This window comes from Triticum aestivum, chromosome 5D, assembly GCF_018294505.1.
Source record: "Triticum aestivum cultivar Chinese Spring chromosome 5D, IWGSC CS RefSeq v2.1, whole genome shotgun sequence".
NCBI lineage: Eukaryota > Viridiplantae > Streptophyta > Magnoliopsida > Poales > Poaceae > Triticum > Triticum aestivum.
In genome coordinates this window covers 135,570,963-135,643,051 of record NC_057808.1, presented here as the reverse complement: position 1 = coordinate 135,643,051, position 72,089 = coordinate 135,570,963, and positions in this window count along the sequence as shown.

The following is a 72,089-nucleotide window of genomic DNA, read 5'->3' as shown; positions in this document are numbered from 1 at the left end:
ATGCCGCATACATACTAGGGGCTATGTCGTAGGCCCACAATAAAACTCCTATGGCTAAGTGAAAGTGTTAACGCCCTATAGTCCGATTGCCTGGTTCGCCGCATAATCACCTCCTTCATGGACCAAGACGTTGGATAAAGAGTGATTAAATGCTTTTCCGAACACCCCCGTACTTCCTACGAGGGGGTTGAAGCCGACGACTGGAAAACTTTCAGATTATATTAAAACGGCCGCACAGGAGGAATTCAAGCTTTCAAGCAAAACATAAAAATAGATTAACTATGAAATTGTCTTTTACAATTCCCATACATCTCACTCGAACATTATGTCTTTCGAGCACTGACCCTCTATCAAGCGGGCGGCCTCTAGGACGTCTTCAAAATAATGCTCCGGTTCCGGACGGTCCTTGCCTTTGGGTGGACTCTTCGTCGCAACATCGATGGCCTTCATCTTCCCCCAGAACGTCTTGACTCGGGCGAAGGCCATCCATGCACCCTCGATGCACGTTGACCGCTTCACAGCGTCGATACACGGCACCGCGTCAACAAGCCTCTGCACCAAACCGAAATAGCTATTCGGAGCAGGCTCGGTTGGCCACAACCGGATTACAACATCCTTCATGGCAGCACCGGATATCCTATGAAGTTCAGCCCATTGGGACATCTGTTCATTGAGCAGCAGAGGGCGCTTTGACGCGCCAAACTGCGACCAAAAAAGCTTCTCCGTTGCATATCCATCTCGCGCTTGGTAATACCGCGCCGCATCGAAAGAACTCTTCGGCAAGTCCAAATACTCGTCCGGAGAACTCCACACTTGGTTAAGTTGAGCATAGTCCGGGTCACCAAACTTAATTTGCAGCAGAAAAGGCTTTCCAGCCACAATCTCCTTCGCCTGCCGAACCTCCTCATGGATCGCTCTGGATTCTGATCGCGCTTCCCTCGCCTCCTGTCAGGCCTTGTCCAGTTCAGCCGTCAAGGCTTTATTCTCCTTCTCCAGAAATTCGCAGCGCCCAGTAGCATTCTCCAGCTCGAGTGTCAGCGTGGATATCTTCTCTTCACCTTGGCACCGTGCATCTTGTTCGGCCTTTAATTCAATCGATGCCTTTTTGGCAGCAGCATTGCTACGGCGGGCCTGCTCCTTGGCCCGGGCCAGCTCCGCTCGAAGAACTTCAACGGCGGCAGCACCATCTGCAGCCATGTATATTCCTGCATCTAAATCTCAGCATCATGCTTATACCACAAACAATGTATGAGGATTACCCCGAATACATACCTTGCGACTCGTCAAGACGCGTATTGATTAATGCAAGATCATCCCCTGCCACGTCAAGCTTCCGCTGTAGCTCGGCAATTTCCATAGTCCGGGAAGTGGCCAAGGGGGAAGCAGCCTGTGTTCAAGCTCATCGGGTTAGTCCTCAAAACGATCATTTTCGATCCTCTGTTTGCTTCCTAATGGAAGACAACCTGAGTCTCAGGGGCTACTACCTATACACAGGCGCATCTTTGCAAATGAAACATAGCTGAAAAACATTATGTCACAAACCTCGAAGCCTTTAAGTAGGCTCATGAAGGCTTCATTTAATCCGCTCTTCGCGGACGAAACCTTTTCAATCACTGTACCCATCAAGGTACGCTGTCCCCCCGAGACGGATGCATTCCGCAACATGTCCTGCAACATATCCGGAGTCCCCGGGTCTCCGGAAGCTGCTCCAAAAGCACAATCATCCTTTGAAGGAATCTGTTCACCAGCCTCCAAAATTACTGTCGGTTGTGAACCAGACAGTCCGGGGCCCCTATTATCATCGGCCCCGGAATCTCGGATGGTCGGAGGTCCGCCTTCGGGTACCGCCTCTTTTGTCCCCTGATCTAAAGGGACCCTCCGCGAGGACACTTCAGAGTCATCCGCCTTAGTGGGCGAGGAGGTTCGAGGAGGCGTCTTGCTCTCCATCATCTATGGGAGGAGACTCCCCGAAGAAGAGGATTGCCCAGAAAAATTCCGTGCCGACCTGTAAAAATGCATAAATGCATTACGTATATCTTCGGCAATGACATTGGAGCGGGACCCTATCAAAGTACTTCGGATTCTCTTACGGTTTGGTCAAGGGCTTGTCCCCTTGTTGGAGCTGTTCAACGACGTCTCTCTCCAAACCCAAGCCGCTCGACGGCGGTATCTTGCCCTTTTTGGAAGACCGCCCCTCCCAATCTTCGGAGGCGCCCCTGTTTCTCCTTCTTGGAGAAGGGATACTGGGTCCTTTTCCGCCTCCGTCTTCGGGCGAGGAAAGGTCGATTTCCCCGGACTCAGTGTCCGACTTACCTCTGGAACCAAGGTCCTCTTGGGTCTCCTCACCCTCCCTTGCTGGTGCCTGGTATGGCGCCGAGGCCAGCATCCTGGTTAACACGGGAGTAGCTGGGTCTTCGGGAAGGGGAGCCGGACACCTAATCCGCTCCACCTTCTTTATCCAGCCCTGAAAAAAGGATGATACTGTTGGTATCTATCCACTGAGTATCTGACTATAAGGTATTCGGTAAAAGGGAACTCGCCGGGGTGTCCGGATGGTTACAGTCTAGGCCGACATCTTCGGTGGTGTCCGGCCATTGCCTTCGTTTCCCAAAGAATAATCTCCACATTCCTTCGTGCGTAGTGCCGAAGAAGTGTTGAAGAGTTTGCGGCCCTTCTGGATTGAACTCCCACAGGCGGAGAGGCCATCGCTGACACGGCAGGGTCCGACGAACTAGCATTACTTGAACAACGTTGGCTATGTCGATGCCCTTCTCAATAAGGCTTCGGATGCGGCTCTGCAGAGTTCACACATCATTCGTTGATCCCCAATCCATCCCCTTGTTAATCCACGATGCAAGTTGAATTGGAGCGCTGGATCGGAATGCGGGCACCGTTGCCCACTTGGAACCATGGGGCTCGGTAATATAGAACCACCCCTGCTGCCACTGATCGGAAGATTTGGCGAAGGATCCTTTCAGCCAGACGGCGCCGGCAAGCTTGCTCATTGAAGCACCACCACACTCGGCCTGCTCCCCCTCTATCATCTGCGGCTTCACATCGAAGGTCTTGAGCCACAAGCCGAAGTGCGGGGGAGTCCGGAGGAAGGCTTCACACGTGACGATAAACGCCGAGATAAGAAGAATAGAGTCCGGGGCCAGATCATGAAAATCTAGCCCGTAATAGAACATGAGCCCCCGGACGAAAGGGTTAAGTGCAAACCCTAACCCGCGAAGGAAGTGGGACACGAACACGACCCTCCCGCCGGATTTGGGGGTGGGAATAACCTGCCCCTCGGCAGGAAGCCGATGATGGATTTCCGCGGTCAAATAGCTTGCCGCCCGAAGCTTTGCAATATCTTCCTCCGTGACAGAAGAAGCTACCCACCGGCCTTGATGGCTAGATCCGGACATAATTGGGGCTTGGGGCAACTGAAACCTGGGATAGCAGGGTCTGAGGAAGAAGCAAGCGTGAAGGAAAAGGACGGGTCTGTACCCCTATATAAAGGCTGCAAATATCAAATGTCTCCTCCTGGGCCTCGAAACTTGCTTATCTCCCAGGAGTTGTACCCAAGCGATGGTTGGGTTACCCACGTCCGGGTTGACAGGAATCCCTTAAAAAAGGGAGCCATGATCTCCGTTTGGATAAGACATGCCAATAAAATCGCGTCTTGGGACGTAGGGCGATGGGCCATCTAAAGAGGTTCGCAAACAATGGCCGAGGCAGGTGTAATATCATATTATCGAAAGGTTGTCGGGAGGTTGAACTCGTAAAACATTATACCCACTGTAGTTGTGTACACCGGTCCACATACAATCAATACATCTGAAGACTATCTTGGAGTTCGGAAAGGGGAACCCGCCTTGCAATGCCGGAGACAATCTGCGCGCCGGACTCCTCGTCATTGAAGCCAGGTTCAGGGGCTACTGAGGGAGTCCTGGACTAAGGGGTCCTCGGGCGTCCGGACTGTTATCCATGGGCCGGACTGATGGGCTGTGAAGACATGAAGGCCGAAGACTGTACCCGTGTCCGGATTGGACTCTACTTGGCGTGGAAGGCAAGCTTGGCGACCGAAGATTCCTTCTTATGTAACCGACTCTATGTAAACCCTAGACCCCCCCGGTGTCTATATAAACCGGAGGGGTTAGTCCGGAAAGGATATACACATTACCATAGTCATACAGGCTAGACTTCTAGGGTTTAGTCATTACGATCTCGTGGTAGATCAACTCTTGTAATACTCATATTCATCAAGGTCAATCAAGCAGGAAGTAGGGTATTACCTCCATAGAGAGGGCCCGAACCTGGGTAAACATCGTGTCCCCCGTCTCCTGTTACCATCGATCCTAGACGCACAGTTCGGGACCCCCTACCCGAGATCCACCGGTTTTGACACCGACAACATGCTTACCGGCTTATGTTGGATCAGAGCGCGTCAAACGATGTCATGAGGAGGAGGTATCGATCTCACCTGCCTCCGGTTTATGAGGCAAGGGATCTCTTCAACACACCAGGAGCAGGAACCAGTAATCAGCCAATGGTAAACCGGACGGAGGCACCTGGAACAGGGGCGCCGGTTCAGCCGCGTCCGATGGATCCGCCACGTCAGAACAACGTCTTGTCGCAGCACGTCCCAACACCATCGAGTCATTACTCTAACCCGTTGGATAACATTGTTGTCGCCGCTTCATGATTGGCAGCTCTCCCGATCGAAGGCGAGTCCCCAGTAGCGGTCGAGACACGACGGGCTAGAGAGCTCCTTCAGACAGCCTTGACTCACCAGCAGGCTTATTCATACAGCCGCGAGAGGATTCATTCCACTCCCCGCCCAAGCCGGAGTTACAGCAGGCATATGGATGAACCGACCGTATCAAGCAGTGCGCGGAATCGTAATCTGCCTCATGGCCATAACCCGGCGGGTGGCAGTGTTGATGCTCAGGACATGGTGGATCGTGCTAGGGCACGTCGGGAGGCCGAGTTAGTGGCGCAGCACGCGGCCCGACAGCTTACTCCGGTTCGTCCAACAACTTCTGTTGGGGATATAACTACTGGAGTCACCCGCCCAGGAGGGGCCGGGTTATGTCATGATGATCATCACATGAAGCCCAATATCAAGCTTGAGGATGGCGGTTCGGTAATGGGCCTAAGGCCTAGAGGCGGCTTAAGGCCCGTAGTGATAAACCGCCGTTAAGGCATGACTTGTAGTGTAAGGCAAGAATAGTTAAGAGTCCGAGCCAGACACTTTTTATAAGCCGGCCGGGACTCTGAGAGCCGCTGGGCGTTAACCTCTCTATATAAAGGGACAACCCAGCGGCGGTTCAGGACAAGTAAGATCAGATCGATAGCCAGGCATAGCGGTTTAGCTCCCTGGTCATCGAAACCCTAAGTAATTCCACCTCAACTGGAGTAGGATTTTACCTTCACCGTAAGGGGCCGAACCAGTATAATCCTCGTGTCCTTTGTCCCGTTTAACCCCTTTAAGCTTCCTAGTTGTGATGGCTCCACGACTAAGTCCTTGCACGAGGACATCTGCCGTGACTATTCCACGACAGTTGGCGCCCACCGTGGGGCCAGCGCACTGTGGATTTGAGTTCTTGAAGGGCAGCTTGGAAGGGCTCAAGGGATACGCTGTGGGCCGGATGACCAAGAGTCGTCGCGGCAAGCTCTACATCAACGACGCAGGCTGGGGCCCCGACGCCGGCTCAATTGAGTACGGGTACCGGGTCCCCTTCGGCGGAATCCACGTTTTCATTGGCAAGATCGGCGAGCCGGGCCCTGAGCCGGACATCGGCACTGACCTCATCGAGATGGCTCAGCGTGCGAGACCCGCTTGGGATGCATCCACGGAGGACTCTCTGAAGGATCTATATCTAGCGATGAGACGGCCATCTGCTCTGATGATGAATCATCCACAGGTGAGACGGACTCGTTGTATCAGCTTCAAGACGGCAGGCTCGGGGGTCGTTCTGATGGCAACAGTATTCCGGACCCTTTTGAGCCGCCAAGTCGGGTTGGAATCTTCATGGCCGGCACGCAACCTGTTCAAAACTCCGCCGCTGGGGCAGGAGGCCCTGCGCACTCACCGGCTCAGGTGCTGATGGATCTCACGGATAAGATGACTGCCCTGCTAACCGCCACGGTCGTCCCAGCGGATCAAGCTCAACATGATGCGGAGGTGGCACAGTTAAAGCTGGATATAGCGCGAGCCAAGGAAGATCTGGCAGCGAAAGGAATCAGGATGGCTGCAGAACGGGCGGCTCTGGACGCCCAGACTCAACTGATTCAGGCGCAGTCTTTCCGGCTCACGATGGATCAGAATGCATCCAATGAGATCATGAGAAGGAGGCATCAGAAGGCTCAATCTCGGCTCCCTCCGGTTTATGATCCTCGAAACCTCTTCAACACGCCCGGTGCAGGGCCCAGTAACCCGCCAGAAATCACAGCACCCGGGGCTGGAATGCCGGTTCAGCCGCAAGTGATGGGGCCTCCCTGTGTGAATACTGCCCTACCTCAATACGTGCCAATACCACCGGGTCATTTTTCTAATCCGTTGGAAAACATGATCGCTGCAGCGGCGCGATTGGCGGCTCTCCCAGTCGAGGGTGACTCTCCAACGGCGGTCGAAACCCGCAGGGTCAGAGAACTTCTTCAGACAGCTCTGGCACAACAGGAGGCATATTCATATAGCCGAGACAGGATTCATTCAACTCCTCGTCCAAACCGGAGCCCAAGTTATAGCAGACACATGGTTTCAGCGACCGGCTCAAGCAACGTCCGGTGCCGTGACTTGCCAGCTGGCCATGGCCCGGTGCATAATGGAGCCTTTAACGCGGTAGACCAAGATAGAGCACGTCAAGAGGCGGAACAGGCGGCTCAGCTGACAGCTTACCAACCCCTCTCGGTTTATCCGACGGTGTCTATCGAGGCGGGCATAGCTACGAGGACCGGAGGTGTCCCTTGTCTGGTGCCGGCTCTCTGTAATGAACGTTTGCCCAAGGATTTCAAAGGACCTAGGAAGGTACCTAATTACACGGCTGATTTACAGCCCGGGGCATGGATTGAGAGCTACGAGATGGCTATGGAGTTGCTGGAGGTCAGCGAAGCGGCAATGGCCAAATACTTCACCATGATGTTGGATGGGACTGCTCGCACTTGGTTAAAGGGAATGCCACCCAATTCCATCGGGTCATGGGCAGAGCTAAAAGCCCGGTTCATCCAAAACTTCAAAGATACATGTAGGCAATCTATGTCAATTGTGGATTTGACTAACTGCAAGCAGCAAGAAGGCGAGTCTACAACCCATTGGGTACGCCGGGTCAAAGAGATAATACATTCGTCTGATAAGATGGATGCCGGCTCTGCGGTCTTGATGTTGGAGCAAAATTGTCGTTTTGCGCCCCTGAAGATGAAGCTTGGGCGGCTCAAGCGCGATTGCAACGATATGGGTACGCTGATGGCGGCTCTGGTCAAGTACGCTGACTCTGATAGTACCAAGGATCCCGCGTCTAATGAGGAAAAGACAGGGAAGGGAAAGACGAATGGCAACGGCAAGGGCCCTCAGCATAACCCGGCGAGTCAGGGAGGTAATAAGCGTAAGGCCGATGATGGTATGGAGTTTGTGGCCAACACCAACACGTAGGGTAACAGTCACCAACGTAAGGGGAGACAGCCTCCCCGGTCTGGCGGGTTAGGGCCGACGCTTGAGCAATTGTTAAATGAGCCCTGCCCAAGGCATGGCTCTAGGGAGAAGCCGGCCACTCATCTATGGAAAGACTGCGCGATCATGAAAGCTTTCAAGAATTCCAACATGTTCAACGGTAACAATGGGCAGGGCGGCGGCTCAGGTGGCGGCGGCTTTCATGGCCCGGGCAGCGGTTCAAATTCCAATTTTCAGCATTCTCAAGGTAATCAAGGTGGTTTTAACCAGCAATCTGGCCAGGGTAATCAGCAGCAGCAGGGGGTTACCAGACCCACCAAAGCAGCTTAACAGTGGACAGTATCATGTATTTATTACCAATTTGTGCAAGCGAGACCAGAAGCTTCATAAGAGGGCTGTAAACGCGGTTGAGCCGACAGTTCCACGTTACTTGCGATGGTCTGAGCAGCCGATTGTATGGAGTAGGGAAGATCACCCTCCCCGGGTTGATAATCCAGGTCACCTGGCCTTGGTGGTGCCTCCTCAAGTTGGTGGGTATAAATTCACTAAGGTACTCATGGACGGAGGCAGTGGCATCAACATCCTCTATTATGAGACTTTCCGTCGTATGGGATTAACTGATAAAAACCTCAACCAGTCTAACACTGTTTTCCATGGTGTGGTGCCCGGTAAGTCCACGTATCCAGTTGGTAAGATCGAGCTGGAAGTAGCCTTTGGAGATGAGTACAACTACAGGGCGAAAAAACTGACTTTTGAGGTGGTCAAAATAAGAAGCCCGTACCATGCTTTATTTGGGCGGCCGGCTTACGCCAAGTTCATGGCACAATGGGACCATTACGGTTCATGGCAGCCGAAAGATAGCCTTGGAGTGCGAGGAAGGTGACGCTGCTTACGCTGAATCTGTTTGTGCGACAGAGGAATTAAAGTTTTACAAGGATAATGTTGACCCGGCAGATATGACGTCTTTGAAAAAGCCGACCATGGAGCATGAGCCGGTAATGAAATTTAAGTCGGCCGATGAGACTAAGCTTATTGACTTTGTGCCAGGCGACTCATCCAAGCAGTTCAGCATCAGTGCCAATCTGGATCCTAAATAGGAAAGCGCGCTCATCGAGTTCATCCGTGAGAACCGGGACATTTTTGCATGGAAACCTTCTGACATGCCGGGTGTACCGAGAGAACTCGCTGAGCACACTCTTAATATTGATCCAAAATTTAAGCCAATCAAGCAATTTCTCCGGCGGTTTAATGAGGAGAGGCGGAAAGCCATTGGTGAGGAAGTGGCCCGGCTCTTGGCGGCCGGGTTCATCATTGAAGTCTTTCATCCAGAATGGCTAGCTAACCCGGTGCTCGTGCTCAAGAAGAACGGCACCTGGCGTATGTGTGTGGATTATATGGATTTAAACAAGGCTTGTCCGGCTGATCCTTTTGCTCTCCCTCGTATTGATCAAATTATTGATGCTACGGCGGGTTGTGAGCGTTTGAGTTTTTGGATGCGTACTCTGGTTACCATCAGATCAAAATGGCTGTTAAGGACCAAGAGAAGACGGCGTTCATTACTCCCTTTGGAGCCTTCTGTTATGTGTCTATGCCTTTCGGGCTCAAGAGTGCACAGGTGACTTACCAGCGTTGCGTGCAGAATTGTCTTCATAGTCAGATTGGGCGCAACGTTCATGCCTATGTGGATGATATTGTGGTCAAATCCAGAGAGAAGGAGACCTTGATAGATGATCTGAGAGAGACCTTTGATAATCTCCGGGTCTACAAGATGATGCTTAACCCGGCCAAGTGTGTTATTGGTGTTCCTGCAGGCAAGCTCTTGGGTTTTCTGGTTTCTCACAGAGGCATTGAAGCTAACCCGGAGAAGATCAAGGCAATCACCTCTCTGGCTAAGCCGTCGTGCATAAATGACGTCCAGCGTCTGGCGGGTCGCATCGCTGCTTTGAGTCGATTTATAAGCCGGTTGGGCGAAAAGGCCATACCACTGTATCAAATGATGAAGAAAACAGATGACTTTGTCTGGAGTGATGCTGCTAATGTTGCTTTTGAGGATTTGAAAAGACAGTTAGCGGAGCCGCCAGTCCTTGCTGCTCCTGTCGATAAGGAGCCCTTATTGTTGTATGTAGCCGTTAACACACGAGCCGTCAGTGTGGCCGTTGTGGTGGAGCGCAAGGAGGCGGGTAAGGAACATCCGGTTCAGCGGCCGGTTTACTACGTCAGCGAAGTACTCATTGAGTCCAAGCAACGGTATCCACATTGGCAGAAGCTTGTTTATGGGGTGTTCATGGCAAGCCGGAAGCTTAAGCATTATTTCCAGGGCCACCCCATCATTGTGGTTAGTTCTGCTCCTCTAGGAGATATCATCCAAAACAGAGAAGCCACCGGAAGAGTTGCTAAGTGGGCCATTGAACTTGGGCCTCATGATTTAAAGTATGTGCCACGCACTGCTATCAAATCTCAAGCACTGGTAGACCAGATAACACATACTGGACTATTCACTTCGCGGGTCCAGGCAGTTGGAGGGCTCGGGGGCTGGAGTCGTTTTAGCTTCCCCTCGAGGTGACAAATTTCGTTATGTGCTACTATTGATGTTTCCCTGTACTAATAATGCAGCTGAGTATGAGGCCTTGCTCCATGGTCTTCGGATGGCTAAGGAGATGAGCTTAAGCCGGGTGAGATGCTTTGGTGACTCAGATTTGGTGGCTCAACAGGTATCAGGCAAGTGGGATTCCAAGGACCCCCTCATGGCGGCTTATCACCGTGAAGTTAATGCCATCGCCAGGCATTTTCAGGGTTATCAAGTGGAGCACATTGACCACAGAAAGAACGAGGTGGCTGATGCCTTAAGCCGGCTGGGCTCTCAGCGTAAGCCGGTGCCGCCTAATACTTTCTTGGATATTCTGCATAACCCTTCTGTCAAGTTGCCTACAGAGGAAGACTTGGCTATTCCTGACCCAGAAGCACAGTTGGTGGCGGCTCTTCACGTTATCCCAGATTGGACAGTGCCATACTTGGCTTACATGACCCGGGGAGAATTGCCTGAGGATGAAACTTTGGCCAGACAGATAACCCGGCGGTCTAAGTCAATGATAATTGTCAATGGCGAGCTGCATCATCGCAGTGTCGCTGGGGCTTTTCAGCGTTGTGTTTCCCCCGAGGAGGGTCAAGAAATTTTACGAGAGATTCACGAGGGAGATTGTGGCCATCATGCCGGCTCAAAATCCCTTGTGGCTAAAGCTTTTCGTCATGGTTTTTATTGGCTGACGGCTCATGCTGATGCAGAGGATTTGGTCAGTAAATGTGATGGTTGTCAGAAGTTCTCAAGACGTGCTCACGTGCCGGCTCAAGAGTTGAGGATGATTCCAATCACTTGGCCATTTGCAGTCTGGGGGCTTGATATGGTTGGGCCTTTCAAAAGGTCCAAGGATAAGAAGACCCACCTCTTGGTGGCGGTTGACAAGTTCACAAAGTGGGTTGTGGCAGAACCGGTTAGTAAGTGTGACGCAGCCACGGCGGTTCAGTTCATGAAGAAGGTGATATTTCGCTTTGGTTTTCCACACAACATTATAACTGACAATGGTACCAATCTGTCTAAAGGCGCCATGGAAGAATTTTGCCAACGAGAGCATATTCGGCTTGATGTTTCATCAGTAGCTCACCCCCAATCCAATGGTCAAGCTAAGAGAGCCAATCAGGAAATCTTGAAAGGCATCAAGCCCCGGCTTTTGGTCCCTTTGCAACGGACGCCGGGTTGTTGGGTGGAGGAGTTACCCTCTGTGTTATGGAGCATCAATACTACTCCTAACAGGTCTATGGGTTACACGGCATTCTTCATGGTCTACGGAGCTGAGGCGGTTCTCCCTAGCGACATCCGTCATGACTCGCCTTGAGTGGCGGCTTATGTCGAGGCGGACAATGAGCAAGCGCGTCAAGATGCTCTTGACTTGTTGGACGAACAACGTGACGTAGCAGCAGCTCGCTCGGCGATTTACCAACAAGACATGCGCCCCTATCACTGCCGCCGGGTTAAGTCCAGGACCTTTCAGGAAGGGGATTTGGTGCTCCGGCTCATCCAGGATCAAATAGATGCACACAAGCTATCCCCACCTTGGGAAGGGCCCTTTGTGGTCAGCAAGAACTTGCACAACGGGTCATACTACCTCATCGATGTTCGAGAGCACAAAGATTCACGTAAGTCGGAGGAGGAGACCCGCCGGCCGTGGAATATTGCTCATCTTCGGCCGTATTACACTTGAGCCAACGGCTCTCATGATGTACATATTTCTATAGCCATGTATATATTATGATGAATAATAAAGCAGGACCTCTGTCCTTTTTTCCCCTCCAAAGGTAAATGTGTCATTGTTATTTTCATTATGATATCACATGATCACTTGGAGGCTGATCCGGCTTATGATCGTATTCGAATCTAGCCGTTAAATATATGATCACTTGGGGGCTTCCTGTTCAAACATAGGTCGTATTAGAACCAAAGAGAACATAGCTGTCGATACCCACTTGATTGGCATATTGCCGAGCTCACTGGGGAGTTTCTTGATCATATTTGAATCATAGCTCAACCCCCTTTGGGAACCGACGTGGATCATATTCGAATCAGCGTCGTTAAACAACTTTCAAGGTCATTTGGGGGCTTCCTGTTCAAACATAGGTCGTATTCGAACCAAAGAGAACATAGCTGTCGGTACCCTCTTGATCGGCAACACCAAAGCCACTGGGGCTATATGATCGTATTCGAATCTTAGCTTAACCCCTTTGGGACGGTTCTCTGGTCGTATTCGAATCAGAAGCCTCCAAATTTTGGAAGTCTCTTTGTTGCAAACAAGTTTTTTTTTATCACAATTAAAGTGTTCAAGGGTGGTTTTTATTCCACCGGTTTAACTTTGATCAATATACGTTGATAGCACATAAAAAACATTGTATGTGCTGGTGAACCGGAGTTGAGTTTTCAACCTCATTATTCGGGCTAAATAAACCGGAAGTGTACTTGAAGGATCACAGGTATGCTGTTATGGTTATCTCAATAATAGAATCGAGAACCGGTTTATTATGATTTTGATTCATATTCCGGGTTATATGTAAAATATATGATTCTCCATGTGGTAAGCTGCCAAGGGACTTGTGATTTGTTTTCTATGCAGGACAATTAAAGACAACTCTTTAAACATAAGGAAAGCAGAGGGTCAAGGATAACCCGGAAGCATATAAAAGGGCAGCTTAAAAAGTGTTGAGCGCTACACACGTGCACAATGACACGACAAAATTAAGTATTTGTCCTACTCTATTACATGACTCCCCGAGTCCAAAAGGTGAGGCATTGTTTTTTAAAGACATAACCATGAGCCGCCTGAGAGCTCAAAGGCGCTGTTGGGCTGAAGCTTCCGGTTCATCCCTTTCCGCTCCTCCGGTTGTTTCCATGTCCTGGAAGGTTGATGATTTCCAGTCGATGCCACTCAAGGCTTCAAATTGAGCTTTATCATCAATTAACCCGGCCGGGTCGACTTCAGGGGCGAAGGTATGCTTACGAGTTGGCGGAATCAGGCTGATTGCTTCATAACATGGTATTGGGATCCTCTGATTCTCCGCGTCATAGCCCGGTTGATATTTGGTAAGATCTGTGTCATTACCAATCAGTGTGGCCACAGGGCGTACGCTCTTCACGCAAGCGGCGAAGTCTTTCTGGTCAAATGGGGTGTCGTCCTCCTTTAGACTGGGATACCCAAGGGCGATGTCAGCCGGGTCTAGCTCGGGTAGAAATGCCGTGGCCCGGCTCAGAGCGGCTATGGCTCCGGCTCTTGCAGAAGCTCGTCTCAACTCTTGGAAGCGTTGAGGAAGTACGGCAAGCCGCCTGAGTACATCCGCCAGATGAGTGGGAACTTCATTTGACAGAGCCACAACGGCTAAGGCACGTTGTGACCCGGTGTAAAGTTGCTCCACCAAGGTATAAACCGCCTTCAGTTTTGTCAGCACGTTTTGATTAAGATTGGAGCTCCTGGGACCTGTATTGCAAAGTCAGGTAAGCTGATGACAATTGAGATGCTCTTTGGAAAAGATGTAAACTGGCTAAACACTTACAGAGTAACTTACCAAAGATTGCGGAGACCATCTGAGATACATGGCGTTTTAAGCCGGATAGCTCGGCGGTTGTTTCAGCAAGAGTGGCCTCCGCTTGTTCGGCCCGGCTGAGCAAAGCCGTCTTTTCATCCGCCCAGGCTTTTCTCTCTGCTTCAAACTTTTTCTTCAATTTCTCTTGAGCAGATACACTGAATTCAAACGTAGAGTTGGCCTTTTGGGTTTCATTTTCTTGAGTCTTTAGGCGGTTCTTTAAATCAGAGATCTCCGATTCAAATTGCTTGAAGGCGGCCTGTATAAATTCCGGGTCACAGTTAGGGTGATTATAATGCAACATTAAGTCCCAAGCACTTTGCAAGCAAAGACACTTGGCACTTGGGGGCTAATGTATGCTGAAGAGTTCTTTTTATAGTGGCGGTTCATGCAAATAAGTCCCAAGCACTTTGCAAGCAATGGTACTTGGCACTTGGGGGCTAATGCATATTGCTGTTCAACTACTTGATTAAAACAAGGTAAGGACCGGTTTAGATATGCTGATTAAACCGGACCTTGAGTGCTACCAGGTAAGCCGGTTTTCTTGCAGTGATTACTAAGCCGGTATTAAGTCTACAACATATTTTATCATAAGTAATAGACTTGGGGGCTGGCATGGTAAGTATAACTATGGAGTAAGAAAGAAGATTATACCTCAGATTTTTGTTGTATTTGTTTCACCATGTCAATCTCCAGATCCCGGCTATTGTGCACTTGATTCACATAGCCAGAGACAATATCTTCAATGCTCAGATGAGCATAATCAGTGATGTCCAACTTGGCCCGGCGGCGCTCCAGAAGTTCTTCCTTGGCAGAGCACTTGGCCAGCACGGTAGGTCGTCCCGGTTCGACAAACTCAGTCCGGGTGATCTCAACGTCCGGATCATCTGGATGAGCCGGGCTGGGGATCTCCGGGTTCTTAGAACCTTCCATAGCTTGTTCAACAGTTGGAGCAGTGGTGGCATCAGGAGATAGTACAGCCGGCATCTCATCAGCAGAGGCGTCAGGAGCAGCCGTTCTGAGTTCCGGCTCAGCTAGGACCGGCTCTTCGGCCGGCTTATTTTTCTTCGCCCTCTTGCTGGGCTTCACTTGTACACTGCAAGTCAAAGGGTTAGTGCAAAAACATGAGTAAGATAAGCACAAAATAAACTGATCATCATTACCCAGGAGCGGTTTTGAAAGCCGGCAAGCTGGACTGCATTGAGTCGCCAGAGGAAGGTGAAGTTCCCTGATAGTTTGAGTCAGAATAATTGAGTTGTTGACGAGTGACGCCCGCCAAAGGATACAGAGAATATAAATTGGAGATAACCTCAGTCCGGCGCTTCCTTGATGCTTTGGGTAAGCCGGAGGAGAGGTCTGCATCTTTGCTGGTCCGGGGCTGCCTCCGACTCTCATAAATCTGTCGCTTCAAAAGAAATTGAGGATCTTGATAAGCTAAAGGATGTGAAAATCTTACTTTCCGGGTTACTCTTCGGACCTTCTGTCTCGGCAAAGGCTCGGGGTCGGAGGAAATTATAGTTACCTCTTCATTCACTTCATGACTTGTTCTGGTGTCCTCCTGCTGATAATCCGTGTCAATAAGATGGTTAAAGAAGGAGCCTAAAGAATCAAGAGCTACCTCTGACTCGGAGGTGTCTTCCAGATGAAGCAGGTCCGAGGCGCTAGGTTTATTCCCCTTCTTACGGGGAGCGGCTTTCCTGGCGGCTTTCTTAACTTTTCTGGCTTTCTTGGCAGCTTCGTGGTCATACTTGACCTTCCAGAATTTATCATTAGCCTGTAAAATACAACAAAGGTTAGTGAGTTAAGACAAAATCGTTAAAATGGAAGGTGAAGTATTCAGGTCAATGGTTTACCGCTGGAGCCGGATAGCCTTGCAGAAAGGGCTTAAGCCCACTCTCCCGCAATCTGCCAGGCTCTCATTCAGAAGAGACTTGGTTGTATCATCAATGACGTCCTCAGGTAAGTCATCTGGACTGTGCCGAAGAGGATCATCCTTTTGGCCTGTGTAATCACACATCAAGCCGGGGCGGCGGCTTAAAGGAATCACCCGCCAGGCAATCCAGACCCGGACCAGATCAATGCCATTTAGGCCGTTCCCCAGAAGAGCTTTGATTTTGTTGATGGTGGGAATAAGTGGTTGACGTTCAGCTTGAGATAATTTGTCTGGCAAGGGGTGATTTGACTCCAGACACAGGGCGCGAAAGCCGGGCAGGGGGTTCTCGTCAGCCGAAGAAGTGTCTTGGCAGTAGAACCATGTCTGGTTCTGTCGGGGATATACCATGCGGTATGACCCGGCCGAACTTGGCGGCTCACAGAGACCCGGCGAGTATTTGGTGACTTACTGATAACCTCAACGGCGGGTCAGATAGAAGACAAGGCCCAAGGCCCAGAAGGCCGGCTCACGTTTATGATGGGCCGGCTTAAGAAGAAAGGGATGACGAATATTTCCTTTACGAGGAAGCAAGACCCGGACTTGTAATTAACTTGTAAGAGAAGATAGACTAGTCCTAGTCCTACTAGGACTCCACATGTAACCCGCCCCTCTAACTTATATAAGGAGGGGCAGGGCACCCCAAGAGGGGACGAAAAACAATCGATAGGGCTAAACACCGAGAGCCGGTTCCCGGCGACTCTCCCGTGATCATAATGAGACCTAGCCTCAAACAGCATGTAGGGTTGTTACCGGATGATGTTTCCCGGGGCCCGAAGCTGTCTAAATCCTTGTCTTGTGTTGCGTCTCTCAATTCCGCTCAACCCCTCTCAAGCTACCACATAGATGCATTGGCCTCACGACTAAGTCCTGAAACTAAGGACATCTGACATGTTAATTCCACGACAGTTGGCGCCCACCGTGGGGCTCGCGCACAGTGGTGTTGAGTCCTTGAAGGGATTTCATCTTAGGGATTGAGAAGTTCGCGTCTGGATAAAGAAAAGACCAATTTTTTGGAGGGATCTGCATCAACTTCGAGTTCACTGGATTGAGATCAGAAATTTTATGGGCAGTAACCATCATCTCTATTAACAAAATCAGTCAGCGACCCGGACCCGGGTGATCCACGGGCTTGGACTCCTCCAACATCAGGCTCATCGACCCACTGCGCCCCCGCCGTCGCCGGTTCGCGCATCCAACCCGCCGGGTCGTTGCTGCGCCGCTGCTTTGCCTCTGCTGGGGTCGCCTTGACCCGCCCGCCGTCGGACGGCCTTGTCTCCACCGCAAGTGAGCCGCCGTGAGTTGCCGTGTCTCCGCGCCTGAGCCGTTCCGCCGGCGAGCCGCCCGGTCGCGCAGCCGTCTCTGGCCGCGGCTGGCCTCGCGCCTCCGCCTCCGCGCTCGGCCTCCAGCGCCCTGCCGGTTCTCCGCGCCTGAGCCGTTCCGCCGGTGAGCCGCCCGGTCGCGCAGCCGTCTCTGGCCGCGGCTGGCCTCGCGCCTCCGCCTCCGCGCTCGGCCTCCAGCGCCCTGCCGGTTCTCCGCGCCTGAGCCGTTCCGCCGGTGAGCCGCCCGGTCGCGCAGCCGTCTCTGGCCGCGGCTGGCCTCGCGCCTCCGCCTCCGCGCTCGGCCTCCAGCGCCCTGCCGGTTCTCTGTGCCTGAGCCGTTCCGCCGGTGAGCCGCCCGGTCGCGCAGCCATCTCTGGCCGCGGCTGGCCTCGCGCCTCCGCCCCGCGCTCGACCTCCAGCGCCCTGCCGGGTCTCCTCGCCTGAATCACCTCCGCGCTCGACCTCCAGCGTCCTGCCGGGTCTCCGCGCTTGAATCGCCTCCGCTTCACCACACCGGCGGGTCGTGCACGTGCCCCGGCCGTCACCTGCAGGCCGGACGAACCGCCCTTGAACCACCGCCGACCTCTGTTGTTCTGCCACGGCGCCGGTTTGCTCTGCACCGGCTTCTTAACCCTCGACGCGCAGATCGCCGTGGTCCTCTGCGCCGCGCCTCCATTCAGGCGACCCGGCTCCCGAGCCCCGTGAGCCGGCCCTGCTCGTCTCGCTGCCAATGAACCGGCGCGGGGCCATCCTGGATGCGTCCCCAAACCGCCAAGTGCCACGACCCGCCTGCTTGTGTCGCAAGTCGCCACAACCTCAGACCGCCGGCCTCAAGTCGCCGTCCTCGCAGAACTACTATGAGCCGTCGCATCGGCTCATCTCCGCCATCTCCGTCTCGTCCGCCTCCATTGAGTCGCCGCCTGATCTCCACCGCGGTTGAGCCGCCATGGCTTTCCGCCGCTCGCCTGCCTTCGCCGAGTCACCGCCTCGGTTTTGGACGCGAGTCGCCACCGCCGGAGAGTCGCCTACATCGTCGCCGCCGGCTGTTGAGCCCCGAGCCGGCCCTCTACTGCAATTACCACTGTGAGACGAGCTGCCAAGCGCCGCTTCACTCCGTCAACCGCACCCGCCGGTTCAAAAGCTCAACCCGTCTTCGATTCGCCAAGGCCTCGTGCCGCACCAGGAGTCCCTTTCACCGGCGTACTAACCCGCCGTGTTGCGCTGCCAGGCGAGGAGGCGAGGTGTTGCTGCAGCCACCGCACGCCCTGCGTCACCTGTCAGCCGCGTTGCCGCTAATTTGCCATCTTCGCATCGCCGGATCACCGCACTGGCTCGCGCCCCTGATTGGCCGGCTCCGGCTTCCCCGTTGCCACCTCCACTCCGGCCGCATGCTCCCTTGAACCGCCGCCGGATCAAGCCCCTGCTATAAGCCGCCTTGTCGGTCTCTAAGTCGCCATCAAGTTACTGCACCGTGACCCGACCTGTCTGCCGTTAAGCTCGCCCCCCGGCGCCGAGCTGCTGCTGTGTTTCTGTTGACCAGTCATCACTCCGTCGACCCGTCGCCGGCTGCCGACGAGCCGCTGATCCTATGGCCCATCTGAGCCGCCATCCCGCTGCGACCCGGGCCACCGAACCACATCTGCCGCCGCTGCGACCCGTCGCGATTGTGGCCCCGTCTCACCGATGTGGCCTCACGTCGCCAGCGCTTCCGAACTGCCTCCCAGCGCCGGCTCTTGTACCTACCGGGGCCCGTGCTTGCTAACTCACCGAGTCCAGCTGCGCTGCTTTGCCTCCGCCTGGTCACCGCCCTCACCGCCGGCTTAACTGCTTGTCTCTGCTCTCGCCCACTCCTCTGCTGAATTAAGGTAGGGACAGGAGGGGGCGGGTTAGGAGAAAAAGAAGTCAAGGGATATTATTGGAGATTCTGCTTGCTGTTGGTAACAATACTGTTAGCATATCACCAGACAAGGCGGGCCCTATAAGGTTTTCATCGAAGGGCACAATATTAAATTGTTCATTGGCTCTAATGAGGACAAAAATCAGTGGCCGGTCAGTTGTGGCAGTATCTGCCAGGATTCTCACAGGTCAACACAAAAATACCTCGATACATACTACTAATTACAATGTACGGAGTTCAAAGTACATGTATCTGCGCCAGACTGCGCGTGGACCAAATCATCTGTCGTCCGCTCAGGTGATATCTGTCCAAACTGTTTCATAACAGGTTATTTTATTTGAGGAATAAATATTCCGGCCAGTATATTTTAATCATGCAGGACTGATGTTCATTATAAAAGCGATGTCATGTTATGAAGAAATGTGGGTGCGAACCGCCGCCTCTGTGGCTTAGTCTGCAACAACAACACCGCGCCGGCTCTCCCATTTGTGCCGGTTTACAATACCACAGATAACTCACCAGTCCGCTTCTGCGGCCGACTCTCCCGTCCACGCTGGCTTACAATTCCGCGGTGGATAAATCACTAGCCTGGCATATCAGGTGAAATCCATCCAGTATATGTTATATTGCATATTATTTTCTTTAAAAAGAGCAATTACTTTGGCTTGCAAGTTCTCCCATGTAGGACTCAAACCGGTCTATATCACGGTCAACTACGGAGAATCTTAAGCCAACTCCTTGAGTCGACTTAAGACTCGGGGGCTACAATGGCATGACTCGGGAGCCCCGGGTCGTTGGAGGGAATGATAACCCGGTTCCGGAGGCTGCTACCATATTGATGAAAATTTAAAGGCCGTCAGAAAATTGCCGGTTCAAAATAATGATTCCGGTTTAAAATCCGGTTCAAGAGATTTCTCTCTCCCGCAAGGTTTTGAAGCTTTCATATCCGGTTCAAACATCCGGCTCAAGGTACCCTGCTTTAATGACCATTGGGAGCTGATCGTATTCGAATTTAGCTTAACCCTTTTGGTATGACCCTGATTGTATTTGAATCAGAGTCGTTAAATATTCTCATGATCACTAGGGGGCTTCCTGTTCAAACATAGGTCGTATTCGAACCAAAGAGAACATAGCTGTCGATACCCTTTTGATCGGCGCACTTCTGAGCTCATTGGGGAGTTTCTTGGTCATATTTGAACCGTAGCTCAACCCCCTTTGGGAACCGACGTGGATCGTATTCGAATCAGCGTCGTTAAACAACTCTCAAGGTCATTTGGGGGCTTCCTGTTCAAACATAGGTCGTATTCGAACCAAAGAGAACATAGCTGTCGGTACCCTCTTGATCGGCAACGCCAAGGCCACTGGGGGCTATATGATCGTATTCGAATCTTAGCTTAACCCCTTTGGGACGGTTTTCTGATCGTATTCGAATCAGAAGCCTCAAAAATTTTGAAGTCTCTTTTTGCAAACAATTTTTGGATTTTATTTGAAGCTCTTTTTCATATCTAAAGTGTATATGAGTGGTTGTTATTTAACCCGGCTTGATTTTCAATGGTAAATCACCAGCTTATGACAATCATCATCTATGTGGAAGCATTGGCTTCTAAGGATTGGGTTATCACCCTTACTGCACAGGTCATGTAAACCGGCAGTACAAATTCAATATCACAGTGGTTATATGTAAGATATTATGACCCGCCCTGCGGTAAACCGCCAAGGGATTTTGTGATCTACTTGTGTGCAGGATAAGACTACATTTGGGTGGTTGCCCGTCCTAGCTTTTAACGTTAAAGTCGCCAGGGCATATGTTGTTTAAACTCTGTGCAGGATTTACAGGGCTATGACTTACATAAATGATTAAGTTCAAGCCCATCATCAAAGATTGAAATTGGTGTCTCAAAAGGGTTGTCAATTCTTGGTTTTCTCAAAGGCTATAAGCCGCCGGCTTATAAAATTTCCGGCTTACAATGGAGGCGTAATAAATTGCCATCAGCCAAGAGTCGCCGGGTATTTAACCTCCGGATTTACTTGTCAACAGATAAGGTATTTGAATCCTTAAATAGCCAAACTTGGCTGGATTTTCACTATGATATTGAATGACTGAGGTTTCAAACCGGGTTATTCAAATGTTTAATAGCCAGCATGGCTGGATTTTTATTATGGTTATCAGTAACTAATATTATGATTGAGGTTTTCAAAGTCGCTTTGGCGCAATGGCTATTATTTTATCAATGGATATGATTTATTCTACAATGAAAGGAATAGTCCCGAGTCGCTGCAAGCTTACAACCCGGCACTTGGGGGCTACATTATTCAAGTTGAGATTACATCAAATATGCAAGTCCCATGTCACTGCCAGCAGGCACCATGGCACTTGGGGGCTAATGCAAAGTCATTTTTTGCTCACTTCATTGAAGACCCGACTCATCACATTCTAAATGAGCCGGCCCTTGGGGGCTACCAATTGCTCCTGGCAACAATTCAAGACAATTCTAGGATGACCCGGCTACACTACTATGACTATAGCCGATTCATGGGGGCTACACAACTGGATTTTATTTAAAGCCATGGTGATAAGTCCCGGCTTATTCATGCTGATTAAACCGGCCCTTGGGGGCTACAGGTAATATGGATATAAGGGAGAAATATTTTTAAATTCTTTGTTTTGAGCAAACCAGATTGACCCGGCGTCACCAATCATTATGACCTTGTGTCTACAACCCGGCGACATCAATAATCATGACCCGGTGTCGGCAACAGTTATGACCCGGTGCTATCAATATTTACAAGCCGACAATTTTGGTTACGATAAACCAGCAAGTTTTACCTCTTCAAGCCGGCTGAAAGTCAGATGAGTATTTGAAGACCAATATGTTTTAAGCCGGCGTTCTGGAAGCCGATTCAAGTGGATTATTTTTTACAATATTTCTCTACAAGAGACTAATGTGAATAAATTGACTCTGAAGCTGGCCGATTGACCCGGATATTCCAGGAGAAAATGTCAAGGACTCAAGGATGATCAGGTGTCGGTTTACAAAAATATTTAACCCGGAGCACAACCTGTCAAATTTGTTCTTGTGTTTATATTGCAGGATCAGTTTAACATGGATAAATCCAAATTAAACTGGGGGCTAATGTCGGGGATATACCATGCGGTATGACCCGGCCGAACTTGGCGGCTCACAGAGACCCGGCGAGTATTTGGTGACTTACTGATAACCTCAACGGCGGGTCAGATAGAAGACAAGGCCCAAGGCCCAGAAGGCCGGCTCACGTTTATGATGGGCCGGCTTAAGAAGAAAGGGATGACGAATATTTCCTTTACGAGGAAGCAAGACCCGGACTTGTAATTAACTTGTAAGAGAAGATAGACTAGTCCTAGTCCTACTAGGACTCCACATGTAACCCGCCCCTCTAACTTATATAAGGAGGGGCAGGGCACCCCAAGAGGGGACGAAAAACAATCGATAGGGCTAAACACCGAGAGCCGGTTCCCGGCGACTCTCCCGTGATCATAATGAGACCTAGCCTCAAACAGCATGTAGGGTTGTTACCGGATGATGTTTCCCGGGGCCCGAAGCTGTCTAAATCCTTGTCTTGTGTTGCGTCTCTCAATTCCGCTCAACCCCTCTCAAGCTACCACATAGATGCATTGGCCTCACGACTAAGTCCTGACACTAAGGACATCTGACATGTTAATTCCACGACAGGTTCCAATCTTTCGGGTGGCTTGGCGGCTCAGCATAAGGGAAGAGACAATCTCTCCGTCATTGAATTGAGATTCCACCGAGTTCCAAGCTAGGCCCGTTGGCACATTCATTCTGGCGGTTCAGATAAAATAACTCCCTAAAGAGTAGCAAGCTGGGTTCTTCTCCGAGGTACACCTCACAGAATACTTGGAAGTTGCAGATGTTTGACACGGAGTTGGGTCCGATGTCTTGAGGTCGCAGATCAAAAAAATGCAGGATATCTCTGAAAAATTTGGAGCCGGGTGGAGCGAAACCCCGTTTCATGTGATCAGTGAAAATGACAACTTCCCCTCCTTGGGATGAGGTTTCTCTTCTGACGGGTCAGGAGCACGATAAGACATGATCTCTTTCCTTGGAAGATAACCCGTCTTTACAAAATCAGCTAAGATGCTGTCAGTGACGTTGGATCTAACCCAGTTGCATGTGATGGGTGCTTTGGGAGCCTTAGGCGGCATTGTGAAAGATGGAAGCCTATGACAAAATAAAATTTCCGGTTCAAATTTAAGCCGGAGGAAGACTTCAGTTCAGTATTCAAGATGGCGGCTTATGAAGGGGCCTAATGATATATGGCTAATTGTGTCAGGTTATTTAAGCCGCCGTGGATATCATGAGCAATTAAGTTATTTAACTCTACTATGAATGATTCGGAAATTTCACAAAGCATGGCCTCTTTTAAGCCGGCGATATGAGCCGCCATGGCTAACAGATGCAGTTTTCTGCCTATGTTGCACAAACAAGTTTCACAGATTGCAGGGATTATTTTGGATCAAACGATCGTCCAGAAAAGAAAAATTTCTAGACCTAAAAACTGATACAGAGAAGTTCATAAGCTCTAAATGAGGTCTTTTTGCAAGCAAAAGGGATCTGCTAGTATTGAAAATGGGTGTGAAACGACTACCGCCGAAGTTATGCACTACTCTTGGATCAAAGGAGGCCGTTGTGGAAGAACTGCGAAGGAATCGCGAGGAACCACGAAGAACACAGAAGAACTCGCGAACCCTAATGCGGATCTAATATACGGGACGACGAGGACTTACTGGTGCTGATGAGCAGCAGAGGTGCGCCGCGGTTCTCTGGTCAAGACAGGTCGATGCAGCGGCCTTGGTTGGTGTAGACGGGATGCGCGGCCGCGGCGGCGGAGCTCGGGCTCTGAGGCGTCGAGAGGAGGAAGATGATGGAAAGGGAAGAATGACGAAGACCTAAGGGCCGGGCCTACTTATAAGGGACGGCTGATGAATGGGCGCGAGAAACGAGGAGGCTGAAGGCATGGTTATCCAGCTGCAGAGACGCCTCAGTTTTCGGGATAGTTATTAAGACAAGGATCCGTTGAGATACGTTGGGCAGAACGTGCATTAATGGCGGATGACGCCACGGCGGGTTACAAAGAATCCAGAAGATGACGTCATGGCGGGTTATAGCCTTTGCGTAGACAGAAGCCGGAAGATTTTTTATTAAGGTATTGAAGATTGACATGAACCAGTTCAAATCAATCTGGGGCCTAATGTTGGGGATATAACTACTGGAGTCACCCGCCCAGGAGGGGCCAGGTTATGTCATGACGATCATCACATGAAGCCCAATATCAAGCTTGAGGATGGCGGTTCAGTAATGGGCCTAAGGCCTAGAGGCGGCTTAAGGCCCGTAGTGATAAACCGCCGTTAAAGCATGACTTGTAGTGTAAGGCAAGAATAGTTAAGAGTCCGAGCCGGACACTTTTTATAAGCTGGCCGGGACTCTGAGAGCCGCTGGGCGTTAACCTCTCTATATAAAGGGACGACCCAGCGGCGGTTCAGGACAAGTAAGATCAGATCGATAGCCAGGCATAGCGGTTTAGCTCCCTGGTCATTGAAACCCTAAGTAATTCCACCTCAACTGGACTAGGCTTTTACCTTCACCGTAAGGGGCCGAACCAGTATAATCCTCGTGTCCTTTGTCCCGTTTAACCCCTTTAAGCTTCCTAGTTGCGATGGCTCCACGACTAAGTCCTTGCACGAGGACATCTGTCGTGACTATTCCACGACAACTTCGGTGGAACCAGGGGTTACCTTGTAACACCCACGATGCGGCTATATCTCCCACGTGTCGAGGCACGACTTAGAGGCATAACCGCATTATAGGTATTGTCCCAAGAAGGGTCATCTTCACACAATCCCATGTAATGAACAAGAATGGGATAACGAGAGTTGGCTTACAATCGCCACTTCACACAATACATAAATTAATTCATACATCATCCAAAATCCACACATAGACTGACTACAGTCAAATCCAAATGAAAATAAGATAACCCCAAATGCTAGATTGCCGATCGTCCCAACTGGGCTCCACTACTGATCATCAGGAAACGAAACATAGTAACGACCACGTTCCTCGTCGAACTCCCACTTGAGCTCGGTTGCGTCACCTGCACTGGTATCGTCGGCACCTGCAACTGTTTTGGTAGAATCTGTGAGTCACGAGGACTCATCAATCTCACACCCGCGAGATCAAGACTATTTAAGCTTGTAGGAAAGGATGGGGTAATGAGGTGGAGCTGCAGCAAGCACTAAGCATATATGGTGGCTAGCATACGCAAATAAGAGCGAGAAGAGGAGCAACGCAACGGTCGCGAAGCATAGAAATGATAAAGAAGTGATCCTGAAACTACTTACGTTCATTCATAACCCGAACCGTGTTCACTTCCTGGACTCCGCCGAAAAGAGACCATCACAGCTACACACACGGTTGATGTATTTTAATTAAGTCAAGGGTCAAGTTCTCTACAACCGGACATTAACAAATTCCCATCTGCCTCATAACCGTGGGCACGGCTTTCGAAAGATAATACCCTGCAGGGGTGTCCTAACTTAGCCCATTATAAGCTCTCACGGTCAACGAAGGATAAACCTTCTCCCGGGAAGACCCAATCAGTCTCGGAATCCCGGTTTACGAGACATTTCGACAATGGTAAAACAAGACTAGCAAAGCCGCCCGAATGTGCCGACAAATCCCGATAGGAGCTACACATATCTTGTTCTCAGGGCACACCGGATGAGCAGTCCGTACAACTAAAACCAGGCCTCAAGTTTCCTCGAGGTGGCGCTGCAAAGGGCTCTAGTTTGGACCAGCACTCAGAGGAACACTGGCCCGGGGGTTTAAATAAAGATGACCCTCGGGCTCGCGAAAACCCAAGGGGAAAAGGCTTAGGTAGGCAAATGTAAAACCAAGGTTGGGCCTTGCTGGAGGAGTTTATTTCAAGGCGAACTGTCAAGGGGGTCCCATAAATCACCCAACCGCGTAAGGAACGCAAACTCAAGGAACATAACACCGGTATGACGGAAACTAGGGCGGCAAGAGTGGAACAAAACACCAGGCATAAGGCCGAGCCTTCCACCCTTTACCAAATATATAGATGCATTAATTAAATAAGAGATATCGTGATATCCCAAAATATCCATGTCCCAACATGGAACCAACCTCAACTTCACCTGCAACTAGCAACGCTATAAGAGGGCTGAGCAAAAGCGGTAACTTAGCCAAACAACGGTTTGCTAGGAAAGGATGGTTAGAGGCTTGACATGGAAATATGGGAGGCGTGATATAGCAAGTGGTAGGTAGTGCAACATGGCAATAGAACGAACAACTAGCAAAGCAAAGATAGAAGTGATTTCGAGGGTATGGTCATCTTGCCTGCAAGGTTCTCAGAGTTGTCGAAAGCTTGATCCTCGTAAGCGTACTCAACAGGTTCCTCGTTCACGAACTCATCTCCCGGCTCTACCCACAGCAAGGACACAAGCAATGGAACCACAATCAATCACGGGAAATGCACAAGCAACATGATGCAATACATGCATGATATGCGAGATGTGAAATGCGATGCATATGCGTGCTCCGGAAGAAAAAGGATGAACAAGGCATCAACTTAGCAAACCAAGTATGCTACTGGAAAGATGAGATGATTTCGGTCGAAATCGATATAAAGATCACCGGAAACGGATGCACGGTTTGCAAATGGCAAGCAAAACAAGGATGTCACAATTCTGCGATTAACAGCATGATAGCAACTAGAATACATCAAGTAACTATGCTACAGCACCCCAAAATAGGAACAAAGCATATGGCAGTGATCTACAAGAGATGCTTGACAAAAGTGCTAGAACAGCATGGCAAAAGTGCAAAAGATATCAGCTTCACAGACTGAAAATACTGAACATGGCTAAAACAGCATCAGGTAGCAATGTTCAGAGCAAGCAATCAACATGCTACAGGAACTTATCATAGCAAAACAAGGCATGAAATGAATCTACTAAAAGCATAGCACAAAAGTCCCTTACTGACCATGAGCCAAAAAGGATCAGAAGATATGATGGCACCCATGTAAACATAGCAAGTTACGTTAACAGGTTTCAGACTTGGCAGAGAACAGAGCATTGCATTAACAGAATTATGAAGGCATCTTTGTGAGCTCGATTAACTCATCACAAAGCAATGCATGACAAAACAGGCATACCTACAGCAAGATGGCATGTTTATGAAGCTAACCATGGAAAGAGCAAGTTCATAGCATGTATGGACCGACTACAACAACCTTGGCAAAATTGAATATCATGTTAACAATCTGCCAGGAATATTTTATAGCAAAAGTAGAGCAAGATTAAGACATGCTAGAGCACTCCATAATTGCAAACAGGGGCACGGATGGGTAGAGCACAACTATATCTACAAAACATCCTTACTGAACATACCCAAAAGAAGCATGGATCTCACTGTAGCCACATGGATACATGGCAACAAAATAACAGCAGATAAAGGACTTGGCAAAATCCTAAGTCCCTGAAAACAGAAACATCACGAAGCCTAGTTTGCATGCTTGTGCTAGTCACCACATAGATCACAAAAATGCATGGCATACACCCCTGTAAAGATGGCATGGCATAGATCAAAACACCTGTAGAGCTCATGCCCATAAGATGCACACATCAAATGCAACAAAAATAACAAAACATCAAGTTCTGATAAGTAACAGCAGTAAACATCATATAACACTCTTGCACAAGAGATTTGAGCATCAAGATGAACTCAAACGAGCATGGCACAATGTAACAAAATGAAGATCATATCGTGGCGAACATTTTGATATATCGTGCATGCAAAACGGAGCAGTATGCAGTGAGATATGCCATGATGAACAGAGCAACAAAATGTAAACAAAACGGGACTTGGAGAAAAACTGGGACAACCTCTCAGATCTAGGGTTTGCAGGCACGCGAACCGAGCATGGCCGTGACTCTCGCCGGAGATCGTGGAGGGGCGGCTGGAGCTCGGGGAGAACACCGGTGGGTCGGGGGCGCCGGATCCGGGGCGGAGCTCGCCGGGGACGGCGCGGCGACCGGAAGCGGGTGCGGCGGCGGTCGGGGAAGACGCGGGCGGCGGCGATCGGCGGGATCCCGCGCGGGGCGGCGTTCGGCGGAGACGACGAGGCGGCGGGGCGCGGGGGCCAGGCGCGGGCCTCGCGGGCCGGTGGCGGTGGAGCGGCGGCACTGCCACGTAGCGCGTCCCGATTGGCGCGTGCGCGGTTTCGTCCGGCGCGGGACGGACGCGTCCGGCGGCGGAGAGGGAGCGGGCTAGGGTTTTGTCTTCGCGAAAATCCGGGGGGAATCACTTATTTATAGGTAGAGGGAGCTAGGAGACTCCAAATGGAGTGCGGTTTTCACCCACACGATCGTGATCGAACGACGGAGAGCATGGAAGTGACTTAGGTGGGTTATTGGGCTGTTTTGGAGGGGTGTTGGGCTGCACACTCAAAAGGACTTTACGGTTACCCGGTTAACCGTTGGAGCATCAAACGACCTCCAAATGGAACGAAACTTGACAGGTGGTCTACCGGTGGTGTACCAAGGCCACTTGGCAAGACTCGGTCCATTCCGAGAACGTTTAACACCCGCTCACGAAAAGAGACAAGAGGGGCGCGCCAGTGCATGTGGGAGTGCCGGATTGCAAAACAGACAACGGGGAAAATGCTCGGATGCATGAGACGAACACGTATGCAAATGAGATGCACATGATGACATGATATGAGATGCATGACATGAACAAAATGCAAAACGAAAGACAAAACCCGACCACGAAGGGAATATCATAACACATAGCCGAAAATGGCAAGAGTTGGAGTTACAAATATGGAAAGTTACATCCGGGGTGTTACAACACTCCACCACTACAAGAGGATCTCGTCCCGAGATCTAGGACTGAAAGAACTCCGGATATTCGGAACGGAGGTGGTCCTCGCGCTCCCAGGTGGCTTCTCGGTCGGAATGGTGCGACCACTTCACTTTCAGGAATTTGATTGACTTGTTGCGAGTCTTGCGCTCAGTTTCTTCAAGAATAGCAACGGGGTGCTCATGATAAGAAAGATCTTGTTGGAGGTCAATCTCTTCGAAGTTGATGGTGCGCTCAGGAGTCTTGAAGCACTTGCGAAGCTGTGACACGTGGAACACATCGTGCACGTTCGCGAAGTTGGAGGGAAGCTCAAGTTGATAGGTGAGGTCGCCTCTTTTGCCAATGATCTTGAAAGGACCCACGTATCTAGGGGCAAGCTTCCCTTTGATACCGAAGCGACGAGTGCCTTTCATTGGAGAGACGCGGAGGTAGACATGGTCTCCGATCTCGAAAGCCAAGTCACGGTGCTTGCTATCATAGTAACTCTTCTGGCGCGATTGCGCGGCTTTGAGATTTTCACGGATGACTTTACATATTTCTTTAGCCTCTGTGATTAAATCATTGCCAAGAAGTTGGCGTTCACCAGTCTCTGACCAATTGAGAGGAGTACGGCACTTTCTTCCATAGAGAATCTCAAATGGGGCCTTGCCCGAACTCGCTTGGAAGTTGTTGTTGTAGGAGAACTCGGCATATGGAAGACAATCTTCCCACTTCATGCCAAAGGAAATGACACAAGCCCTGAGCATATCTTCAAGGATTTGATTGACTCGCTCGACTTGGCCACTAGTTTGAGGATGGAAAGCTGTGCTGAAGCGAATGTTGGTGCCCATGGCCTTCTGGAAGGAGTCCCAGAACTTAGAAGTGAAGATGCTTCCACGATCTGAAGATATTAATTGTGGAATGCCGTGCAAGGAGACAATCCTGGAGGTGTATAGCTCTGCCAACTGAGCTGCTATGATAGATTCTTTGATTGGAAGGAAATGAGCCACTTTAGTAAGCTTGTCGATGACAACGAAGATAGCATCATTTCCGCGCTTGGACTTAGGAAATCCAGTCACGAAGTCCATTTCGATATGATCAAACTTCCATTCTGGAATAGCAAGAGGTTGGAGGAAACCAGCTGGTCATTGGTGTTCTGCTTTCACCCTTCGACAGACATCACATTCATTCACGAATTGAGCGATTTCTCGCTTCATTCGAGTCCACCAATACAACTGCTTGAGGTCATGGTACATCTTTGTACTTGCAGGATGAATGGAAAGAAGAGAATTGTGCGCCTCGTTCATTATGACTTTCCTTAGATCACCTTTAGGAACCACAAACCGGTCCTCGAAGAATAAAGTGTCTCTGTCATCAATGCGATAGCACTTGTATTTGGAAATACCCTTGTTGTCGGGGATATACCCCGCGGTATGACCCGGCCGGACTTGGCATTTCACCGATGACCCGGCCGGACTCATGGGTCTGGCGGCTCATTGGTCAAACAGCTCATGGACCAGACGACTCACTGGAGACCCGGCGGGCGGATCAGACGGACACCACGGCCCAAGGCCCAGCAGGATGGCTTATACTCCGGTGGGCCGGCTTAAGATGAAAGGTGTGAGGATTATTTCCTCTACAAGGAAGCAAGACCCGGACTTGTATTCAACTTATAAAGAAAGATAGACTAGTCCTAATCCTACTAGGACTCCGCATGTAACCCGCCCCTCTAACTTATATAAGGAGGGGCAGGGCACCCCAAAGAGGGACGAGTAACAAGAAACAATCTCTAGGGCTAGACACCGAGAGCCAGTTCCCGGCGACTCTCCCGTGATCATAATGAGACCTAGCCTCAAACATCATGTAGGGTTGTTACCGGATGATGTTTCCCGGGGCCCGAAGCTGTCTAAATCATTGTCTTGTGTTGCGTCTCTCGATTCCGCTCAACCCCTCTCAAGCTACCACATAGATGCGTTGGCCTCGCGACTAAGTCCTGACACTAAGGACATCTGCCGTGGCAATTCCACGATAGTTGGCGCCCACCGTGGGGCCTGCGCACGGTGGTGTTGAGTTCTTGAAGGGATCTCTTTAGGGATCGAGAAGCTCGCGAATAGACGGACAAAGAAGAGCCGGCTTTAAGCAATCGCGCAGGGTAACGTGAGGCCGGACAACCTTGAGCATAGCCGGCGATCAGAATCGTGATTAAACTTCGGAGCCATCGGGTACAAGATTATGATCTTGAGGAAGCTAGGGTTGCGTCGGCTCCGCCGCGGCCGTCCAGAAAAGTCGTCGAGACCGAGATTAAAACTTTCCGCTGCAGTTTTTCCTTCTTGGATTAAGGGACGTATACACCGAGGCCGACGCGAAGTCATCCTGTGCTATGGTCAAGTCCACGTAAGCCTCGTTTTCCTCCAATCGATCAATCTAGGGGGAGCAACCAGATCAGATCTGCCTTTGCAAAAATTCATACAGAAAATATACACCAAGAAGACTGAAGCTGTCATGTGGTAAGACAATCCATCATGGTACTAGATGTTATTGCTAATACGCAAGTGGTCAAAGGTCAAAATACCATGAGTCAGCGAGAAAAAAAAGAGGAAGGCCACGACCCGATCTATTCAATCGGTTACGACTCGGAAGCAACTTCCGCAGCCACGACCTTGCTCAGCCATCGCCGCCGCCGGATTGAGCCGGCCCTGCAGCTGCGACCCCGCGGTTAAGCCGCCCTCGTCGGTCCCCGGTCGCTTCAGTTCGCCTTGAGGAGTCTTCCGCCTGTGGTAACTCTGGCGCTTTAGCCGCCCCTTGAATTCGGCCACACCGGGCATGCTGGCCTCCTGCGCCACCCCATACCATCTCTGCCTCGGACTCGCCAGGCCACACGCGCTTCGCATCATCCGCGGATCCCTCTGTTTCTTCGAGCTGGCCCCGTGTGGTCATGAAGCCTGAAGCCGCTGACCCGGACGAGACTTTCCAACCCGCTGCGCCGGATCGCCCCGTTTTCAACGCCGAGTTCCACTGGTCACCACACCTCGAGCCGCCGTCCGTTTGCAAGTCGCCTCCACGCGTCCGGGCCTCCCTGGTTTCCATGCTCCTCCTGCCGACTCGCCGGCGTGGCCGTGGGTCGTCGTTCTTCGCCTTGCGGTGCTGCGGGTCCTCAACTACAGCTGCGCCTTCGACAACCATGATCTGACTTGCTCCGGCCGGCGCCGGCTCATAGCTGCTGCTCCTGCTGGCTGCTCCCGTGCCGATTCATCTCTGCAAGCCTCACTTTTGAGCTGTCGCACTGGCAAGGGCCAGATGCAGTTTCAGCCTTTTGTTTTAAGATGTCAACGCCTTCCATTCCAACGTCAAGGCCTTTGAGGATTGGGGATAAGGCAAGACTATTCAAAGTTGGACGTATCGTTTCTAGGGAGGTGTTTCAAGCACACGAATGGGTGCCACATCAAACAGAGAAATGAGACTATAAGTTTATAATTACTGGAATATGGCGTTCACCCAACAGAACATCAGGTGATATCTTTCCTCTGTATTTTATCAGCATATTAATTCGCTGAGAACAATCACTCTGGTCTGTGGTTGTTATTTTCTCGCAGGACCATTATTCATTACAAAAGTATCGCAAAGGGACATGCGCCAATATTACTGTTGCATTAGCGCTTGTCCATGCCGTGCTGCTGGACGGATGCATGCGCAAGTTGCCGCTCCCGCTACATCAACACACGCGACTGATTCATCGTCTGCGCCCGCGGCCGAGCCGTTTCCAACGCCGCGGGCGACTCTCTCGTCCGCGTCGGCTTACAATGCCGCGACTGATTCTCTCGTCCGCACCGGCTTACCACGCCCAGGCCGACTCACCCGTCTGCGCCGGTTTACAACACCGCAGACAACTCACCCATCCGCCCCCGCGGCCGGTTCACCAGACTGCACCGGGCCGCATCTATGTTGCCTCTGATGATGCGGTCGTTTTTACCGTCCGTCTCTCGCGGCCTGGTTTACATCAACACACCAGGCCGCACCTGTCTGCATGAGCTGTTTGAGCAAGTCACAGCTTGGGTAGCCCGGTTTTCTTTCAACAAAATGGAGGCAAATTATCATATACTATCAACCGCCGTCTGCACTGGGTGGCTCAATGGGCAGGCGCACAAGTCGCCGCCACTACAGTTTGGTTAACTTCAAAACATCCAGCTGGAAGGAACCATTGGCCGAGTTGCTGACACGGCTCATACGGGATCATTTATAACCCGCCGCAGTCACTTCAACCTTTTGTGGATTCACATCGCGCTATCAACACCAATTTTATACACCTTATGCTATGGTCAATATGGAGAATCTCAAAGCCAACTCCTCGAGTCGTCTTGAGACTCGGGGGCTACAATGATATGACTTGGCAGCATTGGTCGGCTTCAATGCATTCAAGAACTCTGGGTCATTGGAGGGAAAAATAATCCGGTTCCGGAGACTACCACCATATTGGTGAAAAGTTTAAAGGCCGTCAGAAAATTTCCGGCTTAAAAAGAAGGATTCCGGTTTAGATCCGGCTCAAGAGACTTGACATCTCCCACAAAGCACTGAAGCTCTTAAATATCCGGTTTAAAATCCGGTTCAAGGGAAATTTATCTGCCACAAAGTTTTGAAGCTCTCAAATCCGGTTCAAAATCCGGTTCAAGGTAAATTTGTTTATCACAAAACTTTGAAACTATCAATATCCGGTTTAAGAATTTCCAGTTCAAAAAGAATTTATCTCTCGCAAAGTTCGAATTCTCAGGAAAAATTAAAGGGACCAAAGAGAGTCGGTTACAAAGCACAACTCAAACATAGGTACCCTGCTTTAATGGCCATTGGGAGCTGGTCGTATTCGAATTTAGTTTAACCCTTTTGGTGTGACCCTGATCGTATTCGAATCAGAGTCGTTAAATATTCTCATGATCACTAGGGGGCTTCCTGTTCAAACATAGGTCGTATTCGAACCAAAGAGAACATAGCTGTCGGTACCCTTTTGATTGGCACACTGCCGAGCTCACTAGGGGGCTTCTTGATCGTATTCGAATCATAGCTCAACCCCTTTTGGGAACCGACGTGGATCGTATTCAAATCAGCGTCGTTAAACAATTCTCAAGGTCATTTCGGGGCTTCCTGTTCAAACATAGGTCGTATTCGAACCAAAGAGAACATAGCTGTCGGTACCCTCTTGATCGGCAACGCCAAAGCCACTGGGGCTATATGATCGTATTCGAATCTTAGCTTAACCCCTTTGGGACGGTTTTCTGATCGTATTCGAATCAGAAGCCTCAAAATTTTTGAAGTCTCTTTTTGCAAACAATTTTTGGATTTTATTTGAAGCTCTTTTTCATATCTAAAGTGTATATGAGTGGTTGCTATTTAACCCAGCTTGATTTTCGATGATAAATCGCCAGCTTATGACAATCATCATCTATGTGGAAGCATTGGCTTCTAAGGATTGGGTTATCACCCTTACTGCACAGGTCATGTAAACCGGCAGTACAAATTCAATATCACAGTGGTTATATGTGAGATATTATGACCCGCCCTGCGGTAAACCGCCAAGGGATCTTGTGATCTACTTGTGTGCAGGATAAAACTACATTTGGGTGGTTACCCGCCCTGGCTTTTAACTTTAAGTCGCCAGGGCATATGTTGTTTAAACTCTGTGCAGGATTTACAGAGCTATGACTTACATAAATGATTAAGTTCAAGCCCATCATCAAAGATTGAAATTGGTGTCTCAAAAGGGTTATCAATTCTTGATTTTCTCAAAGGCTATAAGCTGCCGGGTATTTAAACTCCGGGTTTACTTATCAACAGATGAGGTATTCAAAGTCGCTTTGGCGCAATGGCTATTATTTTATAAATGGATATGATTTATTCTACGATAGAAGGAATAGTCCTGAGTCGCTGCAGGTTACGACCCGACACTTGAGGGCTATATTATTCAAATTGATATTACATCGAATATGCAAGTCCCATGTTACTGCCAGCATGAACCATGGAACTTGGGGGCTAATGCAAGGTCATTGTTTGCTCAACTTATTGAAGACCCGACTCATCACATTCTAAATGAGCCGGCCCTTGGGGGCTACCAATTGCTCCTGTCGAAAATTCAAGGTACACAAGCCTTAATCCATTATATTGAAAGATCCACTACTCAGTTGGTAGAGTACAAAGCTCTTAACCTTGTGGATGTGGGTTCAGGCCCCATGGTGGAGATTACATCATATGCTGTTATTATTAATGAATCATATACAAAGTCCCAGCTCGGTAATATCTTACTGACCCGGCCCTTGGGGGCTACACGTTGCTGGTCAAGTTTACATGATCATATTTACAAAGTCCCTGCTCATTATTGCATAATGACCCGGCCCTTGGGGGCTACACTGGTTCAAGTTTTTATGAGCATAAGGCAATTACAAGTCCTAGGTTGCTGCAAGCATGACAACCCGGCACTTGGGGGCTACAGGTGATATGCATATAAGAGAGGAATAACTTCAAGTTCTCAATTTTGAGAAAATCTGGTATTATTATTATCGGAGAAATCTACAAAGTTTATGACCCGGCGTCATCTTAAGATTAACCCGGCATGAGCTACATGACCTGGCATCATTTGATAACCTGACAATTTTAGCAGTCATAAATCGGCAAGATCTACATCTTTAAGCCGGCTGAATATCAGTTGAATATTTCAAGACTAATATTTTTGTCAAATCATAGCATTGAAGGCCGACTCAAATGGACTATATCTTATAATATTTCTTTACAAGAACCAATGTTAGCAAATGGATTATGAAGCTGGACTATTGACCCGGATATTCCAAGAGAAAATGTCAAGGGCTTAAGAATGATCAGGTGCCGGCTTACAAGAATATTTAACCCGGAGCACAACCTGTCAAATTTGTTCTTGTGTTTATGTTGCAAGGTCAGTTTAAGATGGATAAATCCAAATTAAACTGGGGGCTAATGTCGGGGATATACCCCGCGGTATGACCCAGCCGGACTTGGCATTTCACCGATGACCCGGCCGGACTCATGGGTCTGGCGGCTCATTGGTCAAACAACTCATGGACCAGACGACTCACTGGAGACCCGGCGGGCGGATCAGATGGACGCCACGACCCAAGGCCCAGCAGGCTGGCTTATACTCCGGTGGGCCAGCTTAAGATGAAAGGTTTGAGGATTATTTCCTTTACAAGGAAGCAAGACCCGGACTTGTATTCAACTTATAAAGAAAGATAGACTAGTCCTAATCCTACTAGGACTCCGCATGTAACCCGCCCCTCTAACTTATATAAGGAGGGGCAGGGCACCCCAAAGAGGGACGAGTAACAAGAAACAATCTTTAGGGCTAGACACCGAGAGCCGGTTCCCGGCGACTCTCCCGTGATCATAATGAGACCTAGCCTCAAATAGCATGTAGGGTTGTTACCGGATGATGTTTCCCAGGGCCCGAAGCTGTCTAAATCCTTGTCTTGTGTTGCGTCTCTCGATTCCGCTCAACCCCTCTCAAGCTACCACATAGATGCGTTGGCCTCGCGACTAAGTCCTGACACTAAGGACATCTGCCGTGACAATTCCACGACACTTGTCGATACCACGTTTCACCTTCTTCACCATGGTATCCAGGAGTTGTGCCTCACGAATTTGATCTTCCAAAGTAGGAGAGACTAGGAGGTTGGCTAGAAAGCCTTGAGGAACAACTTGGAGATTGAGTTTGCGGAAAGCTTCACAAAGATCTGGTTGAAATGGATTGAGAATTAAGCTGTTGCAATAAGCCTTCCTGCTCAAAGCATCTGCAATGACGTTGGCCTTGCCTGGAGCATATTCAATACTCGGATTGTACTCTTGAATCATTTCGACCCATCGCGTTTGCCTGAGGTTGAGGTTGGGCTAAGTGAAGATGTACTTGAGACTCTTGTGATCGGTGAATATGTCCACTTTTCTTCCCAACAAGAGATGTCTCCAAGTTATTAATGCATGGACAACTGCCGCCAACTCAAGATCGTGAGCGGGGTAGTTCTTTTCGTTGGGCTTCAACTGACGAGAGGTATAGGCCACAACTTTCTTCTCTTGCATTAACACAGCACCGAGACCTTGAAGAGAAGCATCACAGAAAACTTCAAATGGCTTGGATTCGTCAGGAGGAGTTAAGACAGGAGCTGTGACGAGTTTCTCTTTGAGAGTGTTGAAAGCAATGTCACACTCAGGAGTCCAGACATACTTCACATGCTTCTGGAGGAGGTTGGAAAGCGGCTTTGCAATCTTCGAGAAATTCTCAACGAATCTTCGGCAATATCTTGCAAGCCCAAGAAAACTGTGAAGCTGCTTGACATTCTGAGGAGGTTCCCAATTCACAACTGCAGACACCTTCTTGGGATTAACAGCGATGCCCTTGGTAGAGATGATATGACCAAGGTAAAGAACTTCATCAAGCCAAAACTAACATTTGGAAAACTTCGCATAGAATTGATACTCTCTGAGCTTGTCGAGCACCAATCGCAAATGTTTGGCATGATCCTTCTTATTCTTGGAGAAAACCAAGATATCATCGAGATACACCAGGACGAATTCATTGGTATAGGGGTTGAAGATGAAATTCATCATTCGAGAGAATGTTGGAGGAGCATTGACAAGGCCGAAAGACATGACAGTATATTCATAAGAACCAAAGCTTGTTCTGAATGTTGTCTTGGGAATATCTTCTTCATGAATGCAAATCTGATGATAACCCATTCGAAGGTCAAGCTTGGAGAAGACTTTAGCACCTTTAAGTTGCTCGAATAGCTCATAGATGTTGGGAAGTGGATACTTGTTCTTTATTGTCTTCTTGTTCAATGGACGGTAGTCGACACAAAGTCGGTCCGTGCCATCCTTCTTCTGGACAAAAAGAACACCACAACCCCATGGAGATGAACTCGGCCTGATCAAACCCAGACGCTCTTGTTCATCGAGCTGTTTCTTCAATTCTTTCAGCTCCTTGGGTCCAAGCTTGTATGGACGCTTGCAAACGGGTTCAGTGCCAGGCTCAAGATCGATAACGAACTCGACTGGCCGATGAGGAGGCATACCCGGAAGCTCTTCTGGAAAGACATCTTGGTACTCACAAACGACTGGAATTTGAGAAATAGCATCCAACGCGCCCTTCTCATTGAGAGAAAACAACCGAATGGTTTCATCACGAGCGGCATAGATGATAACATCCTCAGAAGAGTGTGTCAATTGAATTTCCCTGGCAGCACAATCAAGTTGAGCCTTGTGCTTAGAAAGCCAGTCCATCCCGAGAATTAGATCAATATCCGAGTCACCAAGAACAATCTGAGAAGATAGAAATTTATAATCGCCCATCTTGATAACGGAATCATGAACGAATACTCGAGAAGTCATTTGCCGAGCCGAGGAAACAATAGACAAAGGACTCGACAATACTTGAGTAACCAAATCATGCATAGCCACAAAAGGTCTTGAAATGAAAGAATGCGATGCACCAGTATCAAATAAGACTTTTGCAGGAATATCATTAACTGAGAGATTACCCATTATCACATCAGTAGATTCCTCCGCTTGAGCTGCATTCACCATGTTCACCTTTGCAGACTTGGGATTATGCTTGACCACTGCATTGTTGGAAGATCTCACAGGAGGAGGAGGCGGAAGGCGCCTTTGGTTGAAGCACTTGTTAGCATAGTGAGCTTTCTGCTGACACTTGTTGCAAGTCACCTCCGAGAGCGGACGATGATAAGGAGCATTCGACTTTGGAGCTTGATTCTGAGACTTGTTCTGATAGCCAGGGTTGGGTGGGTGGGAAGATCCATGGCCACCTTTGTTCTTCTGCTAGAAAGGCTGACGAAACGGAGGAGGAGGAGGCAACCAGAACTTCTGTTGCTTAGCAGCCACTAGTGAGGAAGAAGAAGACTGAACTACGTCCCTGACTCTCTTCTTAGAAGCCTCACACTTGAGCTGAGCAGCCTCTTGCTTCAGTGCCATGTTGTAGAAATCATCATACTTGGTCGGCTCAAAAAGCACGAGAGGTAATTGCAGATCTTCTCTGAGGCCACCTCTGAATTGATAGATCATGCTCTTCTCATCAGGAACGTCTTGCTTAGCGAAGCGAGCGAGTTTCTGAAACTGGGTATTGTATTGATACACGGACATGCTGCCTTGCTTGAGATTGCGGAACTCCTCACGCTTGCTCTCAACAACACTTTGTGGAATGTGGTGAGCTTTGAAGTCTCGGCAGAAATCATCCCAGGTAATCACACGACCTCCTCTGGAATCTTTGTATTGTTGATACCACTCGGCAGCTTGATCCTTGAGTTGAAAAGAAGCGAACTTGACAAAGTCCTCAGGTCTGACATTGCTACATTCAAAATGCTTGTTGATGTCCACGAGCCAATCATCGGCGTCTGTGGCCTCGGCACAGTAGCTGAAAGACTTCGGCTGATTTGCGAGGAACTGGTTGAGGGTAGAGAAGTGAGGCTGATTGTTGCCTTGGCCTTGATTTCCTTGGTTGCCTTGCCCTTGGGTGCGTTCTTGCAAGAGTTGCAAAATCATCTGAGCATTGGCGTTGGTGGCTGCCATGATAGCTTGCCATGCCTCCGGAGGCGGAGGTGGTGGCGGAGGGTTCGCCTGACTCCCATCATTGTGTTCCGGATTCTGACGCGTTGGCGGAGCCATCCTGAAGAGGGTGACATCCGTTAGCATCTTGATAGACAAATAGACAAGTTGAATCAACGGATAGAAATTGCAACATATAGTCTTCACAATAAACATTCGAACGAGGATGAACGAATGAATTCCATAGTAAATCATCACACTTCCATTAAGGTGAGAAGCCACTTGACAAAGGGTTGATGAATAAAATAACAAGGTACGACTGGAACAAATAAGTGGTAAGGATTACCCAATCACAAACCAAATATCTGCGGGAAGAAATGCTAAGAGCTACTTGAATCCCACCTATAAACTCCCGAAACTTTCTGGTTATGCAATCTGGTGTTGGGGATACAGGGGAGACAAAATATATCACCCAAACTAGCAATCCCTAGATCCAGCTGTATCCATCCGTCAACACATAACCAAGAAATCTTCGGAAATCGTGTACCTCAACCTTCGAAAAGCATCCATTATACGAGTTATGGCAATACTCCCGAACTCCCGCCCCAGTACTGGGTGGCGTCGAGGTGATCTCACCAACAACTGCATAAAAGAGATTTTCGATGTCGGCGAAACTCAGGTATTCCAGAAACTGCAACGATAAAATTGTGACGACAACACCTCGGAGCTCAACTCCCCGGGAGACTGCCACAACCCCTAAATATCAGGAGGCACCAAGAATAATGTTCTTGTCACAAAACCATCGAAACGATTCTATGATACCTGCGTGATCCTAATTTTTTTTTAGTGAAATTTGAGGAGAGAAGAGTCAAAACTTCTACGTCAGGAGGCCTCACCAGAGCGACAAAGGGACTGAGGAGTAAAAAGAATCCTACTCTCCGATATATATAATCCTAAGACTCAAAACATTTTTGTTCTAGACTCAACAACTCCAGCGATTCGATCAAGCAGGGGGCTCCTAAGTCGGGGATGGCTCTGATTACCAACTTGTAACGCCCACGATGCGGCTATATCTCCCACGTGTCGAGGCACGACTTAGAGGCATAACCACATTGTAGGTATTGTCGCAAGAAGGGTCATCTTCACAGAATCCCATGTAATGAACAAGAATGGGATAACGAGAGTTGGCTTACAATCGCCACTTCACACAATACATAAATTAATTCATACATCATCCAAAATCCACACATAGACCGACTACGGTCAAATCCAAATGAAAATAAGATAACCCCAAATGCTAGATCGCCGATCGTCCCAACTGGGCTCCACTAGTGATCATCACGAAACGAAACATAGTAACGACCACGTTCCTCGTCGAACTCCCACTTGAGCTCGGTTGCGTCACCTGCACTGGTATCGTCGGCACCTGCAACTGTTTTGGTAGAATCTATGAGTCACGAGGACTCAGCAATCTCACACCCGCGAGATCAAGACTATTTAAGCTTGTAGGAAAGGATGGGGTAATGAGGTGGAGCTGCAGCAAGCACTAAGCATATATGGTGGCTAGCATACGCAAATAAGAGCGAGAAGAGGAGCAACGCAATGGTCGCGAAGCATAGAAATGATCAAGAAGTGATCCTAAAACTACTTACGTTCATTCATAACCCCAACCGTGTTCACTTCCCGGACTCCGCCGAAAAGAGACCATCGCAGCTACACACACGGTTGATGTATTTTAATTAAGTCAAGGGTCAAGTTCTCTACAACCGGACATTAACAAATTCCCATCTGCCTCATAATCGCGGGCACGGCTTTTGAAAGATAATACCCTGCAGGGGTGTCCCAATTTAGCCCATTATAAGCTCTCACGGTCAACGAAGGATAAACCTTCTCCCGGGAAGACCCGATCAGTCTCGGAATCCCGGTTTATGAGACATTTCGACAATGGTAAAACAATACCAGCAAGGCCGCCCGAATGTGCCGACAAATCCCAATAGGAGCTGCACATATCTCGTTCTCAGGGCACACCGGATGAGCAGTCCGTACAACTAAAACCAGGCCTCAAGTTTCCCCGAGGTGGCGCTGCAAAGGGCTCTAGTTTGGACCAGCACTCAGAGGAACACTGGCCCAGGGGTTTAAATAAAGATGACCCTCGGGCTCGCGAAAACCCAAGGGAAAAAGGCTTAGGTAGGCAAATATAAAACCAAAGTTGGGACTTGCTGGAGGAGTTTTATTCAAGGCGAACTGTCAAGGGGGTCCCATAAATCACCCAACCGCGTAAGGAATGCAAACTCAAGGAACATAACACCGGTATGACGGAAACTAGGGCGGCAAGAGTGGAACAAAACACCAGGCATAAGGCCAAGCATTCCACCCTTTACCAAATATATAGATGCATTAATTAAATAAGAGATATCGTGATATCCCAAAATATCCATGTCCCAACATGGAACCAACCTCAACTTCACCTGCAGCTAGCAACGCTATAAGAGGGCTGAGCAAAAGCGGTAACTTAGCCAAACAACGGTTTGCTAGGAAAGGATGGTTAGAGGCTTGACATGGCAATATGGGAGGCATGATATAGCAAGTGGTAGGTAGCGCAGCATGGCAATAGAACGAACAACTAGCAAAGAAAAGATAGAAGTGATTTCGAGGCTATGGTCATCTTGCCTGCAAGGTTCTCAGAGTTGTCAAAAGCTTGATCCTCGTAAGCGTACTCAACAGGTTCCTTGTTGGGGATATAACTACTGGTGTCACCCGTCCAGGAGGGGCCGGGTTACGTCACGACGATCATCCCATGAAGCCCAATATCAAGCTTGAGGACGGCGGTTCAGTAATGGGCTTAAGGCCTAGAGGCGGCTTAAGGCCTGTAGTGATAAACCGCCGTTAAGGCATGACTTGTAGTGTAAGGCAGGAATAGTTAGGAGTCCGAGCCAGACACTGTTATAAGCCGGCCGGGTTTCTGAGAGCCGCTGGGCGTTAACCTCTCTATATAAAGGGACGACCCAGCGGTGGTTCAAGACAAGTAAGATCAGATCGATAGCCAGGCATAGCGGTTTAGCTCCCTGGTCATCGAAACCCTAAGTAATCCAACCTCAACTGGAGTAGGCTTTTACCTTCACCGTAAGGGGCCGAACTAGTATAATCCTCGTGTCCTTTGTCCCGTTTAACCCCTTTAAGCTTCCTAGTTGCGATGGCTCCACGACTAAGTCCTTGCACGAGGACATCTGCCGTGACTATTCCACGACAGTTGGCGCCCACCGTGGGGCCAGCGCACGGTGGATTTGAGTTCTTGAAGGGCAGCTTCGAAGGGCTCAAGGGATACGCTGTGGGCCGGATGACCAAGAGTCGTCGCGGCAAGCTCTACATCGACGACGCAGGCTGGGGCCCCGACGCCGGCTCAATCGAGTACGGGTACCAGGTCCCCTTCGGCGGAATCCATGTTTTCATTGGCAAGATTGGCGAGCCGGGCTCTGAGCCGGACCTCTGCACCGACCTTGTCGAGATGGCTCAACGTGCGAGACCCGCCCGGACTCTGCCTGCCTTGAAGCGTGCTTTCATGGGATGCGTCCATGGAGGACTCTCTGAAGGATCTGGATCTGGCGATGAGACGACCGCCCGCTCTGACGGCGAGTCATCCACAGATGAGACCAACTCATTGTATCAACTTCAAGATGGCAGGCTCAGGGGTTGTTCCGATGGCGACAGTATTCCGGACCCCTTTGAGCCGCCAAGCCGGGTTGGAATATTCATGGCCGGCACACAACCTGTTCAAAACCCCGCCGCTGGGGAAGGAGGCCCCGTGCACTCGCCAGCTCAGGTGCTAATGGATCTCATAGATAAGATGACGGCCCTGTTAACTGCCACGGTCGTCCCGGCGGATCAAGCTCAACATGATGCAGAAATAGCACAACTAAAATTGGACATAGCGCAGGCCAAGGAAGACCTGGCAGCGGAAGGAGTTAGGATGGCTGCAGAGCGAGCGGCTCTGGACGCCCAGGCTCAGTTTATTCAGGTGCAGTCTTTCCGGCTCACGATGGATCATAACGCATCCAATGAGGTCATGAGAAGGAGGCATCAGAAAGCTCAATCTCGGCTCCCTCCGGTTTATGACCCTCGCAACCTCTTCAACACACCCGGTGCAGGGCCTAGCAACCCGCTAGAGATGAATTAGATCATAGCACCCGGGGTGGGAACGCTGGTTCAGCCACCAGTGATGGGGCCTCCCCGTGTGAATACTGCACCGCCTCCGTACGTGCCAACACCACCGGGTCATTATTCTAACCCGTTGGAAAACATGATCGCTGCAGCAGCACGACTAGCGGCTCTTCCGGTTGAGGGTGACTCCCCAATGGCGGTCGAAACCCGCAGAGTCAGAGAACTTCTTCAGATGGCTTTGGCGCAGCAGGAGGCATATTCATATAGCCGGGACAGGATTCATTCGACCCCTCGACAGGCAATTCGTCAAAACCGGAGTCCGAGTTATAGCAGACACATGGCGTCGGCGACCGGCTCAAGCAACGTCCGGCGCCATGACTTTCCTGTGGGGCATGGCCCGGCACATAATGGAGCCTTTAATGCGGTAGATCAAGACAGAGCGCGTCAGGAAGCTGAGCAGGCGGCTCAGATGACGACTTACCAGCCTTTTCCGGTTCTCCCGACGGCTTCTGTTGAGGCAGGCATGGCTACAAGAGCCGAGGCGTCCCTTGCCTGGTGCCGGCTCTCCGTAATGAACGTATGCCCAAGGATTTCAAAGGACCTAGGAAGGTACCTAATTACACGGCTGATTTACAGCCCGGAGCATGGGTTGAGAGCTACGAGATGGCTATGGAGTTGCTGGAGGTCAGCGAAGCGGCAATGGCCAAATACTTCACCATGATGTTGGATGGGACTGCCCGCACTTGGTTGAAGGGACTGCCGCCCAATTCCATCGGGTCATGGGCAGAGCTAAAAGCCCGGTTCATCCAAAACTTTAAAGATACATGTAGGCAATCTATGTCAATTGTGGATTTGACTAACTGCAAACAGCAAGAAGGCGAGTCTACAACCCATTGGGTACGCCGGGTCAAAGAGATAATACATTCGTCTGATAAGATGGATGCTGGCTCTGCGGTCTTGATGTTGGAGCAAAATTGTCGTTTTGCGCCCCTGAAGATGAAACTTGGGCGGCTCAAGCGCGATTGCAACGATATGGGTACGCTGATGGCGGCTCTGGTCAAGTACGCCGACTCTGATAGTACCAAGGATCCCGTGTCTCATGAGGAAAAGACAGGGAAGGGAAAGAAGAATGGCAATGGCAAGGGCCCTCAGCATAACCCGGCGAACCAGGGAAGTAATAAACGTAAAGCTGATGGCAGTATGGAATTTGTGGCCAACGCCAATGCGCAAGGTAACAACCACCGACGTAAGGGAGACCACCTCCCCGATCCGTTGGATCAGGCCCGACGCTTGAGCAATTGTTGAATGAGCCTCGTCCAAGGCACGGTTCTAGGGAGAAGCCAGCCACTCATCTATGGAAGGACTGTGCAATCATGAAAGCTTGCAAAAATTCCAATACTTTCAATGGCAACAATGGGCAGGGCGGCGGCTCAGGCGGCGGCGGCTTTCATGGCCCGGGCGGCGGTTCAAATTCCAATTTTCAGAATTTTCAAAGTAACCAAGGGGGTTTCCACCAGCAATCTGGCCAGGGTAATCAGTAGCAGTAGTAGGGGGATATCAGACCAATCCAACGCAGCTCAAAAGTGGACAGTATCATGTGTTTACTACCAGTTTGTGCAAGCGAGACCAGAAGCTTCATAAAAGGGCTGTGAATGCCGTTGAGCCGGCGGTTCCACGTTACTTGCGATGGTGTGAGCAACCTATTATGTGGAGTAGGGAGGATCACCCTTCCGGGGTTGATAATCCGGGTCATCTGGCTTTGGTGGTGGCTCCTCAGGTTGGAGGGTATAAATTCACTAAGGTGCTCATGGACGGGGGCAACAGCATCAACATCCTCTATTATGAGACCTTCCGTCGTATGGGATTAACCGATAAAAACCTCAGCCAGTCCAATACTGTTTTCCACGGCGTGGTGCCTGGTAAGTCGGCGTATCCAGTTAGTAAGATCGAGCTGGAAGTAGCCTTTGGAGATGAGTACAACTCCAGGGCGGAAAAACTGACTTTTGAGGTGGTCAAGATCAGAAGCCCGTACCATGCTCTATTTGGGCGGCCGGCTTACGCCAAGTTCATGGCACAGCCGTGTTATGTATACTTGCAGCTCAAGATGCCGGGTCACAACGGGACCATTACGGTTCACGGCAGCCGAAAAGTAGCTTTGGAGTGCGAGGAAGGTGACGCTGCTTACGCTGAATCTGTTTGTGCGACAGAGGAGTTGAAGTTTTATAAGGATAATGTTGACCCGGCCGATATGACGTCTCTGAAAAAGCCAATCACGGAGCATTAGCCGGTAATGAAATTTAAGTCGGCCGATGAGACTAAGCTTGTTGACTTTGTTCCAGGTGACTCATCTAAGCAGTTCAGCATCAGCGCCAATCTGGATCCTAAATAGGAAGGCGCGCTCATCGAGTTCATCCGTGAGAACCGGGACATCTTTGCATGGAAACCTTCTGACATGCCGGGTGTACCGAGAGAGCTCGCTGAGCACACTCTTAATATTGATCCAAAATTTAAGCCAGTCAGGCAATTCCTCCGTCGGTTTAATGAGGAGAGGCGGAAGGTCATTGGTGAGGAAGTAGCTCGGCTCTTGGCGGCTGGGTTCATTGTGGAAGTCTTTCATCTCGAATGGTTAGCTAACCCGGTGCTCGTACTAAAAAAGAACGGCACCTGGCGTATGTGTGTGGATTATACGGATTTAAACAAGGCTTGTCCGGCTGATCCTTTTGCTCTCCCTCGTATTGATCAAATTATTGTTGCTACGGCGGGTTGTGAGCGTTTGAGTTTTTTGGATGCGTACTCTGGTTACCATCAGATCAAAATGGCTGTTAAGGACCAAGAGAAGACGGCGTTCATTACTCCCTTTGGAGCTTTCTGTTATGTGTCTATGCCTTTTGGGCTCAAGAGTGCACAGGCGACTTACCAGCGTTGCGTGCAGAATTGTCTTCATAATCAGATTGGGTGCAACGTTCATGCCTATGTGGATGATATTGTGGTCAAATCCAGGGAGAAGGAGACCTTGATAGATGATCTGAGAGAGACCTTTGATAATCTCCGGGTTTACAAGATGATGCTTAACCCGGCCAAGTGTGTTTTTGGTGTTTCTGCAGGCAAGCTCTTGGGTTTTTTGGTTTCTCACAGAGGCATTGAAGCTAACCCGGAGAAGATCAAGGCAATCACCTCTCTGGCTAAGCCGGCGTGCGTAAATGACGTCCAGCGTCTGGCGGGTCACATCGCTGCTTTGAGTCGATTTATAAGCCGGTTGTGCGAAAAAGCCATACCACTGTATCAGATGATGAAGAAAACAGATGACTTTGTCTGGGGTGATGCTGCTAATACTGCTTTTGAGGATTTGAAAAGACAGTTAGCTGAGCCGCCAGTCCTTGCTGCTCCAGTCGATAAGGAGCCCTTATTGCTGTATGTAGCCGCTAACACACGAGCCGTCAGTGTGGCCGTCGTGGTGGAGCGCAAGGAGGCGGGTAAGGAACATCCGGTTCAGCGGCCGGTTTACTATGTCAGCGAAGTACTCATTGAGTCCAAGCAACGGTATCCACATTGGCAGAAGCTTGTTTATGGGGTGTTCATGGCAAGCCGGAAGCTTAAGCATTATTTCCAGGGCCACCCCGTCATTGTGGTTAGTTCTGCTCCTTTAGGAGATATCATCCAAAACAGAGAAGCCACCGGCAGAGTTGCTAAGTGGGCCATTGAACTTGGGCCTCATGATTTAAAGTATGTGCCACGCACTGCTATCAAATCTCAAGCGTTGGTAGACTTCATCAACGACTGGACAGAACTGCAGATGCCTGAGGAGAGGCCAGATAACACATACTGGACTATTCACTTCGACGGGTCCAGGCAGTTGGAGGGCTCGGGGGCTGGAGTCGTTTTAGCCTCCCCTCGAGGTGACAAATTTCGTTATGTGCTACGGTTGATGTTCCCCTGTACTAACAATGCATCTGAGTATGAGGCCTTGCTCCATGGTCTTCGGATGGCTAAGGAGATGAGCTTAAGCCGGGTGAGATGCTTTGGCGACTCAGATTTGGTGGCTCAACAGGTATCAGGCAAGTGGGATTCCAAGGACCCCCTCATGGCGGCTTATCGCCGTGAAGTTGATGCCATCGACGGGCATTTTCAGGGTTATCAAGTGGAGCACATTGACCGCAGAAAGAACGAGGCGGCTGATGCCTTAAGCCGGCTGGGCTCTTACCGTAAGCCGGTGCCACCTAATACTTTCTTGGATATTCTGCATAACCCTTCTGTCAAGTTGCCTACAGAGGAAGACTTGGCTGTTCCTAACCCAGAAGCACAGTTGGTGGCAGCTCTTCACGTCATCCCAGATTTGACAGTGCCATACTTGGCTTACATGACCCGGGGAGACTTGCCTGAGGATGAAACTTTGGCCAGACAGATAACCCGGCGATCTAAGTTAAGGATAATTATCAATGGCGAGCTGCATCATCGCAGTGTTACTGGGGCTTTTCAGCGTTGTGTTTCCCCTGAGGAGGGTCAAGAAATTTTACGAGAGGTTCACGAGGGGGATTGTGGCCATCATGCCAGCTCGAAATCCCTTGTGCCGAAGGCTTTTTGTCATGGTTTTTATTGGCTGACGGCTCACGCTGACGCAGTCGACCTAGTCAGTAAATGTGACGGTTGTCAGAAGTTCTCAAGACGTGCTCACGTGCCGGCTCAAGAGTTGAGGATGATTCCAATCACTTGGCCGTTTGCAGTCTGGGGGCTTGATATGGTTGGGCCTTTCAAAAGGTCCAAGGATAAGAAGACCCACCTCTTGGTGGCGGTGGACAGGTTCACAAAGTGGGTTGAGGCAGAACCAGTCAGCAAGTGTGACGCAGCCACGGCGGTTCAGTTCATGAAAAAGGTGATATTTCGCTTTGGTTTTCCACATAGCATTATAACTGACAATGGTACTAATCTGTCTAAAGGTGCCATGGAAGAATTTTGCCAACGAGAGCATATTCGGCTTGATGTTTCATCAGTGGCTCACCCCCAATCCAATGGTCAAGCTGAGAGAGCCAATCAGGAAATCTTGAAGGGCATCAAGCCCCGGCTTTTGGTCCCTTTGCAACGGACGCTGGGTTGTTGGGTGGAGGAGTTACCCTGTGTGTTATGGAGCATCAATACTACTCCTAACAGGTCTACGGGTTACACGCCTTTCTTCATGGTCTACAGAGCTGAGGCGGTTCTCCCTAGCGACATCCGTCATGACTCGCCTCGAGTGGCGGCTTATGTCGAGGTGGACAATGAGCAAGCGCGTCAAGATGCTCTTGACTTACTGGACGAACAGCGTGACGTAGCAGCAGCTCGCTCGGCGATTTACCAACAAGACCTGCGCCGCTATCACAGCCGCCGGGTTAAGTCCAGGACCTTTCAGGAAGGTGATTTGGTGCTCCGGCTCATCCAGGATCAGACAGATGCACACAAGCTATCCCCACCTCGGGAAGGGCCCTTTGTGGTCAGCAAGAACTTGCACAACGGGTCATACTACCTCATCGATATTCGAGAGCACAAAGATTCACGTAAGTCGGAGGAGGAGACCCGCTGGCCGTGGAATATAGCTCAGCTTCGGCCTTATTACACCTGAGCCACCGACTCTTGTAATGTACATGTTTCTATAGCCATGTATATATTATGATGAATAATAAAGCAGGACCTCTGTCCTTTTTCCCCCTCCAAAGGTAAATGTGTCATTGTTATTTTTAGGATATCACATGATCACTTGGAGGTTGATCCGGCTTACGATCGTATTCGAATCTAGCCATTAAATATATGATCACTTGGGGGCTTCCTGTTCAAACATAGGTCGTATCCGAACCAAAGAGAACATAGCTGTCGATACCCACTTGATTGGCATATTGCCGAGCTCACTAGGGAGTTTCTTGACCATATTTGAATCATGGCTCAACCCCCTTTGGGAACCGACGTGGATCGTATTCGAATCAGCGTCGTTAAACAACTCTCAAGATCATTTGGGGGCTTCCTGTTCAAACATAGGTCGTATTCGAACCAAAGAGAACATAGCTGTCGATACCCTCTTGATCGACAACACCAAAGCCACTCGGGGCTATATGATCGTATTCGAATCTTAGCTTAACCCCTTTGGGATGGTTCTCTGGTCGTATTCGAATCAGAAGCCTCCAAATTTTTGAAGTCTCTTTGTTGCAAACAAGTTCTTTTGATTATATCTAAAGTGTTCAAGGGTGGTTTCTACTTCACCGGCTTAACTTTGGTCAATATAGTTGATCGCACATGATAAGCATCATGTTACATAGTGGGTTTTTTACTCATTATTCGGATCATATAAACCGGAGGTGTACTTGAAGGATCATAGGTATGCTGTTATGGTTGTCTCAAGGATATAATGGAGGACCGGTTTGTTATGATTCCGGGTTATATGAAAAGTGTATGACTCTCCATGCGGTAAGCCGCCAAGGGACTTGTGATTTGTTTTTCTATGCAGGACAGTTAAAGACAGCTCTTTAAACATAAGGAAAACAGAGGATCAAGCATAACTCGGAAGAATATAAAAGGGCAGCTTAAACAATGTTGAGCGCTACACACGTGCGCGATGGCACGACAAAATTAAGTGTTTGTCCTACTCTATTACATGACTCCCCGAGTCCAAAAGGTGAGGCATCGTCTTTTAAGACATAACCATGAGCCGCCTGCGAGATCAAGGGCGTTGTTGGCCTGAGGTTTCTGGGTCATCCCTCTCCGCTCCTCCGGCTGTTTCCATGACCTGGAAGGTTGATGATTTCCAGTCAATGCCACTCAAGGCTTCAAATTGAGCCTCATCATCAATTAACCCAGCCGGGTCAACTTCAGGGGCGAAGGTATGCTTATGAGTTGGAGGAATCAGGCTGACTGCTTCATAACATGGTGTTGGGATTCTCTGATTCTCCGCGTCATAGCCCAGTTGATATTTGGTAAGATCTGTGTCATTGCCAATCAAAGTGGCCACAGGGCGTACGCTCTTCACACAAGCGGCGAAGTCCTTCTGGTCAAAGGGGGTGCTGTCTTCCTTCAAGCTGGGATACCCAAGGGCGATGTCGGCCGGGTCTAGCTCCGGTAGAAACGCCTTGGCCCGGCTCAGAGCGGCTATAGCTCCGGCTCTTGCAGAAGCCCGTCTCAACTCTTGGAAGCGTTGAGGAAGTACGGCAAGCCGCCTGAGTACATCCGCCAGGGAGTGGGAACTTCATTTGACAGAGCCACAACGGCTAAGGCACGTTGTGACCCGGTGTAAAGTTGCTCTACCAAGGTATAAACCGCCTTCAATTTTGTCAGTGCATTTTGATTAAGACTGGAGCTCCTAGGGCCTGCATTGCAAAGACAGGTAAGCTGATGATAATTGAGATGCTCTTTGGAAAAGATGTAAACTAGCTAAACACTTATAGAGTAGCTTACCAAAGATTGCGGAGACCATCTGAGAAACATGGTGTTTTAAGCCGGATAGCTCGGCGGCTGTTCCAGCAAGAGTAGCCTCCGCTTGTTCGGCCCGGCTGAGCAAAGCTGCCTTTTCATCTGCCCAGGCTTTTCTCTCTGCTTCAAATTTCTTCTTCAGTTTCTCTTGAGCAGATACACTGATTTCAAACTTGGAGTTGGCCTTTTGGGTATCATTTTCTTGAGTCTTCAGGCGGTTCTTTAAATCAGAGATCTTCGATTCAAATTCCTTGACGGCGGCCTGTATAAATTCCGGGTCACAGTTAGGGTGATTATAATGTAACATTAAGTCCCAAGCACTTTGCAAGCAAAGACACTTAGCACTTGGGGGCTAATGTATGCTGAAGAGCTCTATTTACAGTGGCAGTTCATGCAAATAAGTCCCAAGCACTTTGCAAGCAAAGGTACTTGGCACTTGGGGGCTAATGCATATTGCTGTTCAACTATTTGATTAAACAAGGTAAGGACCGGTTCAGATATGCTGATTAAACCGGACCTTGAGTGCTATCAGGTAAGCCGTTTTTCTTGCAGTGATTACTAAGCCGGTATTAAGTCTATAACATATTTTATCATAAGTAATAGACTTGGGGGCTGGCATGGTAAGTATAACTATGGAGTAAGAAAGAGAGTTGTACCTCAGATTTTTGCTGTATTTGTTTCACCATGTCAATCTCCAGATCCCGGCTGTTGTGCACTTGATTCACATAGCCAGAGACAATATCTTCAGTGCTCAGATGAGCATAATCAGTAACGGCCAGCTTGGCCCGGCGGCGCTCCAGAAGTTCTTCCTTGGCAGAGCACTTGGCCAGCACGGTAGGTCGTCCCGGTTCGACAAACTCAGTCTGGATGATCTCAACATCCGGATCATCTGGATGAGCCGGGCTGGGAATCTCCGGGTTCTCCATAGCTTGTTAGCCAGATGGAGTAGTGGTGCCATCAGGAGATGGCACAGCCAGCGGTTCATCAGCAGAGGCATCAGGAGCAGCCGTTCTGACTTCCGGTTCAGCCAGGACCGGCTCTTCGGCCTGCTTATTTTTCTTCGCCCTCTTGCTGGGTTTCACTTGTACACTACAAGTCAAAGGGTTAGTGCAAACACATGAGTAAGATAAGCATAAAATCAACTGATCATCATTACCCGGGAGCGGTTTTGAAAGCCGGCAAGCTGGACTGCATTGAGTCGCCGGAGGAAGGCGAAGTTCCCTCGTAGTTTGAGTCGGAAGAATTAAGGGGTTGACGAGTGGCGCCCGCCAAAGGATACAAAGAATATAAGTCAGAGATAACCTCAGTCCGGCGCTTCCTTGATGCTTCGGGTAAGCCGGAGGAGAGGTTTGCATATTTGCTGGTCCGGGTCTGCCTCCGGCTCTCATAAATCTGTCGCTTCAAAAGAAATTGAGGATCTTGATAAGCTAAAGGATGCGAAAATCTTACTTTTCGGGTTACTCTTCGGACTTTACGTCTCGGCAAAGGCTCGGAGTCGGAGGAAATTATAGTTACCTTTTCATTCACTTCATGACTCGTTCCGGTGTCCTCCTGCTGATAATCCGTGTCAATAAGATGGTTAAAAAAGGAGCCTAAAGAGTCAAAAGCTACCTCTGACTCGGAGGTGTCTTCCAGACAGAGCAGGTCCGAGGCGCTAGGTTTATTCCCCTTCTTACGGGGAGCGGCTTTCCTGGCGGCTTTCTTAACTTTTCTGGCTTTCTTGGCAGCTTCGTGGTCATAGTTGACCTTCCAGAATTTATCATTAGCCTGTAAAATACAACAAAGGTTAGTGAGTTAAGACAAAATCGTTAAAACGGAAGGAGAAGTATTTAGGTCAATGGTTTACCGCTGGAGCCGGGTTAGTCTTGCAGAAAGGGCTTAAGCCCACTCTCCCGCAATCTGCCAGGCTCTCGTTCAGAAGCGACTTGGTTGTATCATCAATGACGTCCTCAGGTAAGTCGTCTAGACTGTGTCGAAGAGGATCATCCTTCTGGCCCGTGTAATCACACATCAAGCCGGGGCGGCGGCTTAAAGGAATCACCCGCCAGGCGACCCAGACCCGGACCAGATCAATGCCATTTAAGCCGTTCCCCAGGAGAGCTTTGATTTTGTTGATGGTGGGAGTAAGTGGTTGACGTTCAGCTTGAGATAATTTGTCTGGCAAGGGGTGATTTGACTCCAGACGCAGGGCGCGAAAGCCGGGCAGAGGGTTCTCGTCAGCCGGAGAAGTGTCTTGGCAGTAGAACCATGTCTGGTTCCAATCTTTCGGGTGGCTTGGCGGCTCAGCATAAGGGAAGAGACAATCTCTCCGTCGTTGGATTGAGATTTCACCGAGTTCCAAGCTAGGCCCGTTGGCACATTCATTCTGGCGGTGCAGGTAAAATAACTCCCTAAAGAGTAGCAAGCTGGGTTCTTCTCCGAGGTACACCTCACAGAACACTTGGAAGTTGCAGATGTTTGACACGGAATTGGGTCCGATGTCTTGAGGTCGTAGATCAAAAAAGTGCAGGACATCTCTGAAGAATTTTGAGCCGGGAGGAGCAAAGCCCCGGTCCATGTGATCAGTAAATATGACAACTTCCCCATCCGTGGGTTGAGGCCTCTCTTCTGACGGGTCAGGAGCACGATAGGACATGACCTCTTTCTTTGGCAGGTAACCCGTTTTCACGAAGTCAGCTAAGATGTTGTCGGTGACGTTGGATCTAACCCAGTTGCATGTGATGGGTGCTTTGGGAGCCTTAGGCGGCATTGTGAAAGATGGAAGCCTATGACAAAATAAAATTTCCGGTTCAAATTTAAGCCGGAGGAAAATTTCAGTTCTGTCGTGGAATTGTCACGGCAGATGTCCTCGTGCAAGGACTTAGTCATGGAGCCATCGCAGCTAGGAAGCTTAAAGGGGTTAAACGGGACAAGGAACACAAGGGTTATACTGGTTCGGCCCCTTATGGTGAAGGTAAAAGCCGACGTCCAATTGAGGTGGTATTGATTAGGGTTTCGATGACCAGGAGCTAAACCGTCCTGCCTGGTTATCGATTTGGTCTTGCTTGTCCCTAAACCGCCGCCGGGTCGTCCCTTTATATAGAGAGGTTGACGCCCAGCGGCTCTCAGAATCCCGGCCAGCTCATAACAGTGTCCGGCTCGGACTCTTAACTATTCTTGCCTTACACTACAAGTCTCACCATAACGGCGGTTATCACTACGGGCCTTAAGCCATCTCCGGGTCTTAAGCCCATTATTGACCCGCCGTCTTCAAGTTTGGTACTGGGCTTCGCGTGATGACCATTATGAGTAACCCGGCCCCTCCTGGGCGGGTGACTCTAATGGTTATATCCTCAACATTAGGCCCTAGATTGATTTGAACCGGTTCATGTCAATCTTCAATCCCTTTGAAAGAAAATCTTCCGGCTTATATTTGTGCGAAGGTTATAACCCGTCGTGACATCATCTTCTGGATTCCTGATAACCCACCATGACGTCATCTTCCATTAAGTTCATTTTTTTATTCTGTCATATCCCAATGGATCTTATCTTTAATGGCCATCCCGAGAATCGAGGCGCTTCTGTGGCGAGATAATCACGCCTTGGCCTCCTCGTTTCTCGCGCCCACTTATAAGCCACACCTTATAAATAAGCCCGGCCCATAAGCCTTCGTTCACTTATCTCCTCCGTCGTCTTCCTCCTCTGTCGCTCCAGAGCTCGAGCTCCGCCGCCACCGTCGCGCCCCCTGGTCTTCTCCAACATTGGCCGCTGCATCACCCTGAACTGGTCCAGAGAAACGGCGGCGACCCCCGCGACTCATCAACACCCGTAAGTCCTTGCCACTCCATAGAGTAGATCCGCATTAGGGTTCTTGCCGTTCTCCCCTGTTCTTCGCAGTTCGTCGCCATTTCTCCACAGTTCTTCCTACACGGCCCCCTTGGATCCAGAGACCATATAGAGCTCGTGCGGCTGTGGTTTCGCACCCATTTTCAATAGTAGCATGTCCCCTTTACTTGCAAAGAGATCTCCTTAGAGCTCATGAACTTCTCTGTATCAGCTTCTAGGTCTAGAAATTTTCTCTTTCTAGTCGATCGTTTGATCCAAAATAATTACTGCGATCTGTGAAACTTGTTTGTGCCACACTTAGTCAAATTGCATCTGTTAGCTATGGCGGCTCATATCTCCGGCTTAAAAGAGGCCATGCGCTGTGAGATTTCCGGCTCATTTATGATAGAGTTTTAAACAACTTGAATTACTCACGATGCCCACAGCGGCTTAGATAACCCGACACAATTAGCCATATGTCATTAGACCCTTTCCTAAGCCGCCATCTTGAATACTAAACTGTAAACTTCCTCCGGCTTATAGTTGAACCGGACATTTCCTTTTGTCATAGGCTTTCGTCTTTCACAATGCCGCCCAAGGCTCCCAAGGCACCCATCACGTGCAACTGGATGAGATCCAATGTTACTGATGACACTTTGGCTGATTTCGTGAAGACGGGTTACCTGCCAAAAAAGGAGGTCATGTCCTATCGTGCCCCTAACCCGTCGGAAGAAAGACCTCAACCAAGAGATGGAGAGGTTGTGATATTTGCTGATCACATGAGTCGGGGCTTCGCACCTCCCGGCTCAAAATTCTTTAGAGATGTTCTGAACTTCTTCGATCTGCGGCCGCAAGACATAGGACCCAATTCCGTGTCAAATATTTGCAACTTTCAAGTATTCTGCGAAGTATATCTTGGAGAAGAGCCCAGCCTACTGCTCTTTAGGGAGCTGTTTTATCTGAACCGCCAGAATGAGTGTGCCAACGGGCCTAGCTTGGAACTTGGCGGAATCTCTATTCAACGACGGAGAGATTGCCTCTTTCCTTACGCTAAGCTGCCAAGCCACCTAAAGGACTGGAACCAGACATGGTTCTACTGCCAAGATACTTCTCCGGCTGATGAGAACCCTCTGCCCGGCTTTCGTGCCCTGCATTTGGAGCCAACTCACCCCTGCCAGACAAACTATCTCAAGCTGAGCGTCAACCACTGATCCCCACCATCAACAAGATTAAGGCTCTTCTGGGAAATGGCCTTAATGGCGTCGATCTGGTCCGGGTCTGGATTTCTTGGCGGGTGATTCCCTTGAGCCGCCGCCCCGGCTTAATGTGTGATTACACGGGCCGGAAGGATGACCCTCTGCGGCACAGCCCCAACGATCTATCTGAGGACGTCGTGGACGACATGACCAAGTCCCTCTTGAACGAGAGCTTAGCAGACTGCAGGAGGACCGGCTTAAGCCCCTTCTGCCAAGCTAACCCGGCTCCGGCGGTAAGCTACCAATCTGAACACTTTACTTTCCATTTCAACAATTTTCGTTTTAACTTCAAGGAAACCCTTGTTGCATTTTTTTCAAGCTAATGACAAGTTCTGGAAGGTCAAGTATGACCATGAGGCCGCCAAAAAAGCCAGGAAGGCTAAAAAAGCCGCCAGGAGAGCCGCTCCTCGCAAGAAGGGGAGTAGGCCTAGCGCCTCAGAGCTGCTTCAGTTGGATGATAGCTCCGAGTCAGAGGTAGCCCTTGATTCGTTAGACTTTTCTTTTGTTTTTCGTCTATTTTTTAACCACCTTATTTACTTGATTATCCGCAGGATGATACCGGAGCGAGTAACCCGGTGACTGAAGAGGTAACTATACTTTCCTCCGACTCGGACCCCTTACCAAGGCTGAAAGTCCGAAGAGTAACCCGGAAAGTAAGATTTTCGCATCCTTTAGCTTATCAAGATCCTCAATTTCTTTTGAAGCAACAGATTCATGAGAGCCGGAGACAAACCCGGGCCAACAAGGATGCAGACCTCTCCTCCGGCTTACCTGAAGCATCAAGGAAGTGCCGGACCGAGGTTATCTCCAACTTATATCCTCTTCATCCTTTGGCGGGTATCACACGTCAACCACTCAACTCTTCTGATTCAAATTATCAGGAAACTTCACCTTCCTCTGGTGACTCCATGCAATCTAACTTGCCGGCTTTCAAGACTGCACCCGGGTAATGACGATCATCTTATTTTGTGCTTTATCTTACTCATGTTTTTGCACTAACCTTTTGACTTTCAGTGCACAAGCAAAGCTCAGCAAGAGGGCAAAGAAGAGTCACCCGGTCGAAGAGCCGGTCTTGACTGAACCGGAGGCTTCTGCTCATGAGCCGCCGTCTGCCTCAGCCCCTGACACCACCGCTCCAACTGACGAGCAAGTCATAGAGGGTTCTAATGACCCGGAGATCCCCAGCCCAGCTCAACCGGTCGATGACCCGGATGTTGTAATCACCCGGACAGAGTTTGTCGAGCCGGGGAGACCCACTGTGCTGGCTAAATGCTCTGCCAAGGAAGAGCTGCTAGAGCGCCGCAGGGCCAAGCTGGATATCACCAACTATGCTAACTTGAGCATTGGAGATATCGTCTCCGGCTATGTTAATCAGGTGCACAACAGTCGGGACCTGGAGATTGACATGGTAAAGCAGACACAGCAAAAATCTGAGGTACAACTCTCTTGTTTACTCCATAGTCGTCCTTACCATGCTAGCCCCCAAGTCTATTACTTATGATAGAATACATTGTAGACTTAACTTCCGGCTTACCTTCATGAACCGGCAATTTCCAATAGAATCTTTCAGCATACATTAGCCCCCAAGTGCCAAGTGTCTTTGCTTGCAAAGTGCTTGGGACTTTAATGTTGCATAATAATCACTCACACTGTAACCCGGAATTTGTACAGGCTGCCTGCAAGAAATTTGAATCTGAAATCTCTGAGCTGAAGAACCGCCTGAAGACTCAGGAAACTGAGACCCGGAAGGCCAATGCCAAATTTGAGTTCAGTGTTGCTGCACAGGAAAAGCTGAAGAAGAAATTTGAAACAGAAAGGAAGACTTGGGCTGAGGAGAGAACTGCCTTGCTCAGCCGGGCCGAACAAGCAGAGGCTGCTCTGACTAAGAGAACCGCCGAACTCTCCGGCTTAAAATGCCATGTGTCACAGATGGTCTCCGCAATCTTTGGTGAGTCATTTTGCCAGCCTTTAACAAGTTTACATGTCTTATGTCTTATAAGTCCCACCATTGCCATTCAGCTCACCTGACTTTGTTAAACAGGTCCCAGAAGCTCCAACCTAAATCAGAATGTTCTGACCAAGCTGAAGGCCGTGTACACCTTGGTGGAGCAACTCTACACCGGGTCACAGCGTGCGTTAGCCGTTGTGGCTCTGTCCAACGAGGTTCCGACTCACCTGGCGGACGTACTCAGGCGGCTTGCTGTTCTTCCTCAGCGCTTTCAAGATCTAAGACGGGCCTCTGCAAGAGCCGGAGCTATAGCTGCGCTGAGCCGGGCCAAGGCCTTTCTCCCGGAGCTAGACCCGGCCGACATCGCTCTTGGATACCCCAGCCTAAAGGAAGACGGCACCCCCTTCGATCAGAAAGACTTCGCTGCCTGTGTGAAGAGCGTGCGCCCGGTGGACACCCTGATTGGGAATGACACCGACCTTACCAAGTATCAGCCGGGCTATGACGCGGAAAATCAGAGGATCCCCACTCCACGCTATGAAGAAATCAGCTTGATTCCTGTGACTCGTAAGCATACCTTCGCCCCAGAAGTTGACCCGGCCGGGTTAATTGATGACGAGGCTCAATTTGAAGCTTTGAGCGGCATTGACTGGAAATCATCAACCTTCCAGGTCATGGAATCAGCCGGAGGAGCGGAGAGGGATGAGCCGGAAGCTTTGACTCAACAAGCACCTTGACTTTTAGGCGGCTCATGGTTACACCTTAAAACAATGCCTCACCTTTTGGACTCGGGGAGTCTTGTAATAGAGTAGGACAAACACTTAATTTTGTCGTGCCATCGTGCACGTGTTGAATGCTTAACTCCATTTAAGCTGCTTCTTCATATTCCTCCGGGTTATAATTGATCATTTATTTTCCTTAAGTTTGAAGAGCTGTCTTTAACCATCCTGCATAGAAAACCAATCACAAGTCTCTGGGCGGCTTACCGCACTGAGAATCATAGACCTTATATATATAACCCGGAATATGAACCAAAGCCACCAAAGACTGGCCCTCAATTATATCCTTGATGTAACCATAATAGCATACTTACAAGCCTTCGAGTATACTTCCGGTTTATGTAACCCGAATAATGAGGTTAAGATCTCAACTCCGGTTCACCAACATCAATAATGCTTACTATGTGTTATCAACGTTGTGAATCAAAATTAAGTCGGCGAAGTAAGAGCCGCCCTTGCACACTGTTGATATGACCAGAAGAACTTGTTGCAAATCAGAAGATCAAAACTTAGGGGATTCCGGTTCGAATACGACCAGAGAACCGTCCCAAAGGGGTTAAGCTAAGATTCGAATGCGATCATATAGCCCCCAGTGGCTTTGGCGTTGCCGATCAAGAGGGTACCGACAGCTATGTTCTCTTTGGTTCGAATACAACCCATGTTTGAACAGGAAGCCCCCAAATGACCTTAAGAGTTGTTTAACGATGCTGATTCGAATACGATCCACGTCGGTTCCCAAAGGGGGTTGAGCTATGATTCAAATATGATCAAGGAAAACTCCCCAATGAGCTCGACAGTTTGCCAATCAAGTGGGTATCGACAGTTATGTTCTCTTTGGTTCGAATACGACCTATGTTTGAACAGGAAGCCCCCAGGTGACTATATTGTTAACGGCTAGATTCGAATACGATCGTAAGCCGGATCCACCTCCAAGTGACCATGTGATGTTGTAATGGAAATAACACGTTTACCTTTGGAGGAGAAAAGGACAGAGGTCCTGCTTTATTATTTATCATAATATATACACGGCTGTAGAAATATGTACATTATGAGAGCCGATGGCTCAAGTGTAATAAGGCCGAAGCTGAGCTATGTTCCACGGCCGACGGGTCTCTTCCTCCGACTTACGTGAATCTTTGTGCTCCCGAACATCGATAAGGTAGTATGACCCGTTGCGCAAGTTCTTGCTGACCACAAAGGGCCCTTCCCAAGGCGGGGATAACTTGTGTGCATCTGTTTGATCTTGGATGAGCCGGAGCACCAGATCACCTTCCTGGAAGACCCGGGACTTAACCTGGCGGCTGTGATAACGGCGCAAGTCTTGTTGGTAAATCGCCGAGCGAGCTGCTGCCACATCACACTGTTCGTCCAACAAGTCAAGAGCATCTTGGCGCACCCGTTCATTATCCGCCTCAACATAAGCCGCCACTCGAGGTGAGTCATGACGGATGTCGCTAGGGAGGACTGCTTCCGCTCCATAGACCATGAAGAAAGGCGTGTAACCCGTAGATCTGTTAGGAGTAGTATTGATGCTCCATAATACGGAGGGTAACTCCTCCACCCAACAACCCGGCGTCCATTGCAAAGGGACCAAAAGCCGGGGCTTGATGCCCTTCAAGATGTCCTGATTAGCTCTCTCAGCTTGACCATTGGATTGAGGGTGAGCCACTGATGAAACATCAAGTCGAATATGCTCTCGTTGACAAAACTCCTCCATGGCGCCCTTAGACAGATTGGTACCATTGTCAGTTATAATGCTGTGTGGAAAACCAAAGCGAAATATCACCCTTTTCATGAACTGAACCGCTGTGGCTGCGTCACACCTACTAACTGGCTCTGCTTCAACCCACTTTGTGAACTTGTCGACCGCCACCAAGAGGTGGATCTTCTTATCCTTGGACCTTTTGAAAGGCCCAACCATATTAAGCCCCCAGACCGCAAATGGCCAAGTAATTGGAATCATCCTCAGCTCCTGAGCCGGCACATGAGCCCGTCGCGAGAACCTCTGACGACCGTCACATTTACTGACCAAGTGCTCCGCATCACCATGAGCCGTCAGCCAATAAAAACCATGACGAAAAGCCTTGGCCACCAGGGATTTTGAGCCGGCATGATGGCCACAATCCCCCTCGTGAATCTCACGTAAAATTTCTTGACCTTCCTCAGGGGAAACACAACGCTGGAAAGTTCCAGTGACACTACGACGATGCAGCTCACCATTGATAATTATCATTGACTTAGACCGCCGGGTTATTTGTCTGGCCAAAGTTTCATCCTCAGGCAATTCTCCCCGGGTCATGTACGCCAAGTATGGTACTGTCCAGTCTGGGGTAATGTGGAGAGCCGCCACCAACTGTGCCTCCGGGTCAGGGACAGCCAAGTCTTCCTCTGTAGGCAACTTAACAGAAGGGTTATGCAAGATGTCCAAGAAAGTATTAGGCGGCACCGGCTTTTGCTGAGAGCCCAGCCGGCTTAAAGCATCAGCCGCCTCGTTCTTCCTGCGATCGATATGCTCTACTTGGTAACCCTGAAAGTGTCCAGCAATGGCATCAACTTCGCGGCGATAAACCGCCATGAGAGGGTCCTTGGAATCCCACTTGCCCGACACTTGTTGAGCCACTAAATCTGAGTCGCCAAAGCACCTTACCCGGCTCAAGCTCATCTCCTTAGCCATCCGAAGACCATGGAGCAAGGCCTCGTACTCGGCCGCATTGTTAGTACAGGGAAACATCAACCGTAGCACATAACAAAACTTGTCACCTTTAGGGGAAGTTAATACAACTCCAGCCCCCGAGCCCTCCAATTGCCTAGACCCATCGAAGTGAATAGTCCAATATGTATTATCCGGCTTCTCTTCAGGCACCTGCAGCTCTGTCCAATCGTTGATGAAATCCACCAATGCTTGAGATTTGACAGCAGTGCGTGGTACGTATTTCAGACCATGAGGCCCAAGCTCTATAGCCCACTTAGCCACTCTTCCCGTGGCTTCTCTGTTTTGGATGATATCTCCAAGGGGAGCAGAACTAACCACAGTGATGGGGTGATCCTGGAAATAATGCTTAAGCTTCCGGCTTGCCATGAACACACCATAAACAAGCTTCTGCCAATGTGGATACCGCTGTTTGGACTCAATGAGCACTTCACTGACGTAGTAAACCGGCCGCTGAACCGGATACTCCTTACCCTCTTCCTTGCGCTCGACCACCACAGCCACACTGACGGCTCATGTGTTGGCAGCTACATACAGTAATAAGGGCTCCTTGTCAACCAGAGCAGCAAGAACTGGGGGCTCAGCCAGCTGTCTCTTCAAATCCTCAAAAGCAGCATTAGCAGCATCATTCCAGACAAAGTCATCGGTTTTCTTCATCAACTGGTACAGTGGCATGGCCTTTTCACCCAAACGGCTTATAAACCGGCTCAAAGCAGCGATGCGGCCTGCCAGACGCTGGACGTCGTTGATGCACGCCGGCTTAGCCAGAGAGGTGATTGCCTTGATCTTTTCCGGGTTAGCTTCAATGCCTCTGTTAGAAACCAGGAAAACCAAGAGCTTGCCTGCGGGAACACCAAAAACACACTTGGCCGGGTTAAGCATCATCTTGTAAACCCGGAGATTATCAAAGGTTTCTCTAAGGTCATCTACCAGGGTCTCCTTCTCCCTGGACTTAACCACGATATCATCCACATAGGCATGAACATTGCGCCCAATCTGGTTATGAAGACAATTTTGCACACAACGCTGATAAGTCGCCTGTGCACTCTTGAGTCCAAAAGGCATAGACACATAACAGAAGGCTCCAAAGGGAGTGATGAACGCCGTCTTTTCTTGGTCCTTAACTGCCATTTTAATCTCATGGTATCCAGAATAAGCATCCAAAAAACTTAAGCGCTCACAACCCGCCGTAGCATCAATGATTTGATCAATACGGGGGAGGGCAAAAGGATCAGCCGGACAAGCCTTGTTTAAGTTCGTGTAGTCCACACACATCCGCCAGGTGTCGTTCTTTTTGAGCACGAGTACCGGGTTAGCTAGCCATTCTGGATGAAAGACTTCAACAATAAACCCGGCCGCCAAGAGCCGGGCCACCTCCTCACCAATGGCTTTCCGCCTCTCCTCATTAAACCGCCGAAGGAATTGCCTGACCGGCTTAAATTTTGGATCAATATTGAGAGTGTGCTCAGCGAGTTCTCTAGGTACACCTGGCGTGTCAGAAGGTTTCCATGCAAAGATGTCCCTGTTCTCACGGATGAACTCGATGAGCGCGCCTTCCTATTTCGGATCCAGATTGGCACTGATGCTAAACTGCTGAGATGAGTCACCTGGAACGAAGTCAACAAGCTTAGTCTCATCAGCTGACTTAAATTTCATTGCCGGCTCATGCTCCATGGTCGGCTTTTTCAAAGATGTCATATCTGCTGGGTCAACATTATCCTTATAAAACTTCAACTCCTCTGCTGCACAAACAGATTCTGCATAAGCCGCGTCACCTTCCTCACACTCCAAGGCTATCTTTCGGCTGCCATGAACCGTAATGGTCCCATTGTGACCCGGCATCTTGAGCTGCAAATATACGTAACACAGCTGTGCCATGAACTTGGCGTAAGCCGGCCGCCCAAATATAGTATGATACGGACTTCTTATCTTAACCACCTCGAAGGTTAATTTTTCCGCCCTGTAGTTGTACTCATCTCCAAAGGCTACTTCCAGCTCGATCTTACCAACTGGATATGCCGACTTACCAGGCACCACACCATGGAAAACAGTATTGGACTGGCTGAGGTTCTTATCAATCAACCCCATACGACGGAAGGTCTCATAATAGAGGATGTTGATACTGCTGCCTCCGTCCATGAGCACCTTAGTGAATTTATATGCCCCCACCTGAGGAGCCACCACCAGGGCCAGGTGACCCGGATTATCAACCCGGGGAGGGTGATCTTCCCTACTCCACACAATAGGCTGCTCAGACCATCTCAAATAGCGTGGAACCGCCGGCTCAACAGCATTCACAGCCCTCTTATGAAGCTTCTGATCTCGCTTGCACAGACCGGTGGTAAACACATGATACTGACCACCATTGAGCTGCTTTGGATTGGTCTGGTATCCCCCCTGCTGCTGTTGATGACCCTGGCCGGACTGCTGGTTAAAGCCCCCTTGAACATTCTGAGGATTGGAATTTGAGCCGCCGCCCGGGCCATGAAAGCCGCCGGCGCCTGAGCCGCCGCCCGAGCCATTGTTGCCATTAAAGGCATTGGAATTCTTAAGGCCTTCATGATTGCGCAATCTTTCCATAGATGAGTAGCTGGCTTCTCCCTAGAGCCATGCCTTGGACAAGGCTCATTCAACAACTGCTCAAGCGTCGGGCCTGACCCACCGGTTCGGGGAGGTGGCCTCCCCTTACGTCGCTGGTTGTTGCCCTGTGAGCTGGCGTTGGCCACAAACTCTATGCTGCCATCAGCCTTACGCTTGCTACCTCCTTGGCTCACCGGGTTATGCTGAGGACCCTTGCCATTGCCATTCTTCTTTCCCTTCCCTGTCCTTTCATCATCTGACGCGGGGTCCTTGGTACTATCAGAGTCGGCGTACTTGACGAGAGCCGCTATCAGCGTACCCATATCATTGCAATCGCGCTTGAGCCGCCCAAGTTTCATCTTCAGGGGCAGGAAACGACAATTTTGCTCCAATATTAAGACTGCAGAGCCGGCATCCATCTTAGCAGACGAATGTATTATCTCTTTGACCCGGCGAACCCAATGGGTTGTAGACTCACCCTCCTGCTGTTTACAGTTAGTCAAATCCACAATTGACATAGACTGCCTACAGGTATCTTTGAAGTTTTGGATGAACCGGGCTTTCAGCTCAGCTCAAGACCCGATAGAATTCGGTGGCAGCCCTTTCAACCAAGTGCGGGCAGTCCCATCTAACATCATGGTGAAGTACTTGGCCATTGCCGCTTCGCTGACCTCCAGCAACTCCATGGCCATCTCGTAACTCTCGATCCAGGCTCCGGGTTGTAAATCAGCCGTGTAATTAGGCACCTTTCTAGGCCCTTTGAAATCCTTGGGCAGACGTTCATTGCGGAGAGCCGGCACCAGACAAGGGACACCTCCAGTCCTCGTAGGTATACCCACGTCGATGGAAGTCGTCGGATAAGCCGGGGGTGGCTGGTAAGCCGTCAACTGAGGCACCTGCTCCGCCTCTTGCCGTGCTCTGTCTTGGTCTACCGCGTGAAAGGTTCCGTTATGAGCCGGGCCGTGGCCAGGAGGCAAGTCATGGCGTCGGACATTACTTGAGCCGGTCGCTGAGACCATGTGTCTGCTATAACTCGGGCTCCGGCCTGGACGAGGGGTTGAATGAATCCTGTCCCGGCTATAAGAATATGCCTCTTGCTGCGCCAGAGCCGTTTGAAGGAGTTCTCTGACCCGGCGGGTTTCAACCGCCATTGGAGAGTCACCATCAATTGGGAGAGCCGCCAGCCGCGCCGCCGCGGCGACCATGTTTTCCAACGGGTTGGCATAATGACCCGGTGGTATTGGCACGTACTGAGGCGGGGCAGGGTTCACCCGGGGAGGTCCCATCACTTGGGGCTGAATTGGCGTTCCAGCCCCGGGCACTATGATCTCTGGCGGGTTACTAGGCCCTTCCCCAGGCGTGTTGAAGAGGTTTCGAGGATCGTAAACCGGAGGGAGTCCAGATTGGGCCTTTTGATGCCTCCTTCTCATGACCTCATTGGACACGTTTTGATCCATCGTGAGCCGGAAAGACTGTGCCTGGATCAGCTGAGTCTGGGCGTCGAGAGCCGCCCTCTCTGCAGCCATCCTGATCCCTTCCGCCGCCAGATCCTCCTTGGCTTTTGCTATATCCAACTTTAATTGTGCCACCTCCGCGTCATGCTGAACTTGATCCGCCGGGGCAACCGTAGCGGTCAACAGGACCGTCATCTTGTCTGTGAGATCCATCAGCACCTGAGCCGGCGAGGGCACAGGGCTTCCTGACCTGGCGGCGGGGTTTTGAACAGGCTGTGCGCCGGCCATGAAGATTCCAACCCGGCTCGGCGGCTCAAAGGGGTCCGGAATGCTGTCACCTTCGAAACAACCCCTGAGCCTGCCATCTTGAATTTGATACAACGAGTTTGACTCATCTGTAGACGACTCGCCGTCAGAGCCGGCGGCCGTCTCATCACCAGATCCAGATCCTTCAGAGAGTCCTCCATGGACACATCCCACGAAAGCATGCTCCAAGGCAGGTAGAGCCCGGGCAGGTCGTGCACGCTAAGCCGTCTCGATGAGATCGGCGCAGAGATCCGGCTCAGGGCCCGGCTCACCAATCTTGCCAATGAAGACATGGATTCCGCCGAAGGGGACCCGGTACCCGTACTCGATTGAGCCGGCGTTGGGGCCCCAGTTTGCATCGTCGATGTAGAGCTTGCCGCGACAACTCTTGGTCATCCGGCCCACAGCGTATCCCTTGAGCCCTTCGAAGCTGCCCTTCAAGAACTCAAATCCACCGTGCGCTCGCCCCACGGTGGGCGCCAACTGTCGTGGAATTGTCACGGCAGATGTCCTCGTGCAAGGACTTAGTCGTGGAGCCATCGCAGCTAGGAAGCTTAAAGGGGTTAAACGGGACAAGGAACACGAGGGTTATACTGGTTCGGCCCCTTACGGTGAAGGTAAAAGCCTATGTCCAGTTGAGGTGGTATTGATTAGGGTTTCGACGACCAGGAGCTAAACCGTCCTGCATGGTTATCGATTTGGTCTTGCTTGTCCCTAAACCGCCGTCAGGTCGTCCCTTTATATAGAGAGGTTGACGCCCAGCGGCTCTCAGAATCCAGGCCGGCTCATAACAGTGTCCGGCTCGGACTCTTAACTATTCTTGCCTTACACTACAAGTCTCACCATAACGGCGGTTATCACTACGGGCCTTAAGCCATCTCCGGGTCTTAAGCCCATTATTGACCCGCCGTCTTCAAGTTTGGTACTGGGCTTCGCGTGATGACCATTATGAGTAACCCGGCCCCTCCTGGGCGGGTGACTCTAATGGTTATATCCTCAACATTAGGCCCCAGATTGATTTGAACCGGTTCATGTCAATCTTCAATCCCTTTGAAAGAAAATCTTCCGGCTTATATTTGTGCGAAGGTTATAAACCGTCGTGACGTCATCTTCTGGATTCCTGATAACCCGCCATGACGTCATCTTCCATTAAGTTCATTTTTTTATTCTGTCATATCCCAACGGATCTTATCTTTAATGGCCATCCCGAGAATCGAGGCGCTTCTGTGGCGAGATAATCACGCCTTGGCCTCCTTGTTTCTCGCGCCCACTTATCTTTAACTCCTCCGTAGTGCTTAGCAAAGCTCTGCCGGAGAACCACGAGCTCCATTGCCACCACGCCGTCGTGCTGCTGGAGTTCTCCCTCAACTTCTCCTCTCCCCTTGCTGGATCAAGAAGGAGGAGACGTCCCCGGGCTGTACGTGTGTTGAACGCGGAGGCGCCGTCCGTTCGGCGCTAGATCGGATCTTCCGCGATTTGAATCGCTGCGAATACGACTCCATCAACCGCGTTCTTGTAACGCTTCCGCTCAGAGATCTTCAAGGGTATGAAGATGCACTCCCTCTCTCTCATTGCTAGCATCTCCTAGATTGATCTTGGTGACACGTAGGAAAATTTTGAATTATTACTACGTTCCCCAACAGTGGCATCATGAGCTAGGTCTATGCGTAGATTCTATGCACGAGTAGAACACAAAGTAGTTGTGGGCGATGATTGGTTCAATTTGCTTGCCGTTACTAGTCTTATCTTGATTCGGGGGCATTGTGGGATGAAGCGGCCCGGACCGACCTTACACGTACTCTTACGTGAGACAGGTTCCACCGACTGACATGCACTTGATGCATAAGGTGGCTAGCGGGTGTCTGTCTCTCCCACTTTAGTCGGATCGGATTCGATGAAGAGGGTCCTTATGAAGGGTAAATAGAAATTGGCATATCACCGTTGTGGCTTTTGCGTAGGTAAGAAACGTTCTTGCTAGAAACCCATAGCAGACACGTAAAACATGCAACAACAATTAGAGGACGTCTAACTTGTTTTTGCAGGGTATGCTATGTGATGTGATATGGCCAAAAGGATGTGATGAATTATATATGTGATGTATGAGATTGATCATGTTCTTGTAATAGGAATCACGACTTGCATGTCGATGAGTATGACAACCGGCAGGAGCCATAGGAGTTGTCTTAATTTATTGTATGACCTGCGTGTCAATGAAAAACGCCATGTAATTACTTTACTTTATTGCTAACCGTTAGCCATAGTAGTAGAAGTAATAGTTGGCGAGACAACTTCATGAAGACACGATGATGGAGATCATGGTGTCATGCCGGCGACGAAGGTGATCATGCCGCGCCTCGAAGATGGATATCAAAAGGCGCAACATGATATTGGCCATACCATGTCACTTTATGATTTGCATGTGACGTTTGTCATGTTTACATCTTATTTGCTTAGAACGACGGTAGCATAAATAAGATGATCCCTCACTAAAATTTCAAGAGATGTGTTCCCCCTAACTGTGCACCATTGCGAAGGTTCGTTGTTTCGAAGCACCACGTGATGATCGGGTGTGATAGATTCTAACGTTCGCATACAACGGGTGTAAGCCAGATTTACACATGCGAAACACTTAGGTTGACTTGACGAGCCTAGCATGTACAGACATGGCCTCGGAACACAAGAGACCGAAAGGTCGAACATGAGTCGTATAGTAGATACGATCAACATGGAGATGTTCACCGATGATGACTAGTCCGTCTCACGTGATGATCGGACACGGCCTAGTTGACTCGGATCATGTATCACTTAGATGACTAGAGGGATGTCTATCTGAGTGGGAGTTCATTAAATAATCAGATGAACTTAATTTTCATGAACATAGTCAAAAGGTATTTGCAAATTATGTCATAGCTTACGCTTTAGTTCTACTGTTTAAGATATGTTCCTAGAGAAATTTAGTTGAAAGTTGACAGTAGCAATTATGCGGACTGGGTCCGTATACTGAGGATTGTCCTCATTGCTGCACAAAAGGCTTATGTCCTTAATGCACCGCTCGGTGTGCTGAACCTCGAGCGTTGTCTGTAGATGTTGCGAAACATCTGACATACACGTTTTGATGACTACGTGATAGTTCAGTGCGTAATGCTAACGGTTTAGAATTGAGGCGCCAAAGACGTTTTTGAAACATCACAGAACATATGAGATGTTCCAAAGACTAAAATCGGGATTTCAGACTAGTGCCCACGTCAAGAGGTATGAGACCTCTGACAAGTTTCTTAAGCCTGCAAACTAAGGGAGAAAAGCTCACTCGTTGAGCATGTGCTCAGATTGTCTAAGTACTACAATTGCTTGAATCAAGTGGGAGTTAATCTTCCAGATGAGATAATGATGGTTCTCCATAGTCACTGCCGCCAAGCTATTAGAGCTTCGTGATGAACTATAAACATATCAGGGATAGACATGATGATCCTTGAGCAACTCGCGATGTTTGACACCGCGAAAGTAGAAATCAAGTAGGAGCATCAATTGTTGATGGTTAGTAAAACCACTAGTTTCAAGAAGGGCAAGGGAAAGAAGGGATACTTCATGAAACGACAAATCAGTTGCTGCTCTAGTGAAGAAACCCAAGGTTGAACCCAAACCCGAGACTAAGTGCTTCTGTAATGAGGGGAACGGTCACTGAAGCAGAACTACCCTCGATACTTGGTAGATGAGAAGGCAGACAAGGTCGACAGAAGTATATTGGATATACATTATATTAATGTGTACTTTACTAGTACTCCTAGTAGCACCAGGGTATTAGATACCGATTCGGTTGCGAAGTGTTGGTAACTCAAAATAAAAGGCTACGGAATAAACGGAGACTAGCTAAAGGTGAGATGACGATATGTGTTGGAAGTGTTTCCAAGGTTGATGTGATCAAACATCTCACGCTCCCTCTACCATTGAGATTGGTGTTAAACCTAAATAATCGTTATTTGGTGTTTGCGTTGAGCATAGACATGATTGGATTATGTTTATCGCAATACGGTAATTCATTTAAGGAGAATAATGGTCACTCTGTTTATTTGAGTAATACCTTCAATGGTCTTGCACCTAAAATGAATGGTTCATTGAATCTCGATCGTAGTGATACACATGTTCATGCCAAAAGATATAAGATAGTAATGATAGTACCACATACTTGTGGCACTGCCACTTGAGTCATATTGGTATAAAATGCATGAAGAAGCTCCATGTTGATGGATCTTTGGACTCACTCGTTTTTGAAAAGATTGAGACATGCGAACCATGTCTATTAGTATATATATGCATGAAGAAACTCCATACAGATGGATCGTTTGGACTCACTTGATTTTGAATCACTTGAGACATGCAAATCATACCACATGGGCAAGATGACCGAAAGGCCTCGTTTTCAATAAGATGGAACAAGAGAGCAACTTGTTGGAAGTAATACATTTGATGTGTGCAGTCCAATGAGTGCTGAGGCACGCAGTGGATATCGTTATGTTCTTACTTCACGGATGATTTGAGTAGATGCTAAGAATATTTACTTGATGAAACACAAGTCTGAATTATTGAAAGGTTCAAGTAATTTCAGAGTGAAGTTGAAGATCGTCGTGACAAGAGGATAAAATGTCTGTAATATGATCATAGAGATGAATATCTGAGTTACGAGTTTGGCACACAATTAAGAAATTGTGGAAATTGTTTCACGACTAATACCGCCTGGAACACCATAGTATGATGGTGTGTCCGAACATCATAACTGTACCCTATTGGATATGGTGCGTACCATGATGTCTCTTATCGAATTACATTATCGTTTATGGGTTAGGCATTAGAGACAACCGCATTCACTTTAAATAGGGCACCACGCAATTCCGTTGAGACGACACCGTGTGAACAATGGTTTAGAGAAACCTAAGCTGTCGTTTCTTAAAAGTTTGGGGCTACGACGCTTATGTGGAAAAGTTTCAGGCTAATAAGCTCGAACCCAAAGCGGATAAATGCATCTTCATAGAATACCCAAAACAGTTGGGTATACCTCCTATTTCAGATCCGGAAGCAAAGTGATTGTTTCGAGAAACAGGTCCTTTCTCGAGGAAAAGTTTCTCTCGAAAGAATTGAGTGGGAGGATGGTGGAGACTTGATGAGGTTATTGAACCATGACTTCAACTAGTGTGTAGCAGGGCACAGGAAGTTGTTCCTGTGGCACCTACACCAATTAAAGTGGAAGCTTATGATGGTGATCATGAAACTTCGGATCAAGTCACTACCAAACCTCGTAGGATGACAAGGATGCATGCTACTTCAGAGTGGTACGTAATCCTGTCTTGGAAGTCATGTTGCTAGACAACAATGAACCTACGAGCTATGGAGAAGCGATGATGGGCCCGGATTCCGACGAATGGCTCGAGGCCATAAAATCCGAGAGAGGATCCATGTATAAAAAACAAAGTGTAGACTTTGGAAGAACTACTTGATGGTCGTAAGGCTGTTGGGTGCAGATGGATTTTAAAAGGAAGACAGACAATGATGGTAACTGTCACCATTAAGAAAGCTCGACTTGTCGTTAAGATGTTTTCCGACAAGTTCAAGGAGTTGACTACGATGAGATTTTCTCACTCGTAGCGATGCTAAGAGTCTGTTGGAATTATATTAGCAGTTACTGCATTATTTATGAAATCTTGGAGATAGGATGTCAAAACATTGTTTCCTCGACGATTTTCTTGAGGAAAGGTTGTATGTGATACAACCAGAAGGTTTTGTCAATCCTGAAAGATGCTAACAAGTATGCAAAGCTCCAGCAATCCTTCTAAGGATTGGAGTAAGCATCTCGGAGTTGGAATGTACGCTTTGATGAGATGATCAAAGATTTTGGGTTTTTACAAAGTTTATGAGAAACTTGTATTTCCAAAGAAGTGAGTGGGAGCACTATAGAATTTCTGATGAGTATATGTTGTTAACATATTGTTGATCAGAAATGATGTAGAATTTCTGGAAAGCATACAGGGTTATTTGAAAAGTGTTTTTCAATGGAAAACCTGGATTAAGCTACTTGAACATTGAGCATCAAGATCTATAAGGATAGATTAAAAACACTTAATAGTACTTTCAAATGAATACATACCGTGACAAGATTTTGAAGGAGTTCAAAATAGATCAGCAAAGAAGGAGTTCTTGGCTGTGTTACAAGGTGTGAGTATTGAGTAAGACTCAAGACCTGACCACGGCAGAAGAGAGAG